This window comes from Dendrobates tinctorius, unplaced genomic scaffold (assembly GCF_039654945.1).
Source record: "Dendrobates tinctorius isolate UK_male_01 unplaced genomic scaffold, ASM3965494v1 ptg000104l, whole genome shotgun sequence".
NCBI lineage: Eukaryota > Metazoa > Chordata > Amphibia > Anura > Dendrobatidae > Dendrobates > Dendrobates tinctorius.
In genome coordinates, this window is record NW_027361772.1 from 13,422,203 (window position 1) to 13,494,291 (window position 72,089).

Genomic DNA, 72,089 nt, shown 5'->3' on the forward strand with positions numbered 1-72,089 from the left:
ATTTTAGCCCATTCTTCAGTTAAAACACCCTCCAGTTCTTTGAGCGACAATGGCGGCGGAAATCGACGTCTAACTTGAATCTCTAAAATCGGCCATAAATGATCAATAATGTTGAGGTCTGGGGATTGTGGGGGCCAGATGAGATGCTCAACTTCATCACAATGTTCCTTGTGCCATGCTTTAACGATTCTAGCTGTATGAATTGGTGCATTATCATCCTGAAAGATGGCGTTCCCCTCCGGGAACAGTGCTTGAACCATAGGATGCACTTGGTCGCCCAAAATGCCTAAATAATCGCGGCTGTTAATTCTTCCATGAATTGATATCATTGGCCCGGCGGATCTCCACGAAATAGCTCCACAGATCATCACAGAACCTCCGCCATGTTTTACGGTTGGGAGAAGGCAGTCTGGGTGGAATGCTTCTTTCGGCTGTCTCCAAACGTACACTCGGCCGGAGGTCGGAAATAGGGTAAACGATGATTCGTCTGAGAATCTCACTTGTTTCCACTGCTCGAGGGACCCATTCTGGCGGTTTCTACACCACTCTAAACGCTTGGAATCATTTGTCATTAAGAGCAGCGGTTTTCGAATTGCAGCTCTTCCGTGGAATCCAGATTTGTGCAGCTCCTGACGAACAGTTTTCGTGGAAACTGGGTTCTGTAGGTGTTCATTGAGCTCAGCAGTGATTTTCGGAGCCGTGGTTTTGCGATCCTTTCTCACAATTCGCTTTAGAGTCCGACGGTCTCTCTCAGTCAGCTTCGACTTTCGGCCGGACCTGTGCTCTGCTGCGGACGTTTTCCTTCTCTTTCAAACGCAGTCATTACTTTGGAGACAGTACCTCTTGACACGCCAAGCATTCAGGCACTTTCTGTTACACTAGCGCCTGCCATACGAGCACCAACAATTTGGCCTCTTTGAAAATCCGAGAGGTCTGCCATTGGTATCAGGTTCTCATCAATGTTCTTACAATTCTGCAAAACAAACAGTTAATTTACATACACATATCACAAATAATCAACTACAAAACATTTCCATATGTCACGGTTTGCATGTTTATAACATGTTCGAAGATTATGATGCCAAAACGTTAGGTGTTTCCATTATTTTGTCCAACCCCTGTATGTGTATATATATATATATATATATATATATATATATATACACTGCTCAAAAAATAAAGGGAACACTATTCCATTTATATATAATGCAGATTATAGCATACATAGGCATACAATGTCTATTCATCTATTCATATTATTTTTTCTTTTATTATAGGAAGGTAGGTGGACGAAGCCTGGTTGAGTGGTCACTAGATCTTACCTAGATAGATTTTTTTTTTCTTTTGGGCAGTTATCAAAGACTAGGTATATCCAGGAAATCCATCCACAATTGATAGCATGATTATAATTCACACTATTATTTAAACTCTATAATTACTTTTGGACCGCACTGTCTATAGCAACTGCTACACTCAGGGCCTTCAGCTCTCTCAGGTGTAACCATGGTGACAGAGGATCAGTGGCAGCCATTTTAGGAGGAGAGACCTGAATCGGATGAACAGTGTCTGGTCCAAGAGTGAGAAAAACAGAGTACATATTATTATATATAGATATGGGATAGGATAGATAGATAGATAGATAGATAGATAGATGACAGCCGCTGTCCTCTATACACAGAGCTGTGACTGAACCGGCGCTGCCCCCCATGACTGAAACCTTAATGCTGACTGGAGGAATAAAGTTAATTTGCTCAGGGCAGCAGATGTCTAATTGCAGGCACCGGGCAGGTTCAGAATGTTATTAACCTGCAGCTTTATAGAGTTTTTTCAGTAGACAGGTTCCCTTTAAGGGTAAGTTCACACAGGACTTTTTTGCTGCGTTTTTTTTTCTTCTTTTTTTAATGCTAATTTTCAGCTGCTTTTTCCATTACCAGCAAAGCCTATGAGATTTGAGAAATCTCATGCACACACATTGTTTTTTTGTGTGATCAGGATTTTGTGCTTTGCTGCATTTTTTGCACATAGATCATGTCACTTCTTTCAGCGCTTTTGTTGCATTTTTTCAGCGTTTTTCACCCATTGACCTGAATGGGTGTTGAAAAAACACTGCAAAAACGCAGGTGTCATTATTTGCAGCGTTTTTGCTGCAGAAAAGTCATGGACATTAGCATGGACAAAGAGACAAAAAAAACAGGGATTTTTGTGGTACTCACCGTAAAATCCTTTTCTCCGAGACACTCATTGGGGGACACAGATACTGTGGGTGTATGCTACTGCCGCCAGGAGGCTGACACTAAGGCTATGTGCCCACGTTGGCGTTTTTTAAATGCTCAGAAAACCAGACTTCTTCCCAGAAAACGCGTGTTTTATTTCCGCACCTTTTTTTGTGCGCGATTTTTGCACAAAAACCGCACATTTTTTATGCGTTTTTTCCGCGCGTTTTCTGGGAATTTTGGAAATAGCTAAAAACGCGGAGCTATGAAGAAAATAATGAGCATACTGCGTTTTTAGCCGCTAAGCGTTTTCTGAGCGGAAAAAAACACATGCATTGGCACAAAAAGCCAAAAATGCATTAAATTGAATGGGAAGCTTCTTTTAAGCGTTTCTGAAGCGTCTGATCCGGCACAAATGCTTCAAAAACGCTTAAAAAACGCAACGTTGGCACACAGCCTAAGTGAATGAAAAAAAGGTTAGCTCCTCCTCCGCCGTATACACCCTCGCTTCGATTGCAGAGGAAACCAGTTCGGTGCAAAAGCAGTAGGAGATCTAAAAGAAGACAAAATCAACCTTAAATGCAGGTAAAAACATGTCTAGAAAACCCACCTAATATCAAAAATACATATTAGTAAACTGCTGTGTCCCCAAATGAGCGTATCAGAGAAAAGGATTTTACGGTGAGTACCACAAAAATCCGTTTCTCCTTCGCCTCATTGGGGGACACAGGACTGTGGGACGTCCTAAAGCAGTCCCTGAGTGGGAGGTCGACTCACCGGTCCAAGCTATAAGCACCTCCTGTGTAAAGGTGCGCCACCGCTGCTTGGAGAATCCTACCCAGGCTTGCATCTGCTGAAGTCTGAGTATGGACATTGTAGTGTTTGGAGAATGTGCAGGCTGGACCAGGTTGCTGCCTTGCAAACCTGCTCTGCCGATGCCTAGTGCCGAAGGGCCCAAGAGGCGCCCACTGCTCGAGTTGAGTGTGCTCTGATCCCTGCTGGAACAGCTGCACCTCTGATGCGGTAGGATTCCTGATTCGTCAGACGAATCCACCTGGCTATGGTCGATCTTGAGGGAGCAAGTCCCTTCCTGCGACTCTCAGGGAACATGAACAGCGTGTCTGTCTGACGAAAGGATGCCGTCCGTGACACATACCTCCTGAGAGCTGTCACCAGATCCAACGTGTGAAGAGCCTTTTGTACACGGTGTACCGGTGCTGGGCAAAAGGAGGGCAAGACAATGTCCAACCGGGACATCAGGTTCTGAAGCTCTGTAGGCAATCATCAGGATCCGGACATTCGAAAGTCAGCCTGGGTTCCATGCAAGGAAACAAGACAGGGTTAACGACATGATGCGTTTCAACGGACACGCCAGGTTCGGGTTCACAGGACGGAGGCCTGCGCATGCCAAGGGGCATGCCAGGGACGGGTACAAGGACGGAGACCTGCACGTGCGAGGGCACGTCAGGGACGGGTTCAATGGCATCGGAATCCGGGGTGCTGGCATCGACTGACAGGGTCCAGGAAGCAGGCTACGGACATCAGCTCCGGACATCAGGCCGCAGTCATCTAGGTCCGGACCTCTGGCAGCGGTCGGCAGGTTACAGAATCCGGCAGGCAAACTAGGGTTCAGAGCAGAGCAAAGAGAGCAAAAAACTTTGTGCATGAGTAGCACGAAAAGGCACAGTGCGAGAACCAGCGTACGTGCAAGGGAGCATGGAGACCACAGCTGGGGGCACCGGCAGGTGGTACCGACGATGGCATAAGCAAGCGGGCATGACTAGAGGCGGCACCGCTGCGTCCACGCAGCCGGTAACCACTATAGCACTGGACGGGGGCATGGCTGAGGCACACAGGCGAGCACGGCTAGAGGCGGCACGGTTGAGGCACAACAGACAGGCACAGGCGACCAGGCACGTGCACGGTGGCACAGAGCCACAAGGCAGGGCTAGGCAAAGATACAGGACAGAGACGCGTGCAGAGAGCACGGCAAAGCCTAGTACGAGAAGTGCAAAAGCGCACGAAACATCAGAGGCAAGGCATAGAGTAGTAGACAGGACCCTGCGCATGCAAAGGACATGCCAGGGGCAAAGTACAAGGCGAGGCCTGCGCGTACCGAGGGGCACAGAACGGAGTGTAGACAGACACGTCAGGGACAGGGACAGAGTCTAGCAGCGGAGCGTAGGCCGAAGCCCAGAGCCGGGCCAAGGGAGAACCTTGGGACTAGACAGGGTACAGAGTGGAGGCCTGCACGTGCAGAGAGGCACGCCAGGGACAGAGTACAGAGACGAGGCCTGCACGTGTAGGGAGACACGTCAGGGACAGGGTACAGAGACTGAGGCCTGCACGTGTAGGGAGACACATCAGGGACAGGGTACAGAGAGGGGTACCTGAAGCCACAAAGCAAAGCGAGACAGGAAACATGGAAAGAAACACGGAACAGAATCACAGCAAACAAGGACTACAAGGCAAAGCAGGGCAAAGACAAAACATAACACGAAGGACAAACACTAGACAAGGCACGAGACAAGAGACGGAATACGAGCACGGAGCGTGTGCAGAGACACACAACAGAGCAGAGTGCAAGGGCACAGAATAGAGGGAGCAACCCCACAGACCAAGCAGCCATGCAGAGAAGCAACACAATACTCTGGCCCTGAGCATAGGAAGGGGCGGTCTGATATAGGGCATAGCACCACCACTTCCGGGTCAGGACCAGGGAAGAGCTTCCAGTTCCGATCCTCTAGGATCACAGAGCGCAGTCACATGATCAGGATTCCAGACATGCAGGGATGATTGCAGAACCGGACAGTGCAGGATCCTAGGAAAGGTCGCATGATCAGGATTTCAGACATGCAGAAACGATTGCAGGACCGGCCAGTCCAGGATCCTAGGAAAGGCCACATGATCAGGGTTTCAGACATGCAGAGACGAATGCAGAACCGGACAGTGCAGGATCCTAGGAAAGGTCACATGATCAGGGTTTCAGACATGCAGAGACGAATGCAGAACCAGCCTATGCTCGAACATAGGAAGGACACATGATCAGGGATTCTAGACATGACAAGATGATCATAGAAGGCAGAGCAGAAACGCAGGCATCCTGCAGCTCAACAGACATGAGGTGAGTGTGCACACTGCTCTAGGGAACATGCAGAATAGCAGACACGAGATGCGCGTGTACACAGCTCCAGGGGTTCGTGAGGCAAAACAGACATGGCGGACATAACAGACATGGCGAGCATGACAGCTGCAAAGCCAGCCAGATTGCTCGTATCTCTAGCAAATTGATCGGGAGGCATGCTTTCCTCGGCAACCAACGTCCCTGGGTCGTATGATGCTGAAAAAATGCTCCCCAGCCGAGGAGGCTGGCGTTGGTTGTGACCACCAGCCAATGGTCTGGGGGAAAAGGTTTCCCCTGGAGAAGGGAGGAACTGATTGTCCACCACCCGAGTGCCTGACCTGCGCGGACAACTGGCACCGGTGATCAAGAGTAAATGGGTTCTTGTCCCTGGATGACAAGAGGGCGTGCTGCAGGGGGCGAAGATAGAGCTGGGCAAACGGAATCGCTTCCATTGCTGCTACCATTTTCCCTAGGACCCTCATGCAGAAACAGATGGTATGAGGGACTGGTTGGCGAAGTGTCCGAACTCCCTGCCGGAGAGCTAGGGCCTTGTCCCGAGGGAGAATTACCAACACTTGGGAAGTCTGAGCTGGAACAGGGGTTGATTTCTTCAGATTGACCAACCACCCTAAGCGGGAAAGAGTATCTAGCGTGATGTTGACGCTCTCCTCGCATGCTCGAAATGAAGGGCCCTTGAACAAGAGGTCGTCTAAGTAAGTCAAGACGACTATGCCCCGGGAGTGCAGGATAGCCATGACGACCGCCATGACCTTTGTGAACACTCTGGGGGTGGTGGATAGCCTGAAGGGCAGTGCTGTGAACTGGAAATGTAGGCCGTTGATGGCGAAGCGTAGAAATCTTTGATGCAGAGGAAAAATGGGGATGTGTAGGTAGGCGTCTTGGATGTCGATAGAGGCCAAATATTCTCCCCGCCCAATGGCAGATATGACTAAACAGAGAGACTCCATCTGGAAATGTCTGATCCTGATAAATCTGTTCAGGAGCTTCAGGTCCAGAATGGGCCTGACAGTTCCGTCTTTTTTGGGGACCCTGAACAGGTTGGAGTAGAAACCCTGAAATTTCTCATTCTCCGGTACGGGAACCACGACTCCGTTGTGCTGGAGCAATTTGATGGCCTTGAGTAAAGCCCTTGCCCGGGCATCTACTTTGGGAGGATGGGAAAGAAAAAACCTTCTTGGGGGTACTTGACAAATTCTACTTTGTACCCCGAGGACACCAGCTCTCTTAGCCATGTGTCATGTGTGACGGTGACGTGGCAAAACCAAAGTAGGAGACCTTGCTGGTCTCGCCTGGAAATTGCCTTGAGTCATTTGGATGAAGATCTCTGAGACCTAGGTCCCCTTGACCTGGGCTGGTGGGTACGCATTCTCCCCAACGGGTTAGCTCTATATGAGACTTGACGATCCCTGTCCTGGTTGGGACAACCTGAAGCGATTGTCCACAGCATTTCCACAACTCCCTGCCGCGGGTAAAACGCATGCAGAATTTGCATGCGTTTTCCCGCAAAACACAAGCGTTTTGCAAACGTTTTTAGCTTGCAGAATGCTTGCGCTTTCCAAGCGATTTGAAGAATCGCTTGGAAAAGTGATTGACAGGTTGGTCACACTTGTCAAGCATAGTGCTTGCCAAGTGTGACCAACTTTTTACTATTTATGCTGCCTATGCAGCATCAGTAATAAAAGATAGGATGTTAAAAATAATTTTAAAAAAATGTTTATCTCACCTTCTGATGGCCCCCAATCTCCTCAGCGGCGCTCCTGGAACGTACCGTTCCCAGTGATGCTTTGCGCGAAGGACCTTTGTGACATCACGCTCGCGAGACCGCAACGTTATCTCAGGTGATTCGCGCAATGCATCCCTGGGAACAAAAGATGCTGGCAGCGTGGCTGAGAAGCGGGAGGACTCCGGGGCCATCAGAGGGTAAGGATTCGCGCAATGCATCCCTGGGAAAGGAAGATGCTGGCAGCGTGGCTGAGAAGCAGGAGGACTTTGGGGTCATCAGAGGGTAAGTATATCACTATTTTTTATTTTAATTCTATTTTTTTACAGGAATATGGTACCCAGGGCATGGAGGAGAGTCTCCTCTCCTCCAGACCCTGGGTACCATCCGCACATGAAGTGCTCACTTTATGCATGGTGGCACAGCCACATGCGTAAAGTGAGCATTTCAATGCAATCCTATGGCGGTGGAATCGCCGCGATTCCGCAGTAAGAATGGACATGCTGCGAATTTTACCGCTATGCGATTCCACAGCGGAAAAATCCGCAGCATGGGCAAAGCAACTGCGGAATCCCATAGGATTGCATGGGATGCGTTTTTTTAAGCGTTTCCGCTGCGGAAAAAATGCGGCAGAAATGCTTAAAAAACACAGCGTGGGCACACAGCCTGAATGTTAAAATGAATGGTGGAATTCAAAACTACAACTCATCCTACCAAAAAAAATTCCTCAGTACTGCTATGTCAACTGAAAAATAAAAAGTTATGGCTCTTGAAAAAAACAAAGCGAAAAACTAAAGCGCAAAAATGGAAAAATCGCCCAGTCGAGAAGGGGATAAAATTCAGAATTGATGAGCAGTCTTTATGATAGAGCATCACTACCAGATTTGTGCGTCTTGATATAGACCTTATACAGGTTGAAAAAGTGTTTGGATATGATACGTGGATGTAGGAATAAAAAAGACATTTTCTATGTTTTTTAACCCCTTCACGACCTATTACGTACATAAACTGTGCTGAACCTGCATCTTTCCCGGCACATGACAGATTTGATCAGCTGTCATGTGCCCTTAATAGCCACAGTTGGAATCGCAATCTACCTGTAGCTGTTAACATGTTAAATGCTGCTGTCATTCACTGATAGCAGCATTTAACCCAATTGTGCAGGAAGCGTGACATAAGATATGCCCATTGGCGCCCTTGTCATGTGATTGCGGGCGGCGATGGGTTGGCTTCACAGCCTTGGGTTTGCAGAAGACGACCATGCTTGTCATTGCAGATCCTGTGGCCGATGTTAATAGGAGAGGATGATTTCTGCTACACATAGCAGGACTGAAACCCTGTATGCAGGACTGCCACTAGGAATTTCAGGGCCCCATACTGGCAAAATTTTTGGGCTCCCTTGAGTCTCCACCCAGGCTCCAACCCAGCTCTGCCTTCATCCCTCAAACTTTTCACAGTCCCACCGCCTTCTCTTGGAAAAACTCCACTTCTGCACCACGTCCTCACCAATCACATAATAACAGTTCCCATTGAACACCAGATCACATACATAGCCAGCAGCTTTTGTTTTGGCCAAAAGATTTTTCAAGCCACCACTATGACGAGTTAAGCTCTTTTGGCCAGACCCTAGTCTACTCTAGCCTATTAAACATTTGTTAAAATATCCAATACGCTTTTTAGGTATATTTTTGTTTATTTTTCGTTAACCCCTTTACCCCTGAGGGTGGTTTGTATGTTAATGACCGAGCCAATTTTTACAATTCTGACCACTGTCCCTTGCTTCCATGGATCCCGGTGATTCTGACAATGTTTACTCATAACATATTTTACTTCATTATAGTGGTAAAAATTTCTTTGTTATGACTTGCATTTAGTTGTGAAAAAAATGGAAATTTGACAACAATTTTGAAAATTTCGCAATTTTCCAACTTTGAATTTTCATGCCCTTAAATCACACCAATATGTCACACAAAATACTTAATAAGTAACATTTCTCACATGTCTACTTTACATCAGCACAATTTTGGAACCAAAATTTTTTTTTTTAGGAAGTTATAGGGGTTAAAAGTTAAACAGCGATTTCTCATTTTTACAACACCATTTTTTTTGGGACCACATCACATTTGAAGTCACTTTGAGGGGTCTATATGATAGAAAATACTCAAAAGTGACACAATTCTAAAGACTGCACCCTTCAAGGTGCTCAAAACCACATTCAGGAAGTTTATTAACCCTTCTAGTGCGTCACAGGAATTTTTGGAATGTTTAAAAAAAAATGAACATTTAACTTTTTTTCACAAAAAAATAATTCAAATCCAAACTTTTTTATTTTCCCAAGGGTAACAGGAGAAATTAGACCCCAAAAATTATTGTGCAATTTGTCCTGAGTACGCTGATACCCCATATGTGGGGGTAAACCACTGTTTGGGCACATGGCAGAGCTCGGAAGGGAAGGAGCACCATTTGACTTTTTTAATGCAAAATTGGCTGGAATTGAGATCGGATGCCATGTCACATTTGGAGAGCCCCTGGTGTCTCCATGGCAGTGATTGGGACCCTGCGTCAGCCCTCTGCCTGCTCCCAGAATGCTGTGATCGTGTTTGATCGCAGCATTTCAGGGGTTAACGTGGCAGGAGCAGTCTGTGACCGCTCCAGGCACTTAGTGTCGGGTGTCAGCTGAGAGAATCAGCTGACTCCCGGCCGCGATCGGCCGCACACACCCCAGTGTGCACAGCCGATCGCTGAGACGAACTATTCCGTCCATGGTAAGAGGGGCCCAGGGCACATGGAAGGAATAGTACATCTGATGTCAGAAAGGGGTTAAGGGAATGTGTCACATACATTTTTAAAAATGACTAATAATACCACATACAAGGGACAAATACCATGACCAGATCACATACTACCATCACACCATGATCAGACCACACATTACCACTACATAGTGAATGAGTAATACCACATACAAGGGACAAATACCACCACACCATGATCAGACCTCATAATACCACCACATAGTTACCGAATAATACCACATACAAAAAACAAATTCCACCACACTGTGACCAAACCACATATTACCACCACATAGTGTCTGAATATTACAATACTGATCATAAATTAAAAAAACACAATACTAATATTACCATACGTAAGTGCCATTATACACAGAATCTCTATACATACTATACAATGTATAGTATAAGTGTACAGGTAATACAGTGATCACCAGTGCCATTATACACAGGAGTCCTGTATATAGTGCATAGTATATAGGTAATTCAGGGATCACTGGTGACACACTAGAGCTCTGTATATTGTGTATAGGTAATACAATGATCACAAATGACATTATACACATGAGCTCTGTATATAGTGTATAGTGTACAGGTAATACAGGGATCACCGTTGACATTATACACAGGACCTCTGTATATAGTGTATAGTGTACAGGTAATACAGTGATCACCAGTGACCTTATACCCAGGAGCTCTGTATATAGTGTATAGGTAATACATTTATCACCAATGACATTATACACAGCAGCTCTGTATATTGTGTCAATGTACAGGTAATATAGTGATCATCAATGACAGTATACACAGAAGCTCTGTATATAGTGTCAGTGTAAAGGTAATACAGTGATCACCGGTGACATTATTCACAGCTCTTTATATAGTGTCAGTGTACAGGTAATACTGGATCTCCAGTGATATTATACACCGGAGCTTTGTATATAGTGTCATTGTACAGGTAATACAGGGATCACCAGAGACATTATGCACAGGAGCTCTGTATTTAGTGTCAGTGTATGGGTAATACATTTATCACCAATGACATTATACACAGCAGCTATGTATATTGTGTCAGTGTACAGATAATACAGTGATCACTAATAACATTATACACAGGAGCTCTGTATATAGTGTCAGTGTACAGGTAATGCAGGGATCACCAGTGACATTATGCACAGGAGCTCTGTATTTAGTGTCAGTGTATGGGTAATACATTTATCACCAATGACATTATACGCAGCAGCTATGTATATTGTGTCAGTGTACAGATAATACAGTGATCACCAATAACATTATACACAGGAGCTCTGTATATAGTGTCAGTGTACAGATAACACACTGACTCATCAGTAACGTCTCTAGTTGAAGTAGTTCATCTTCACTTTTATCCTTCATCCAGCGAAGATCGCAAATCACTTTTTCCAGCCAGGACTTGTCTCTACATAGAATAACACACAGTTATCTAGAGCATCACTTCCAGCGCAAATTCCCCAACTTCTACACTTTAGGCCCCGTTACACTAAGCGATCTCGCTAGCGAGATCGCTGATTTTTTGACACATTTGCGATCTCGCCAGCGAGATTGCTGTGTGTGACGGGGATCAGCGACCGGCCCCCCTGCCGGTTATCGCTGATCGTGCTTGAGCGGCCTGGGTCGTTTTTCGATCGCTGGTCTCCCGCTGCCCAGCGCGCATCGCTGTGTGTGGCAGCGAGAGATCAGCGATCAGTGACGCTGGATGCTGGTTTCTAATGTAAACGTCGGTACGCCGGTTTCCAAGGTAAACAGCGGGTAACCAGGAGTTGCGCGGCTCCTGGATACCCGATGTTTACATTAGAAACCAGCGTCCAGCATCGCTGGTCCTGATCTCTGGGGCTGTCTATGTGACAGCTCACCAGCGATTATCCTAACGATGTCCCAGCGATCCCATCATGTCGGATCGTTGGTGGGATCGCTGGAAGATCGTTTAGTGTGGCGAGGCCTTTTGCAGATGAATACAGACGTGCACCCACCATTAATATATAATTAGTTATTATGCACCCCACCATTCCAAATATAAGTTGTAATCCACCATTGTGCCCCTACTAACTTTACATAGCCTCTTTCCCCAACCAATAAATATATAAATTAAGTAGATCCTGTACTCTTTCCCCCAATTCATTACCAGTGACAATCTGTCATCGTCATTATATTTACATGCTCTCCTCTGCCACAATTCAATATGTCATGTCCTCTCTCTCCCATCACCACCCTCTATTCATCATGATTTACTCTTCCCCATACCCAATTCATTTGCTCACCCCACCCCCATTCCCAGTTCATCATTTGCTCTCCCCAACTCCCAATTTCCCATTCGCTCTCCCAACCACCCACTCACCAATTCATCATTTGTTCTCCCCCGCTCCCAATTTACCTTTTTCTCTCCCCATCCCCACTCCCAATTCATAATTTGCTCTCCCCACTCACAATTCATAACTTGCTGTCCCCACTCCTAGTTCATCATTTCCTCTCCCCATATCCCAATTTGTCATTTGCTCTCCCCACCCTCCATTCCCAATTCATAATTTGCTCTCCCCCCACTCCCAATTCATCCCTTGCTGTCCCCATACCCGAATTGGTCATTTGCTCTCCCCACCCTCCATTCCCAATTCATAATTTGCTTTACCCCCAGTCCAAATTCATCACTTGCTGTCCCCCAAGTCCATTTAATTTATTCTTTAAAAAAAAAAAGAATTCTATACTTACCTCTCATATGATCCCCTGCAGCTCCACTTCTTGACTGGTATCTTGCCGCTCTTATATGACGGCATGCCGCTCTTACATGACATCATCACATATGCGCCATCAGCAGTGTATCACAAAGAAGGCAGAGGGACTGACTCCTTTAGAGCAGCGCAGCCGAGATCTCCAAGCCTCTCCGCGCCGAGATGTACACCGCCAGTGGCGGCGGGTCGGCGCACTATTTCCTGTGGACTGATAAACAGAAGCACAAGAGTGGGGCAAGGGCCCCCGCTCTTTACTTCTGTTCACCAGGCCCCATGGAGTAGTAAGGGCAGTAATGCCCTGAAGGCAGCCCAGCTTTATATAACACAGGCAATCTGTAACAAACATGATCGGATCATCTCAGCTTCAAGTCTGCTAAGGAGACTATTGAAGCAAGTAAGATGTAGAAAAAAAATGTTTTAAAAAATACTAAAAATATAAACATTCAAATCACCCCCTTTTGCCTCATTCAAAATAAAACACTAAAAAAACACATATTTGATATCGCTGCGTTTAGAAAAGCCTGATCTATCAAAATATAAAACGGTAAATGGTGTAACGAGAAAAAATCAAAACGCCAGAATTACAGTTTTTTGGTTGCTGCAACATGGCATTAAAATGCAATAACAGGCAATAAAAACATTGTATCTACTCCAAAATGGTATAAAAAAACCCGTCAGCACGGGACCCAAAAAAAGCCCTCACCCAATCCCAGATCCTGAAAAATGTATATGCTGAGTGTCTCGGAAATTGGCACCACTTTTTTTCTTACAAACTTTGGATTTTTCTTCTCACCGCTGAAATAAAAAAGAACCTATACATGTTTGGTATCTGCAAACTCGTACTGACCTAGAGAATTATAATGGCAGGTCAGTTTCAGCATTTGGTGAACTTGGTTAAAAAAATAAAGATTTGCCCTTTGTTTTGCAATTTCACAGCACTTACTTTTTTTTCCCCATTTTCCAGGACACTATATGGTAAAATCAATGGTGCCATTCAGAAGTACAACTCGTCCTTCAAGAAATAAGCCCCCTATTTCTCTATTATTGCCGCACCTGTGCCACATCATTATTAGTCAGTGCCATTCCTCCTCTGGCAACTGAAAATGTGGTTTGCAGTCGGTCTCCTTCCCATTAGGCTAGGACTACTTTTGCACGCAACATTAGGATAATTTCTCTACTAACGATGGTAAATGTGGCTCATAAATTAATGCGACCACAATATGATTGCTGGATTTCACACAACTACTTTCACTGTAAATTTTAGCAGCGCAACAATCAATGGCTGCCACTTAGAGTCGAGCAAACAGATATGCGTTGCCCTCCAGGTTCGGTCTGGGGCACTCTTTATTTCTGCCCCCGGCATCCTTGGTGCCTCTTGAGTTTACCTAGCCCTGCAACACCCAGCACCCCTGCCGATCAGCTACTCCTGGTGCAAGCAGCCAGAAATACTCAGTTGCAGAGCTGCACAGCTCCGTCAAATGCATAGTGGCCGGGACGGGTACTGCATTTCCGCCCCCTATTTGAATTAATACAGTTGATGGAGCGCTGCACCTCTAACAACTGAGCACTTCTGTCCACCGCCAGCACCGGCAACAGCTGATTGGAGAAGTTGCTGAGTGTCACTACAGTACTAATTGGATATTGATGACCTGTCCTAAGGACAACCTCTCTAAATTTTAGTGACTAATGTTATGGCATCACAGAGCCTAGTAAGCACAAGAAGTTCAACCACCACTGTAGTCTGGAAGTTGATCTAATTGCTATTGAGAATGTCTTGTCCATGTTTCTTTTAGGCTATTACTCAATAGAAAATGATTTCTATAGCTGTACTCATGCAATTGACTGCACAGGACCCTTCTCTACGGATCTTAAAACCCTGGTGGGACGTCATGTCTGATTATCTCAGCCTCCTTATGCTTGTCGCGTCTGTATTCTCCGCCAGTTTGCAGGTGAGTAAAGAAATCAGCTGGACATTGCACAATAAAGAAAAAGCAAAGAAATGAGCCAGACTATAAGCTGTTTAACATTCAAAATGTAAGAGCATGTTCACTCTGTCAATTTCACAGACAAAACCCAAGAAAAAACAAAGCGACCATATACCCTACAGCAAGTACATGGTAATAATACATGTAAATAACATTGTGTACTTAGTTAACGCTATTTTGATAAAAAATGCATAAAAGCCATCCCACCGCGACAAGGTGTACCCAACAGGATGGTGCTAAGCTGTCTCTGGTATTAAAACCTATTGTACAATATGGAATCTCCTTCTTCAAAAGGAAGCATTAGGTGAAAGGGCTTCAGTTGGATTGTTTGGGGATGTACGCAGTTTACTGCTTTGTTGTAGACCAAGCAAACTAATTTTTACCCCCATCATCTAACATTGTTGTCTAGATAATTCCAAAACAAGGAGTGGTTTACTTTATTGTATGAGATGCACATGGACAATGGTAAATCCATGTCAGTGCCTGAATTACTTTTTACTAAAAGAATATTTTTAAACAAGTCTTATGAGATAGTATTTGATCATCTACTACAGGGTTGACTAAAGGTGTTAAGGGCTAGCGGAATGCACCAGATAAAGAAGATGGTATATGGAGCGTTCGCAGCCCGGGGTCCACCGTGCAGAGATGGAACCTGCTGCTTAGACAATGACGGATACAATACACAGGTGGAGGCCGGACACCGGCGGGCAGCCACTGACCCGGTGCTTGCAAGAGCGGACTCTGTTACCACACGGAGTCCGTACTAGCCGGCATATAACCGTGCCCTGTTAAGCGTCACAGGGCACAAGTGGAAGTAGTACATCGCACACAGCGGGTGCTACGACTACCCTGACGGTCGCCACTAACCAGCGTAAGGACCATGCTGGAAAGCGCTAGTAAATGCGCACGGCGCCGCACGGATAGCCGCTGCGGTAAATGCGGAGTTGTGGTGTCTGAACTGTCTGACGCCCGCTGGTGCTAATGGAACCTGAGCTAACTGCACTGCGGCGCTAAGCAGTACTAGTGCTAGCTGCTGGGACTAACAAGACCCTAACTCATACGTATCAAAGGAGGGGGGTTATATAATGAGTCAGTCACCAGAATCATACATCCATCTACAGACACACCACTAAAGCAAAAGACTCAATGTCTATCATAGCGGATGGCGGGGCGGCCATGCGAACCTTTTATAGCAGCGTCCTGCCGGGACCGTCCAGATGGTCCAATCTGAGCTGGAGAAGTACCTGAACATGTGACCTCCGATCTCCAATGAGAGATCGTCCCACGGGCATGCTCAGTGGACCAAAAGGAGGACTTAGTCCCTTGAGTAGTTCTCTGCTGGTCAGCATGCGCTGCTATAGCTGGACCAGAGGTGGCAGCAGCAACCAAACCCACAATGCTGGTGTGAGCAGAGTGCCGGGATCGACAAGTCTGCTGAGCAGGCTCCACTGCAGCCGGAGAGGAATGGGAGACCGCAGAAGGCAAGGCTCGAGATTCCTGTTGTGCAGCGACAGGAACCTGACGCCTAACAAAAGGCATGTTTGGACCATTGTGACGCAGTGTCATGCTGCGGCCGCAGTCCCCGCCGTGGCCCCTGCTGGTTCCTGCACCCCTGCTGCTGCCGTCCCGGCCTCTGGTGGCTTCCACGCCGCGGTCTCGCCTGCCTCTGCCCTCACCGCGGCTCCCCCGTTCCCGTCACTCTTATCCTGCACTCGCTCCTGCCCGATCTCCTGTGCTCCAACAGGCACGCGCCTCCGCCCGGCTTCCTGCTCCTCGACGGGCGCGCGCCCACACTGAAGTCATTAGCGCGTGCACCCTCCATTCCCCCTGAGGGCACGCGCTCTCCTCAGCCTACGCCAGCAGGGGTCGTGACCCGGAAGTCCCTGACTAGATTCCTTATATCAGGCCGCCTCTTCCTCCTGACGGTGCCTGATGATCTCTTGAGCCCTGCTAGTGATCCTGACCCCCTTGTCTCTGTGCGCACCCCTGCTCCCAGCCTGTCCTCAGCTAATATTTCCTCTCCGCTGTTCTCTCTCTTAGGATCTGGAATCCCAAGGTCCTGTTCCGCCCTGTCCTGGTCTCTCAGCTGTGTTCTCCAGTCTGTGCCTGCTTCCTGCCGTCCCATCCGTGTTCCTGATCTGTCCGCCAGCCGTGTCCCTCTCCTAGGGAGATTATCTGCCAGTCTCTCCTGTGTCCTACTGGGTTTCCTGGGTTCTTTACCTGGGTACCAGTTGCCGTGGTGATAGTTACCCGCCGACCTGCCCCAAACACTCCCTGTATAGGGGGAGGTCCACCTGGTCAGCTTGCCCGTGGGAGTTTCGTTGCCACGGTCCAGCGGGTCCACTCCCGGAGTAGTACCAAAGTCTCACACGCAGTTGGTCCCCTTTCTACTCTGACTTGGGCACGCCAAGCATAGAACAAATTTACCCATATCTTTTTGGGCATCCAATCTTTGTGAGCCCTGGCATTTACCCAGATTTGCTTTGTACTACCTTCAGTCCCAGATCAAATGCGCCTAAAATCTGATTATATATATAATTATCACCATAAGTTGCATTGTTAAGTGATGATACTATTCTTTTTGTATTAACAGGTCTATAGTGAGAAAGTGCTTTGTGTGCCTGTACCCCCAAAACCTTTATTAGAAAATGTCATCAATCTTACCTCAATCCATGGATTTCCAAGTTACTATTTCACATCGGGACGCAAGACTATAATAGAGACACAATACTATTTAATAATCAACCAATGGTGCTATGAACATATGGTCCTAAATTTTGCAAGGTTCTTTCCTTACCTTATCTTAGTGAACTCAACAGGTTTTATGGTTATCAGCAATTTTTGGTTTAAGTTTCCAGGGACACATTCAAGGATCAAGCATTTTATTACTGTTCTTGGAATGTGCCTATATTCTCCTTGGACCACCAAAGCTCTTGCAAAGACAATGTATGAGGAGAGTAGGATTCATGTGGATCCATCAGAAACTTGGTCTGAAGCACCAGAACCCATTAGTCCATCTGTATCTCACATAAAAAATATAGAACAACCAGCAATGTATGAGGAGAGGAGGATTCATGTGGATCCATCAGAAACTAGGTCTGAAGCACCAGAACCCATTAGTCCATCTGTATCTCACATAGAAAATATAGAACAACCAGTAATCACAGAACAGTCAGAAGATCCACCCAGACCTCCACAAAAACAAGTTAGTTTCTGCTTGGAAGAAGCTGAGAGACCTATTGTGACACATAGGAGGTCTAAGAAGTTAATTAAAGAGGTAACAGACAAAGGAACAAATGTGCCAATTCTTGACAAGAAGGAAGGAGAGCAGGCAAAGGCTCTTTTTGAAAGAGTTAAAAATTTCCGTCTTCACACAGAGGGGAAGAGCTTACTTTATTATACGTACAAGACACAAGCTATATTAAGAGTGCTGCTGGCAACAGCCTTGTTCTTATATGTTACTTATCATACATCAGACATTAAATTTGAATTCTACTGTGTGGAGCCACAAAACATTTCGGGGTTCACTGAGTTCAACTGTATTTACACGCCTTGGAGAATGTTTAACATGTTGTCCATCATCTTCCTGCTACTACTTTTCGTGTACACCTTGATGTGCCTCTACACTGTGTACTGGATCTTCTGTTACAAGTTACAAAAATACTCTTTTGAAATAATCCGAAATGGGTTAAGTATAGATGACATTCCTGATGTGATTAACGATTTAGCTTTTCTTCTTCATTTGATCGATCAGTACGATCCACTTTATGTGTGGAATTTTGCAGTCTTCCTATCAGATGTTAGTGAAACCAAGCTAAACCAAATTAACATGAACATCTGCTGGACCCAAGAGAAACTTCAGCAGTGTTTAAACATCAACTCAGAAGGCAAGACTGAGATTCGATTACCAATACTCCCAGGCATCCCAGAACAGCTTTTCCAGTTGAAAGAAATTGAGGTACTAAAATTAGAGAAAATAAAAAGTGCAGTGTTAACAGGTGATGTTTCCAACTTGTGCATGCTGAAAGAACTTTGGATCACTAATTGTAACATAAAAGTCAAAAGAAGAGCACTAGACTTTTTGAAGAAGAACCTACACATCTTGAGAGTGAATTTCAGCAATCCAGATGAGATTCCATCTTGGATGTACAACCTATCTTCTCTACGAGAGCTATACCTCAGTGGCCAAGTTGAGTCAGAAAATAAGACCATTGTCGAATTACAATCCTTTAAGGAATTTACAAAGCTCAAGTTTCTTTTCCTCAAACTTAACACATCTTCTGTTCCTTTAGCCATAACATGTTTGGCCCAAACTTTGGAAAGCCTTACCATTCACAATGATTATGTTAAACTGTCATCTTTCTCCCTCTTGGAAAAGTTCACAAATCTTAAACAGCTGACTTTTAACTATTGCCAGTTGGATCACATACCCAGTTCTATATTTAGCCTTGCAAAACTCCAAGAGGTGGACTTCAGCAATAACAACCTGAGCTTACTGGCAGAACTGGCCAGCCTACAGCAATTGAAGAATTTAGTTTCTTTGCATCTTTCTAGAAATAACATCTCTATTCTACCACATATTGATAAAGTATTGAGTCTTAAGAAGCTGTGCATAAACAATAATCATCTAGAATTCATCTCCTTAGCAATCTTCAAACTGACAAGATTGACCTATTTGGATTTCTCAAATAATCATATCCACTTGCTTCCTGACGAAATTGGGAATCTCGTTGACCTGCAGTACCTCTCGATTTCTCATAACAAGCTGGCCTTTTTGCCTAATCAACTTTTCTCCTGCAAAAAGCTTCAGACTCTGGTGCTTTCCCATAACAAAATATCTATTATTTCATCATATATTGGAGAATTAACACAGATAACCTACCTAGATCTCATGGAAAATAATTTGAAGAAGCTACCTCCAGAACTGGAGAAATGTACCTACCTAAAAAGGAACCAATTGTTGGTTGAGGAGGAGATATTTGACACACTGCCCTATGAAATAAGAGAGAGGATGAATATCAAGAATTATTTTGTAAGTAATTACATTTTGTATGGATACAGGGTAACCCTAAACTACATTCAAATGTGGTCTTCTTTTAGGGTGGACTTATCACAGATGATGGCCAGTATGCATAATATATGGTGGAAATAAAAATTACTAGTCAGGCCACACAAGCTGGCCATACAGTGGGGCAAAAAAGTATTTAGTCAGTCAGCAATAGTGCAAGTTCCACCACTTAAAAAGATGAGAGGCGTCTGTAATTTACATCATAGGTAGACCTTAACTATGGGAGAGAAACTGAGAAAAAAAAATCCAGAAAATCACATTGTCTGTTTTTTTTTATGGTGGAAAATAAGTATTTGGTCAGAAACAAGCAATCAAGATTTCTGGCTCTCACAGACCTGTAACTTCTTCTTTAAGAGTCTCCTCTTTCCTCCACTCATTACCTGTAGTAATGGCACCTGTTTAAACTTGTTATCAGTATAAAAAGATACCTGTGCACACCCTCAAACAGTCTGACTCCAAACTCCACTATGGTGAAGACCAAAGAGCTGTCAAAGGACACCAGAAACAAAATTGTAGCCCTGCACCAGGCTGGGAAGACTGAATCTGCAATAGCCAACCAGCTTGGAGTGAAGAAATCAACTGTGGGAGCAATAATTAGAAAATGGAAGACATACAAGACCACTGATAATCTCCCTCGATCTGGTGCTCCACGCAAAATCCCAGCCCGTGGGGTCAGAATGATCACGAGAACGGTGAGCAAAAATCCCAGAACCACGCGGGGGGACCTAGTGAATGAACTGCAGAGAGCTGGGACCAATGTAACAAGGCCTACCATAAGTAACACACTACGCCACCATGGACTCAGATCCTGCAGTGCCAGACGTGTCCCACTGCTTAAGCCTGTACATGTCCGGGCCCATCTGAAGTTTGCTAGAGAGCATTTGGATGATCCAGAGGAGTTTTGGGAGAATGTCCTATGGTCTGATGAAACCAAACTGGAACTGTTTGGTAGAAACACAACTTGTCGTGTTTGGAGGAAAAAGAATACTGAGTTGCATCCATCAAACACCATACCTACTGTAAAGCATGGTGGTGGAAACATCATGCTTTGAGGCTGTTTCTCTGCAAAGGGGCCAGGACGACTGATCCGGGTACATGAAAGAATGAATGGGGCCATGTATCGTGAGATTTTGAGTGCAAACCTCCTTCCATCAGCAAGGGCATTGAATATGAAACGTGGCTGGGTCTTTCAACATGACAATGATCCAAAGCACACCGCCAGGGCAACGAATGAGTGGCTTCGTAAGAAGCATTTCAAGGTCCTGGAGTGGCCTAGCCAGTCTCCAGATCTCAACCCTATAGAAAACCTTTGGAGGGAGTTGAAAGTCCGTGTTGCCAAGCGAAAAACCAAAAACATCACTGCTCTAGAGGAGATCTGCATGGAGGAATGGGCCAACATACCAACAACAGTGTGTGGCAACCTTGTGAAGACTTACAGAAAACGTTTGACCTCTGTCATTGCCAACAAAGGATATATCACAAAGTATTGAGATGAAATTTTGTTTCTGACCAAATACTTATTTTCCACCATAATATGCAAATAAAATGAAAAAAAACAGACAATGTGATTTTCTGGATTTTTTTTTCTCAGTTTGTCTCCCATAGTTGAGGTCTACCTATGATGTAAATTACAGACGCCTCTCATCTTTTTAAGTGGTGGAACTTGCACTATTGCTGACTGACTAAATACTTTTACATATATATTAAGTCTCCCCTAAGTCTTCTCTTTTCTAGAGTAAATAGACCTAATTTTGATAACCTGTCTGGGTATTCTAGTGAACCAACTCCATTTATCATTTTAGTAGCCCACCTTTGAACCCTTTCAAGTTCAGTAATGTCTTTCTTGAGCACCAGCGTCCAAAATTGCGCACAATACTCCAAGTGTGACGAGTGATTTGTACAGAGGGAGAATTATGTTTTCATCTCGTGTCCCCAGACCTCTTCTAATGCATCCCATGACCCTATTTGCTTTCGTGGCAGCTGCCTGACACTGGGCACTCCAATTTAGCTTCTTATTGACTAAGATGCTTAAGTCTTTTTCCATGTCTGATTTCCCCAGCAGTTTCCCATTTATTAAGTAATTATAGCATCTGTTTCTCCTTCCCATGTGCATAGCCTTACACTTATCTGTGTTAAACCTCATTTGCCATTTTTCAGCCCAATTCTCCAATTTACTCAAATCTGTCTGTAGTTGCAAACTGTCCTCCTTTGTGTTAGCTACCTTACATAGTTTTGTATCATCTGCAAATACTGATATTTTACTGTGTAAGCCATCCACTAGATCATTAATAAATATATTAAATAGTAGGGGGCCCAATACAGACCCCTGTGGTACCCCACTAGTAACCCTGGCCCAATCTGAGTATGCCCCATTAATAACCACTCTTTGTTTTCTATCACTAAGCCAGCTACCTACCCATCTACACACATTTTCCCCTAGCCCAAGCTTTCTCATCTTACTTACCAATCTTTTATGTGGGACAGTGTCAAATGCTTTAGAGAAGTCGAGATAAAGGACATCCAATGATTCTCCTTGGTCCATTTGAGAGCTTACATCCTCATAGAAGCTGATCAGGTTAGTTTGACAGGAGCGAGCCTTCATAAATCCATGTTGATATGGAGTTAAACATTAACATTGAGATATTCCATAATGGTATCCCTTAGAAACCCTTCAAAAATTTTACCCACAACAGATGTTAAGCTTACCGGCCTATAGTTTCCAGGTTCCCTTTTACACCCCTTTTTGAATATTGGTACCACATTTGCTTGCCGCCAATCAAAAGGAACAGTCCCTGTTTCTATAGAGTCTTTAAATATAAGGAATAGAGGCCTGTCTATCACATTACTTAACTCCCTTAATACCCGAGGGTGAATGCCATCAGGGCCTGGTGATTTGTCAATTTTAATCTTACTAAGGTGGTTTTGCACTTCTTCCTGGGTTAGGCAGGTAATACTTAATGGGGAGTTTACATTATCACTATGCAGTTTCCCTGGCAAATCCTTTTCCTGTGTGAACACTGTTGAGAAAAAAGTATTTAAAACATTTGCTTTTCCTACATCGCTCTCTATGATTTCACCCTCATTGTTCTTTAAAGGGCCGACACCATCAATTTTAATCTTTTTACTGTTTATATAATTAAAGAATAGTTTGGGGTTTGTTTTACTTTCCTTAGCAATGAGTCTCTCAGTTTCCACTTTTGCTAAATGTATTTGTTTTTTACACATTTTATTTTTTTCTCTATAACTTTTTAATGCTTCTTCATTGCCTTCTTGTTTTAGCTTCCTAAATGCCTTGTTCTTGTTATTTATTGCCCTTTTTACATCCTTATTTAGCCACATTGGTGTTCCCCTGTTCCTAGCCCTTTCATTTCTGTACGGTATGGCTAGCTCGCAGTGGGTGTGTAAAACTGATTTAAATATTTCCCTTTTATTTTCTGTGCTCCTATTTTTGAGGACATTGTCCCAATCAATTCGGCGAAGGTCCTCTCTAAGCTGGTCAAACTTTGCTTTCCTGAAATTCAGCGTTTTTGTAACCCCCTTCCAGGGCACCTTACTGAAAGACAAGTGGAATTGTATTATATTGTGGTCACTGTTCCCTAGGTGCCCATCGACTCGTACTTCTGTTATTCTACCTGGCCTGTTGCTTAAAATTAAGTCCAGAAGGGCTGTCCCTCTAGTTGGGCCCTGCACAAGTTGTGACAGATAATTATCCTTGGTCACTGACAGAAATTGGTTTCCTTTCTGAGATACGCAGGTTTCAGTTTCCCAGTCTATGTCGGGGTAGTTGAAGTCCCCCATAATAATCACCTCATTGTGATTTGCTGCTTTGTCTATTTGTTTCAATAATACATTCTCAGTGGTTTCTGTTATATTTTGTGGCTTATAACAAACCCCTATGAGGATTTTATTACTTTTCCCTCCTTGTATCTCCACCCATAGAGACTCCACCTCTTCATTTCCCTCTTGTATATCTTCTCTTAGTGTGGGCTTTAAAGTGGACTTTATATATAGACAGACTCCACCCCCTTTTCTTTTTTTTACGATCCCTCCTAAACAAATCATATCCTTGCAAGTTAGCCGCCCAGTCATAGCTGTCGTCTAACCATGTCTCAGTTATTCCTACTATGTTGTGTTTTTCGTCATACATTACCAACTCCAGATCTTCAATCTTATTGGTCAGGCTTCTGCATTGGTCAGCATGCAGGAAAGAAGTTTTGCTTCCTTTTTCTTAGCTTCCTTCTGAGTACCCTGTCTTGGGTCCTCTGTACCACATCTAGTATCCTTGATTAGTTTATCCTTCTGCTGCATGTTCTTGTCTGCTGTTTTTCCTCCCATCCCCTCTTCTTCTAGTTTAAAGCCCTCCTGATGAGTGTGGCAAGTCTTCTGGCGAATGAGTGTTTCCCAGGTTTTGTGAGGTGTATCCCATCTCTTGCGAGAAGTCCATCGTAGAGGTAATTCACGCCATGGTCCAAGAATCCAAATCCTTGCTGCCTGCACCACCGTCGTAGCCAGTTGTTCATCTGTAGTATCCAATTCCATCTTCTGATGCCATGACCATCGACTGGGAGGATTGATGAGAAAACAACCTGTACGTTCCGTTCCTTTATTTTCTTCCCCAGAATTTCAAAGTCTTCGCAGATAGTTGGTAGGTCATTTCCTGCCGTGTCATTTGTGCCTACATGTGTTCTGTCCTCTTTATGTGTAAGGCGTACATAAATCGACATAAAGCTAACTCCCTTCACGCAACTCATTGATTGGAGAAGTTTCCGTATTCAACTTTTATTGCAATGAAGCAGAGTGAAACTGTGAAACAACAATAGGAGCATTTAGTACATGGTACATACATAGTAAGGTAATACATGAACTGAAATCACAGATATGTACATAAGTAGTTCCTATTTAAACGGAAACGAGATCTAACTAATGCTGACTACAAAGGAGAAACACAAAAGCGCTGACGTATAGATAGTCCTAAGTCAAAACCTGAATCTCCTTACCGACAGTGCTTCTATAAGCCGGGAGGCAGAGAGATGCTTCAGTACCACATGGAATGAAAAACTAAAATGGCTCCTGGAGAATAAGGTTATATGATGTCTCCCAGGGGTCAAAGGTAGAGACTACGGTGGCCGGATAGATCAAACAAGAGAAGTAGACTAGAATGAACTCCAAAGCTGTTTGTACAGACAGCCAGTAGGTGGCGCTGTTGCATTATAAATGACAAGCATAAGAAATCACAGAAGGACAATAAATAAACAATTATGAAGAAAGCTGTTAAAGGCTTCACAACATGTATCAGTAGGAAAGGGTAGTCATCCTTGGATTTGAGGATAGTTGGTATCCTGTTGGCCACATCCTTTATTTTTGCTCCTGGGAGGCAGCATACTTCTCTTGCGGTTATGTCCGGCCTGCAGATAGTTGCCTCTGTGCCTCTTAGTAGTGAGTCGCCCACAACTACCACTCTTCTTTTCTTTCCGACGCACTACTTGTTGCTCGTGAGTGTTTTTGAGTGTCATTTGTTTCCGCTTTTGTTGACAGAGTAACTTCTTTTGTTGATAGTGTGTCTTCTCTTGTAGATACTTTATCATCCTGAGCTATGCCATTTTCGTTCTCCAGCATGAGGGCTTCATATTGGTTGCTAAGCTGTGTGGGTGGTGATGACCACTTGATCCGTTTGCTTCTTTTCGTCACATGGCTCCACTTTTCAGCCTCTGTATGTGCTCTGAAGCTTTTCTCACTTTCCAAATCCTGAATGGTTGCTTCTGCTTCATCCAAGAAGTCCTCATGTTCTTTAATTACCTTCAATGTTGCTATTCTTTCTTCCAGTCCCTGCACCTTTTCCTCTAAGAGGGCAACAAGTTTGCACTTCTGACAGGTAAAGTTGAGTTTTTGGTCCGGAAGATCCGTAAACATGTAGCATGTGTTGCAGGTGACCATGTGGATTTTCTTCTCTTCCATATTGCTGATGCAGGCTATGATGGGTGGAAACTCGCGACGAAATATGCAGATGAGCTTCCTGCTTCTCTAATCCCTGGTTTTGCGATGTCCTCAAACAGCGAGACCCGGGAAGTCCCAGCGATCGATCAGCTTAAGGCGACTCTTCTCCTCTTCCCAGAATGCACCGGAAATATGCAGATGAGCTTCCTGCTTCTCCAATATTGATGATATTTTCTTTATTTGGACAGGAACGACATCATCACTACATGACTTTCATCTATATCTTAACTCGATCTTTCTAGAGCTACAGTTCACACTACACTCTAGTACTGAATCCGTTCCCTTTCTAGATACACGAATACTGCAAGATAATGAGGGCAATCTCTCCACGGACCTATACTGTAAACCAACAGACAGCAATAGCCTGTTGCACTATTCAAGTTGCCACCCGAAGGCTACCAAAAATTGCCTACCACGTTCACAATTTAACAGAGTAGCACGCATTGTATCAAATCATGACGTCCGAGACGAGAGGCTAGACACAATGGCCAAGAAATTCAGGAACAGACATTATCCGTCAAGATTACTTGATGTCGAAAAGAAACGGATATTAACTCCTCCATCTCCTCCACCCACAACATACCCTAGAGAAAGGGTTCCATTTGCCCATACATTCCATCCACTTATGCCCAAGGTGTACTCCATTATCAAAAAACACTGGCCTCTTCTCTCTAAAGCTTACCCTGATATTAATTCCTTCGAAGCTCCAATATTAATTTGCACGAAAAGACCCACCAATATCCGTGACAAAATAGTAAGGGCAGACATAGGTAGCAAACTACCAACTACGACCCAAAGATTACTTGCCTCCCAACGTCATGGTACATTTCCCTGCTTAAATTGTGCGGCCTGCTCAAATGTAATCAGATCGGATAATATCACCCACCCCAGGACGGGTAGATCCTTCCCAATACGTGGCTATTACACATGCGACTCTAATTTTGTGGTATACTTAGTGAAGTGCCCAATGCAGTCTCCTCTATGTAGGAGAGACAACCCAGCATGTAAAAGATCGCATTGCTAGCCACAAGTCTACAATCAGGTGTCAGGAAAATTGGCTACCCTTACCAGATCACGTCTCTAAGTTTCGGCACTCAGTCGCACAGTTAAAATATCAGGTTATTGAACGTGTACCTCGCCCAAGAAGGGGCGGTGATCATGTAAGACTCCTGAGAGAAAGGGAAACTTTCTGGATACACAAACTGGATACTCTAGCCCCTAGAGGACTCAACAGAGAGGTAGATTGGCTTATATGAACATTATTAACTTGTTTTCTATTTTTTTGCAGACTCGTTAATATACTATCACCCTAGGTGAGTTTGCTCCACCCCCTTGATTCTGTCATATCACCTTCTATTTTTATTTTTAATTTTATTTTGTTTTTTTATTTTTTATCTCTTGACTTTTGCATGTGCCACAGTCAATTGTATACATGCTAACCTGATTTATATTATTTATCCTTTATTTCTTATTTTTATCGTCTTTTTCCAATTTTATTTCACAATTTTTTTGCATATCTGATTCTTTTAATTTTTGATTTTCTTATTTTTTCTCATTCTTATTTTTATTTTTATGCCCTCTCTATGTGTATATATATATATATATATATATATATATGTATATGTCATGCAGGTCCTCTTTTACCTAATGGATGCCAACCTCTAATATGGGGCAATTAGCATTTACCTCATGGGCCCCTGGATTAGTATGTTAGGTTTCAGGTTGAACTTCGTGTCTTTTTTTCCAATCTGAATTGGATAAGGCAGTGGTCTTCTGAAAGAGGTGGTCTTTTGGGGAGGTTTCCCTCTATATACACACTTCATGTAAGGATACATCCATTTTACATAATAAATATTTAGAGTATGGTGATTTTAAAACAATTTTGGAACAAAATTGAAAGTAATATAACTTATATTGAAGAAACTGTCATATGGTATGGCTGAAAATAAAGGCAAGAAAGTAGACAATCATTTGCAGTTTTTGACTGTTAACTGTATAAATCTAAAAAGGACCAGTCACCTGCAGAAAAACATTGAGTTAAAAACATTTTAAAAATCCACAAACACCTCTGATTCTTCCACTCTTTTCTGTTTTATGCTGCATTGCTGAATTGTAGAGATATTCACATTTATTTCTTCTGGACAGTCACAGCAGGATGAGAAATCTCTGTTTGTAGACCAACTGAGCGTTTCTTCAGAGTCTTCTCTCCCAGAAGCTGATTTACCAGTCTATCAGTCTCAGACGCTGCCGAGCTGTGATTGGCAACGATTAGAGTTGAGCGATACCGTCCGATACTTCAAAGTATCGGATCGGAATGGATCGGCCGATCTTTAAAAAAAGTATCGGTATCGCCGATTCCGATACCGGAAGTCCCATTCAAGTCTATGGGACTTCCGGTATCGGAATAAGAAAAACCCTGTTTTTGCCTTGTACAGCCTCTCTGGGGTCTGTACGGGCCTTTCGGGGGGCTGTGCCGGCCTGCCAGGGGGTCTGTGCAGGCTCCGGTGGTCTGTGCCGGCCTGCCGGGGGGCTGTGCCGGCCTGCCGGTGGTCTGTGCAGGCTCCGGTGGGCTGTGCCGGCCTGCCGGGGGGCTGTGCCGGCCTGCCGGTGGTCTGTGCAGGCTCCGGGGGGCTGTGCCGGCCTGCCGGGGGGCTGTGCCGGCCTGCCGGTGGTCTGTGCAGGCTTCGGGGGTCTGTGCAGGCATCGTCCGATGGGACTACAAGTCCCATCGGGCGATGCCTGCTACCATGACAGTGATTGACACATTAGCCAATGATGGGACAGTAGTAGTCCCATCATCCGGCTAATGTGTTAAATGTTAAAAAAAAAAAAAATACTACATGCTACATACATACTACATGCTACATACATACTACATGCTACATACATACTACATATATACTACATGCATGCTACATACATACTACATGCTACATACATACTACATGCTACATACATACTACATATATACTACATACATACTACATACATACTGCATGCTACATACATACTACATACATACTGCATGCTACATACATACTACATACATACTACATACATACTACATGCATGCTACATGCATGCTACATACATACTGCATGCTACATACATACTACATACATACTACATGCATGCTATATGCATGCTACATACATGCTACATACATGCTACATACATACTACATGCTACATACATACCACATACATACTACATACATACTACATACATGCTACATACATACTACATACATACTACATACATACTACATGCATGCTACATACATACTACATGCATGCTACATGCATGCTACATACATACCACATACATACCACATACATACTACATACATACTACATGCTACATACATACTACATATATACTACATGCATGCTACATACATACTGCATGCTACATGCATGCTACATACATACTACATACATTCTACATGCTACATACATACCACATATATACTACATACATACAATACATTCATACAATACATACATAGACATACAGTACATATAACATAGAGTAACATACTTACCAATACTTGTCACATTGTTCCCCGAAGCCATTGTCTTTTCCGGAATAAATATTAACATAACAAACCACAAAAATACTCACCCACGATCCGAAGCAGTCCACGAGTGTGTCCCACGACGATCTTGGGTAGAGAACGGCAGCATCAGATGATGCTGCCGTTCTCTACGGGCTGCAGGAATCCAATGACGGAAGGTAGGTATCCTTCCGCACTGTATTCCTCCGCCACTTAAAAAAAAAAAGTCCCTAGTCTCACTTTATGCCATTGCTGTGTGGGAAATTCCCACGCAGCAATGGCATAAAGTGAGACTAGGGACTTTTTTTTTTTTAAGTGGCGGAGGAATACAGTGCGGAAGGATACCTACCTTCCGTCATTGGATTCCTGCAGCCCGTAGAGAACGGCAGCATCATCTGATGCTGCAGTTCTCTACCCAAGATCGTCGTGGGACACACTCGTGGACTGCTTCGGATCGTGGGTGAGTATTTTTGTGGTTTGTTATGTTAATATTTATTCCGGAAAAGACAATGGCTTCGGGGAACAATGTGACAAGTATTGGTAAGTATGTTACTCTATGTTATATGTACTGTATGTCTATGTATGTATTGTATGAATGTATTGTATGTATGTAGTATATATGTGGTATGTATGTAGCATGTAGTATGTATGTAGTATGTATGTAGCATGCATGTAGCATGCAGTATGTATGTAGCATGCATGTAGTATATATGTAGTATGTATGTAGCATGCATGTAGTATATATGTAGTATGTATGTAGCATGTAGCATGTATGTAGTATGTATGTGGTATGTATGTAGCATGTAGTATGTATGTAGCATGCATGTAGCATGCATGTAGTATGTATGTAGCATGCATGTAGTATGTATGTAGCATGCATGTAGTATGTATGTAGTATGTATGTAGTATGTATGTAGTATGTATGTAGCATGCATGTAGTATGTATGTAGTATGTATGTAGCATGTAGCATGTATGTAGTATGTATGTGGTATGTATGTAGCATGTAGTATGTATGTAGCATGCATGTAGTATATATGTAGTATGTATGTAGCATGTAGTATGTATGTAGTATGTATGTAGTATGTATGTGGTATGTATGTAGCATGTAGTATGTATGTAGCATGCATGTAGCATGCATGTAGTATGTATGTAGCATGCATGTAGTATATATGTAGTATGTATGTAGCATGTAGTATGTATGTAGTATGTATGTGGTATGTATGTAGCATGTAGTATGTATGTAGCATGCATGTAGCATGCATGTAGTATGTATGTAGCATGCATGTAGTATGTATGTATGTAGTATGTATGTAGCATGCATGTAGTATGTATGTAGTATGTATGTAGTATGTAGCATGCAGTATGTATGTAGCATGTATGTAGCATGTATGTAGTATGTATGTAGTATATATGTAGTATGTATGTAGCATGTAGTATGTATGTAGCATGCATGTAGTATATATGTAGTATGTATGTAGCATGTAGTATGTATGTAGCATGCATGTAGTATATATGTAGTATGTATGTAGCATGTAGTATGTATGTAGCATGCATGTAGTATATATGTAGTATGTATGTAGCATGTAGTATGTATGTAGCATGCATGTAGTATATATGTAGTATGTATGTAGCATGTAGTATGTATGTAGTATGTATGTAGCATGCATGTAGTATGTATGTAGTATATATGTGGTATGTATGTAGTATGTATGTAGCATGTAGTATGTATGTAGTATGTATGTAGTATTTTTTTTTTTTTTTTTTTTTTAACATTTAACACATTAGCCGGATGATGGGACTACTACTGTCCCATCATTGGCTAATGTGTCAATCACTGTCATGGTAGCAGGCATCGCCAGATGGGACTTGTAGTCCCATCGGACGATGCTTGCACAGACCCCCGGACATCAGCACAGCCCCCCGGCAGGCCGGCACAGCCCCCCGGCAGGCCGGTACAGACCCCCACAGGGTGCACAGACCACCGGCAGGCCGGCACAGCCCCCCGGCAGGCCGGTACAGACCCCGGGCAGTCCACACAGCCCCCCGGCAGGCCGGCACAGCCCCCCGGCAGGCCGGTACAGACCCCCACAGGGTGCACAGACCACCGGCAGGCCAGCACAGCCCCCCGGCAGGCCGGTACAGACCCCCACAGGGTGCACAGACCACCGACAGGCCGGCACAGCCCCCCGGCAGGCCGGTACCGACCCCGGGCAGTCCACACAGCCCCCCCGGCAGGCCGGCAGAGACCCCCGGAAGGCCCGAAATGACGGCGCATCATGATGCGCACACACCGCGCATCATGATGACGTCAGGCCGTCAATCAACTTTGAACTTCCGATTCCGATGCCGAATTCCGATATTGAAAAAATATCGGAAGTCGGTATCGGAATTCCGATACAGCAAGTATCGGCCGATACCCGATACTTGCGGTATCGGAATGCTCAACACTAGCAACGATTGGTAGGGAGGGATGAAAGCACCCCCCCAGAAAAGACTCTGAAGAAATGCCGAGTTGGACTGCAAAGCAGAGATTTCACATACTGCGCTTAAGAAGCAACAAATACGAATATCTGTGCAGCTCAAAGCAGATAAAAAGCAGCAGAATGAGGAGAGCTCAAAGATTTTGACAAGGTATTAAACTCAAAAAATGTTTAAGCAAGTTAAAAGTACTCTTTAAAGAGAACCCTTCAATATAAATAAGCAGTCTCATCTGCCAACATCAGCCTGTACCAGAGCAAAAGGAAAGGAGCAGATTGGTATATAGATTTGAGGAAAAAGTATTAGGCCAGAGTCACACTAGAGAGAAATACGGACGAGTGCTATACAAGAAAAATCGCATAGCACTTGGACCAATGTTAATCTATGGGGCAGCTCCCATCATCCGATTGTTTTCTCACCCGTTTTATACGTGCGAGCAAAATCGCAGCATGCTGCGATTTGCAACGTACAGTATATCGGCCGAGTCTCGCCAATGCAAGTCTATGGGTGCAAGAAAAAAACGGATTACACACGGACCATCAGTGTGACTTGTGAGAAATATGCACTAGTGTCCTTTAGAAAAGCCGGCAATTCAGTGCGCTATATTGTAAAATCACACTGACAGGTTAATAAAGAATAGATAGAATACATGTATACACATAGTATAGGTGTGTATATATATATATATATATATCTCATTGACACATATATATATAGTTATATTTCATAGAGATATAGATAGCAGAATAGGTGAAAATTCAATTGTCTGCATCTGTAAAATCATTACAGAACCCAACAGGATATGAGACATGGTTTACATACAGTAAACCATTGCATATCCGTTAGATTTATATATGTCCATCACTAATAATGTTAGTAGTGTATGTGTGTTAAATTTTGGAGCTGTAGGTGCTAAATTAAAGAATTAATTCATGGAAAAAACTGGTGTAGGCACCCGCCTAATTTTCTCCGCCAGGGAAGTCAAGCCAGTGACTGAGGGCAGATATTAATAGCCTAGAGAGGGACATTGTTTTTGCACCCCCTCCCCCGGCTAAAAAAAAAATCAGCCCCCAGCCACCCCAGAAAAGGCGCATCTGTAAGATACGCCAATTCTGGCATTTACCCTCTCTCTTCCCATTGCCCTGTAGCGGTGGTATATGGGGTAATTATTATTATTATCTATTTATAAAGTGCCATTGGTTCTACGGTGCTGTACATGTGAAGGGGTTACATACAAATTACAGATATCACTTACACAGAGAAAACCAAAAGCAAAACACAAAACAAATATCCTTTTTCAGCTCAGACCCAGTTTCTCATTTAGTTCAGTGTGCATTCAGTGCATATAAGGGTGTGACCGCCCTTTTTTTCTGAGTTGGAAAATCCATCCTGTCTGGCCTATGCTATTACTGGTGGTTCAGTCCCTCTGTCCTTGTTCACATTTACGTCACTTGACAAGAGGAAAAGTTTTAAATACAAGAGTTAGGACTGTCCCACAAGGGTTGCCGTGACGTGGCGGGATGGCTTGTACATTATTTTGATCAAAATTATCTTAACTAAATACCCTTATTATTATTACTACCTTCATGCAATTTTTGCAATTTACTTTTTATTTTTTTATTTTAGGATATTTGTTTTGTGTTTTGTTTTTGGTTTTCTCTGTGTAAAGGTCATGTGTTCATATGCAATTACATTTTGCATACACATTAATTTACTTTTTCAGCTCAGACCCAGTTTCTCAGATATCACATACAGTACACAAACTAACAATAACAGACTGATACAGAAGGGAGAGGACCCTGCCCTTTCTGGCTTACATTCTACAGGATGGTGGGGAAGGAGACAGTAGGTTGGGGGGTTGCAGCAGCTCCAGTGATGGTGAGGCGGTAGCTCCAGTAGTGTTGAGGAGGCAGCGGGGATCATTGCAGGCTGTAAGCTTTCCTGAAGAGATGGGTTTTCAGGTTCCGTCTGAAGGATCCAAGTGTGGTTGATAGCAGGTCATGTTGAGGCAAAAAATTCCAGAGGATGTGGGATATTCGGGAGAAGTATTGGAGGTGGTTGGGTGAGGAACGAATAAGAGTGGAGGAGAGAAGGAGGTCTTGGGAGAACTGGAGATTACGTGAGGGAAGATATCGGGAGATTACTTCAGAGATATATGGAGGAGACAGGTTATAGATGGCCTTGTAGGTCAGTATTAATAATTTGAATTAGATACATAGAAGGAATGGGAGCCAGTGAACAGATTTGCAGAGGGAAAAGCAGAGGAGTAGTGAGGATAGAGATGAATTATTCGGGCGGCAGAATTAAGGATGGACTGGAGAGGTGCGAGGGTGTTAGCAGGGAGGCCACAGAAAAGGTTGTTGCAATAGTTGAGGCGAGAGATGATGAGGGCATGCACAAGCATTTTGGTACATTGAGGGTTGAGGAAGGGATGGATTCTGGAAATATTTTTGAGCTGGAGGAAACAGGAGGTGGAGAGAGCTTGGATGTGCGGTTTGAAGGTCAGGGTAGAGTCAAGGGTTACTCTGAGGCAGCGGACCTCTGGTACGGGGGAAATTGTGATGTCGTCAATTGTTATAGATAGGTCGGGTATGGAAGATCTGTGAGATGGGTGAAAGATGATCAGTTCAGATTTGTCCACCTTGAGTTTGAGGAAGCGAGAGGAGAAGAAGGAGGCTATGGCTGATAGACACTCCGGGATTCTGGAGACCAGAGAGGTGACGTCTGGGCCGATTGAGGTAGATCTGAGTATCATCGGCATAAAGGTGGTACTGGTATCCATGGGACTTTATGAGTTGCCCCAGGCCAAGTGTATAGGTTGAGAAGAGTAGGGGTCCTAGAACAGAGCCTTGGGGGACTCCAACAGAGAGAGGGTGGGTTGAGGTGGTAGTGTGGGAGTGGGAGATGCTGATTGTGTGGTTGGAAAGGTAAGAGGAGATCCAGGATAGGGCGAGGTCTTTGATGCCAAAGGAGGAGACGATCTGTAGTAGGAGGCAGTGGTCAACTGTGTCGAAAGCAGAGGACAGGTCTAGAAGGAGGAGTATAGAGTATTGTCCTTTAGCTTTGACTGTAAGTAGGTCGTTCGTAAATTTGGTCAGGGCTGTCTCAGTGGAAAGATAGGGACGGAAACCAGATTGGGTAATAAGGGGTTAATGTCACCTTGCTATTGTAAGGTGACATTAAGCCTGGTTAATAATGGAGAGATGTCAATAAGACACCTATCCATTATTAATCCACTAGTCTGAAAGGGTTAAAAAACACACACAAATAAAAACCTTTAATGAAATAAATAAACACACATTTTTGCCCATCTTTATTACACTCCCAATCCATTCGAAGCCATCATTCTCCTGTAAAAAATACAAAATAAAAAAGAAACAATATCCCATATGTGACGGGAGCCCATGCTGAGCCCATTTTTTGAGTGGACCCTCTGGGTCATGGCACCCACCCGCCGAGGGCGAGCTTACCTTGTGAGAATCCACCCCCTGTACAGGGAGTGTCAGGGGCAAGACCAAGGGGGTGAGCCACCACGACTGCTGGGACCAGACGGCCGGCTCAGGGGACACTAGACGAGTGTCTGACGACAAGGACGAGCAGGAAGCAAGACAACTTCATTAGGATAACATACAGTGTAAACAAGCAAACGTGCAAGGTGCGCGCGTGGGCACGCCAAGGTCCATAGAATGGTACGTGCCAGGTGGCACGCCTAGGTACAGGTATCGGCACGATGGCATCGGACTCCGGACTGCTGGCAACGATCGACATCATCAAGGCATCAGGCTGCGGACATCAGCTCCGGACGTCAGGCCGCAGTCATCCAGCTCATGATCTCTGGCAGCGATCGGCAGGTTCCGGGCATCCGGCAGGCAAACCAGGTTCCAGCCAAGGAGGCACGACAGATATCCGGGCATGGTGCGTGATAGGGAACACGCCGAGGTCCAAGGCTACGTGCGTGTGTAGGGGACACGCCAGGGTTCAAAGCTAGGTGCGAGGCAAGGTGCGTGTGTAGGGGACACGCCAGGGTTCAAGGCTAGGTGCGCGTGTAGGGGACACGCCAGGGTTCACAGACTAGACAGGGTGCGTGTGTGGAGACACGCCAAGGCATGAGACAGAGTGCGAGTGTAGACACACGCCAAGGCACAAGGTACGAGTCAGAGTCCTGAGCGTGCAAAGGGCACGACAGGGTCAGGCGAGGGCCTGCGTGTGCTTTAGAGAGCACGCAGAGCACAGTGCGGAAACAGCGTGAAGTGCAAGGGAGCACAGAGGGCACAGCTGGGGCACTGGCTAGCTGATCGGGCTGCGGCACAGACAGACGGGCAAGACTCCAGTGAACCCGGCTGAGGCATGGCAGGCGACACAGCTGTCACTGACCGACGAGCACGGCTGAGGCACAAGCAGGCGGGCACGGCTAGGGCGCGCACGGCTGAGGCACAAACAGGAGGCTAGGAAGGCCAGGCGCATGCAAAGAGCATACGAAGAAACAGAGCAGGGGAAGACAAGACGAGAAACAAGGCAGGGCTTAAGCAGAGTACAGAACCAGGAACGGAAGCAGATCAGAGCAAGAACAGAGCTAGCAGCGGAGCGTAGGCCGAAGCCCAGAGCCGGGCCAAGGGAGAACCTTGGGACTAGCCTAGAAACATGCAAGAGAGCAAAATAGGAAAGAGTCTAGCAGCGGAGCGTAGGCGAAGCCCAGAGCCGGGCCAAGGCAGAGCCTTGGGACTAGACATGGAAAGGAGAACAAAAGGAAAGAAAGGAGGGATGGTGCGTGTGCCAGGGAGCACTACAGAGCACCATAGGAGAGAGCGAGGCAGAGCAAGCAAAGACTGAGACCATAGGGAGGAACAAGGCAGAGCAAGGCAAGGTACGAAACAAGGCATAGCGAAAACAGGCAAGGCAGAGAAACAGAAGGACTACAAGTCCAAGCAGGACAAAGACGAACATGGCACAACGGACAAACATAAGACAAGGCACGGGACAAGAGATGGAGTACGAGCACGGAGCGTGTGTAGAGACGCACGACAGAGCAGAGTGCAAGGGCACAGAATAGAGGGAGCGCCCCACAGACCAAGCAGCCATGCAGGGACACCACACAATACTCAGGCCCTGAGCAAAGGAAGGGGCGGCCTGATATAGGGCATAGCACCTCCTCTTCCAAGTCAGGACCAGGGGAGCACTTCCGGGTTCAGATCCACAGGATAACAGAGCACAGTCACATGATCAGAGTTCCAGACATGACAAGACGACTGCAGATCCAGTGCTGAAACCTAGACAGGTCACATGATCATAGTTCCAGACATGACGGGATGACTACCGAACCAGACAGTGCAGGATCTCTAGGAAACGTCACATGATCAGCGTTCCAGACATGACGAGATGATTGCAGAACCAGACAGTGCAGGATCCAGGCAGGGACACATGATCAGGGACTCTAGACAAGACGAGAAGATCACAGAAGGCAGAGCAGAAACGCAGGCATCCTGCAGCTCAGACATGAGGTGAGTGTGCACACTGCTCTAGCGAACATGCAGGACAGCAGACAAGATATGCACATGCACATCGTTCCAGGAGTTCTTGAGACAAAACAAACATGGCGAACATGACACCATACCTGTCCGCCGTACAGTCAAGTCCCATGCTGCAATCCATCTGAAGGGGTTAAATAGTTTACAACCAGGAGCGGTGCTAATGTGACTGGCCTGGCTGTAAACCATGGAGGAATGACTGAGAAGCTGCCTGCGTAGCCTCCCCGTCTGACCGGAGATGAACTGATTAGAATGGGAAAGTTACTGAACATTTTCCCATGCTGTCATTTCACCGCAGGTCAGGTGGGGAGTCTGCGCGGCCTCAGTGACTACTGCTGACGGGAACCATGGATGCAGGCTGGACCGGCTGATGTAAAGATGAGCACTGGCAGGTGTGGTTGGACCACCTGACTTAGAGATAACTACTGGCAGGTGTAGATGGACCAGCTGACGTAGTGTTGAGCTCTAGCAAGTGCAGCTGGACCGGCTGATGTAGATATGAGAATTGGCAGATGAAGCTGGATCAGCTGATGTAGATGTAAGGGATTGTATTAGCGGTTTTGACTCTCATGTGACAATGTAAGGACTCGTGTTGTGAGTTCATTTTCCCCTTCGTCACTGGGGTCTGGTGAACTCCCTATTCTGGTAAAGGAAGGTAATGAGCCTGATTATCAGGCACCTGAGTCTAATGAGGATGACTGGCTGAGTGGAGTCACGGACTGGATATAAGGCTGCCGACTCCCTTCTGCCCTGCGGGTGATTTCTCTGTGGACTTCTAGGACACCAGTCTGATTCCTGCTCCTCTAAAGCTAAGTTTCTGTTTTGCCTGTTTGCTTTTTGTTTTGTTTTTTGTTTTCCTTGCTTTTCAGTATTCTGCCATTCCCTGCTGGGGTGAGCTGAATCTCCTTTTGCCTGTAGCTCTGTCTTCAGTATATTCCTGAGTGCTGACATAGCTTTTTTGAAGCCTAGTGTCTTCAGGGCCTTTTTCACTGTCAGTCTGTTGGCTCTTATTTTCATAGGGTTTTTCACGGATTGCAGACAGCAGCCTTCCTGTCCTTTTCTATTTAGTTAGCTTGTGCCCCTCTTTGCTCAGTCTATCTTTCTGTCTGTGTTGGTATTTTCATCTTGCTTCACCGTCATTATATGTTGGGGGCTGCCTATTGCTTTGGGGTCTGCTCTGGGGCAGTTTAGATTTCCCCTTTCTTTCTTTAGGCCTATTTAATTCTCCGGCTGTGATCAAGGGGTCTAGGGCATCGTAGGAACCCCCCACGGCTACTGCTAGTTGTGTTGATAGGTTCAGGGATCTGCAATCCGATAGCTGCAAACTTCTCTGGTTTTCTGGACTTAGCTAGCATTTCTGTTTTTGCCTCCTACGGTGACTCAGATCCTAGGGTACTCAATAGCAGGAAAGAATTGTGTTTAAAAAAAAAAAGTGTGTATATTCTTTCCTCTAAATCTCTGAGGCCGTAGGGGGAATTTTTTTTTTTCTCTCAATGGAGATAAAGCAATTGTCTGATCGTGTGGAGCAGCTCGCTGCGGAAGTGCGGGGAATTTCCGCCTACCTTGCTCGTTCGCATGCTGTTGAACCAAAGATCCCTACACCTGATGTATTTTTTGGGGATCGATCTAAATTTTTGAGTTTCAAAAATAATTGTAAATTATTTTTTGCCTTGAAGCCTAACTCGTCAGGGAGCTCCGTGCAGCAGGTTAAAATTGTCATCTCTTTGCTGCGTGGCGATCCCCAGGATTGGGCGTTTTCTTTGAAACCAGATGATCCTATTCTGACTAATGTGAACGCATTCTTTCAAGCTTTGGGGTTGTTGTATGACGAACCTAATGCTATTGATCAGGCTGAAAAGACCCTGTTGGCATTGAACCAGGGTCGAGATTCTGCAGAGTTGTACTGTCAAAAGCTCCGAAAGTGGGCGGTCCTTACTACCTGGAATGATAATGCCTTGGCTGCTCTCTTTCGGAAGGGTTTGTCAGAAGCCGTAAAAGATACTATGGTGGGATTTCCTGTTCCCTCTGGTCTGGACGATTCTATGTCATTAGCCATTCAGGTTGATCGGCGTTTACGTGAATGCAGGATTGCACGAGAGGTGTTGCCACCGGTTGAACAGACGTCTGAACCTATGCAATGTGATAGAGTTTTGTCTAAGGCGCAACGTCAGGAGTTCAGAAGGCGTAATAAGCTGTGTTTTTTCTGTGGAGATGCCTCGCATATTATTTCTGTTTGTCCTAAATGAGAGAAACGCTTTGCAAACACGTTTTCTGTTGGTGGTGTTCAACCTAAGTTTCTTCTGGCTATTACTCTGATCTGCTCCCTGTCCACATTTTCCGCCAAGGCTTTTGTGGATTCGGGAGCAGCGCTAAACCTAATGGACTTGGATTTTGCTAAACGTTGTGGATTTCCGATGACACTTCTGCAGACGCCTATCCCTTTGAGGGGGATTGATGCTACTCCTTTGGCTAAAAATAAACCTCAGTTTTGGACCCAGGTGGTCATGCGGGTCGCCCTAGACCATCAAGAAAATTGCAGATTTTTGGTATTGCATGGTCTGCATGATGCCGTTGTTCTGGGGTTTTCCTGGTGGCAAATTCATAATCCAGTTTTGGATTGGAAATCTGTGTCTGTGGTGAGTTGGGGTTGTCGGTGTGCCTTTAGTGAGGCTCCGGTTTTTTCCACCTCTCCTCAGTCGCATGATGTTCCTGACTATTTGGCGGACTTTTATGATGTATTTAGTGAGAATGAGTCTGCGTCCTTGCCTCCTCATAGGAGTTATGACTGTGCAATTGAACTAAGCTCGGGGTGTAAATTTCCCAAGGGTCGGCTCTTCAATTTATCTGTACCCGAGCACGAGGCTATGCGGTCCTATATTAAGGAGGCGTTGGAGAAGGGTCATATTAGACCATCCTCTTCACCCTTAGGTGCTGTTTTTTTCTTTGTGGCCAAAAAGGATGGTTCTTTAAGGCCTTGTATTGATTATCGTGCCCTCAATAAAATTACTATTAAATATCAGTATCCGTTACCCCTGATTTCGGATCTATTCTCTAGAGTTAGAGGTGCTTGCTGGTTTACCAAGCTTTACCTCAGGGGGGCGTATAATCTTATCCGCATTAAGCAGGGGGATGAATGGAAGACGGCGTTTAATACTCCGGAGGGACATTTTGAGTACCTGGTGATGCCTTTTGGGCTCACTAATGCCCCTTCTGTCTTCCAGTGCTTCATGAACGATATTTTCCGAGACTTTGTCGATAAATTTTTGATTATCTATCTGGATGATATTTTGATCTTCTCCAAGGATTGGGATTCTCATGTGGAACATATTCGGACTGTGTTCCGGATCTTGAGGGAGAATTCCCTGTATGTCAAAGGATCGAAATGCCTTTTTGGAGTACAGAGGATTTCATTTTTGGGATTTATTTTGTCTCCGTCAACTATTGAAATGGACCCGGCCAAGGTACAGGCCATTTATGATTGGGTTCAGCCCACTTCTTTGAAGGCCCTCCAGAAGTTTTTGGGTTTTGCTAATTTTTATCGGAAATTTATAGCAAAATTTTCTAGTATTGCCAAGCCATTGACTGATCTGACTAAGAAGGGTGCTGATGTGTTGAATTGGTCTCCTGAGGCTGTTGCTTCCTTTCAGGAGCTGAAGCAAAGATTTACCTCCGCCCCGGTTTTGCGGCAACCTGATGTCTCACTCCCGTTCCAGGTAGAGGTGGATGCTTCTGAGATTGGTGCAGGAGCTGTTTTGTCCCAAAAGGATCCTGTAACATCTAAAATGAATCCCTGTGCTTTCTTTTCCCGAAAGTTCTCTCCATCTGAACGTAACTATGATGTGGGGAATCGGGAACTGTTGGCCATGAAATGGGCATTTGAGGAGTGGAGACATTGGTTGGAGGGAGCTAAACATCAAGTTGTGGTCCTCACTGACAACAAGAATTTGATTTACCTAGAGTCGGCTAAATGCTTGAACCCTAGACAGGCTAGGTGGGCCTTGTTTTTTTACATGTTTTGATTTTGTGGTCTCTTTTCTTCCTGGAACTAAGAATGTCAAGGCAGACGCCCTCTCTAGGAGTTTCTTTGCTGATTCTCCTGTGGTGACCAAGCCTGCTACCATCTTAGGCGAAAGGGTAGTTCTTTCTCCCATCTCGCCCGATTTGAGACTTGCTCTGCAAGAGTTCCAGGAGGACAAACCTGAGCGTTGTCCCAGTGGAAAGTTGTATGTTCCTGACCAGTGGAAGAAGAGAGTGATGTCTGAAGTTCATTGCTCTGCATTGGCTGGTCATTCAGGTATTTTTGGTACTAGAGATCTGGTGAGTCGCTCTTTTTGGTGGCCCACCTTGTCTCATGATGTCAGGAATTTTGTGCAGTCCTGTGGTACTTGCTCCCGGTCTAAATCTTGTTCTCGCTCTAGTGGGTTGTTGATGCCTTTGCCGGTCCCCAGGAGGCCATGGACCCATATTTCAATGGATTTCATCTCTGATATGCCGGTCTCTCAAAGAATGACTGTTATTTGGGTGATTTGTGATAGGTTCTCTAAGATGGTTCATCTTGTACCACTCCCTAAGTTGCCATCTTCCTCTGAGTTGGTGCCCCTGTTTTTGCAACAGGTGGTTCGCTTACACGGGATTCCTGAGAACATTGTGTCTGACAGAGGAGTTCAGTTTGTGTCTAGATTTTGGAGGACTTTCTGTTCCAAGCTGGGAATTCAGTTGTCCTTCTCCTCTGCTTTTCACCCTCAGACCAATGGGCAGACAGAGAGAACAAACCAGACCTTGGAGTCGTATTTGAGATGTTTTATTTCCGCTGATCAGGATGATTGGGTTTCGTTTTTGCCCTTGGCCGAATTTGCTTTAAATAATAGAGCTAGTTCTGCCACTTTGATGTCACCTTTTTTTTGTAACTTTGGGTTTCATCCTCGATTTTCTTCAGGGCAGGTGGAGCCTTCTGCCTGCCCAGGTGTTGACACTGTGGTGGAGAGAATGCACCAGATCTGGGACCAAGTGGTGGATAAGTTATCTCTCTCCCAGGAAAAGGCCCAGCGGTTTTCCAATCGACATAGGACCATTGGTCCCCAGTTTAAGATTGGTGATATGGTGTGGTTATCATCAAAAAATATTGCTATGAAGGTGGCTTCTCCTAAGTTTAAGCCTAGATTTATTGGACCTTACAAGATTTTGAAGATTATTAATCCGGTCTCTTTTCGTTTGGCTCTTCCTGTCACATTTAAAATCCATAATGTGTTCCATAAGTCCTTGTTGAAGAGGTTTGTTGAACCAGTTGTTCCTGGGGTGGCACCTCCTGACCCTGTATTGGTTGAAGGTAACATGGAATATGAGGTAGAGAAAATACTGGATTCCCGTCTGGCTAGACGGAGACTCCAGTATTTGGTTAAGTGGAAGGGTTATGGTCAGGAGGATAATTCCTGGGTCTCTGTCTCTGATATTCATGCCAAAAGATTGGTGTGTGCATTTCATCGGGCTCACCCTGATCGCCCTGGTGGTGTGGTTGAGGGTTCGGTGACCCCTCCTCAAGGGGGAGGTACTGTTGTGAGTTCATTTTCCCCTTGGTCACTGAGGTCTGGTGAACTCCCTGTTCTGGTAAAGGAAGGTAATGAGCCTGATTATCAGGCACCTGAGTCTAATGAGGATGACTGGCTGAGTGGAGTCACGGACTGGATATAAGGCTGCCGACGCCCTTCTGCCCTGCGGGTGATTTCTCTGTGGACTTCTAGGACACCAGTCTGATTCCTGCTCCTCTAAAGCTAAGTTTCTGTTTTGCCTGTTTGCTTTTTGTTTTGTTTTTTGTTTTCCTTGCTTTTCAGTATTCTGCCATTCCCTGCTGGGGTGAGCTGAATCTCCTTTTGCCTGTAGCTCTGTCTTCAGTATATTCCTGAGTGCTGACATAGCTTTTTTGAAGCCTAGTGTCTTCAGGGCCTTTTTCACTGTCAGTCTGTTGGCTCTTATTTTCATAGGGTTTTTCATGGATTGCAGACAGCAGCCTTCCTGTCCTTTTCTATTTAGTTAGCTTGTGCCCCTCTTTGCTCAGTCTATCTTTCTTTCTGTGTTGGTATTTTCATCTTGCTTCACCGTCATTATATGTTGGGGGCTGCCTATTGCTTTGGGGTCTGCTCTGGGGCAGTTTAGATTTCCCCTTTCTTTCTTTAGGCCTATTTAATTCTCCGGCTGTGATCGAGGGGTCTAGGGCATCGTAGGAACCCCCCACGGCTACTTCTAGTTGTGTTGATAGGTTCAGGGGTCTGCAATCCGATAGCTGCCAACTTCTCAGGTTTTCTGGACTTAGCTAGCATTTCTGGTTTTGCCTCCTACGGTGACTCAATCATAACAGACTCGGCTCATATTGAGCCAGTATAATTTATCTACCTTGTTGAAATGTGTTTGCCTCCCTGCAAGGAGTATGATTTGTACAGTTTAAAAGTTTATTTGTGCCATGGTCAGGGAAGATCATAATTAAAGGAAGGGAGAATGTAAGGGGTTGTATTAACCTTTCCACATCCCGGTTAAGTGGTTATTTTATTGGTCTGTAAATGTTAATATTCCTATATGACCTTCCTGTATGCTGCTATGTGTAACATGTGTATATATACCTATCTAGTCGTTACTTGATTAGGGAAAGTGTAGGAATCAAATAGATCCACTAGAGGGAGCCTTACAGTCTAGTAATCAGCACACTGTATATAGTTAACTGTAGGAGTTAACTGGAGTAAGGCAGGAACAGTTTCTTGGTTAGTTAGTAGGACCAGAGCACCCAGGCTGCTCGGGTAGGCTTAGAGCCCAGGCTACACAGGGACCACGCAATGTTTAAGTGCAAATCCCAGCCATTCAGAGTCCAGATGGACAGAAATACAGCGGAAAGCAGCAGTGTAACAGCAGTGTGAAGCTGAAGCTGGAGAGCTGGTCCTAAGCAGTACAGTATGTTAATATTCCTATATGACTTTCCTGTATGCTGCTATCTGTAACATGTGTATATATACCTATCTAGTTGTTACTTGATTAGGGAAAGCATAGGAATTGAATAGATCCACCATCACACTGTATATAGTTAACTGTAGGAGGAGTTAACTGGGTGAGGCAGGAACAGTTTCTTGGTTAGTTAGTAGGACCAGTGTGCCCAGGCAGCTCAAGTGGGCTTAGACCCCGTGCTACACAGGGACCACGCAACATTTAAGTAAAAAGCCCAGCCATTCAGAGTCCGGATGGACAGAAGTACAGTGGAAAGCAGCAGTGTAACAGCAGTATGGAGCTGAAGCTGGAGAGGTGCCTAAGCAGTGCAGGGACGTAGGTCGCTCATCATGTGGCAGATCATCACATGGGACGTTGCCCTCAGATCCGGGGCGAAACGGACGAGGGAACCCCCAAGCGTAGTGAGTCTGAATGGGGAGGACACTGCAAGAGGCGATATGACTCCGTAATGTACTGAAGGACATAGAAAGAAGCACAGGGAAAGTAGAGAATGTGGACTGTATGGAACCTTATGCTAATGTTGTTACTAACAAGGATGGGCTGTGAAACAAAGAAAGTAACGTTTTACGTTTTGAGTTTGAATTGGACTCTGTCTCTTTATACGCAACAACAACCACAGCAGGACTTCAGCGACCCCGATAGGACCCTGACGGTGCAGAAGGTGAAGCAGAAGGTATGCTGCAGAGGGGATAGTGTTTTCATGTGACGGGAGACCAGGGTGCGCTAAAGCATATACTCTCAGCCACAACTACGGCTCTGACCCTCCCTTACATAGAGATGAGCATGGCAGATGCAGCTGGATTGGCTGAGGGACAAACAGGCGAGCACGACTGACAGGCAGGCACGGCTGATAGACAGGCAGGTATACAGGAATATGGGCACTGGGACCTGAGAACCAACAAGAGTGTTACTGAGCAAACTTACAATGTTACACAGGCACCTCCCTTCAGATGGAGATGCCTTAAATAATGAGTGTCTCTCAGCCGTTGGCTGGGGACACTTTCGGACAGCATGTGTTGTCCCTTTAAGAGGTCGAGACTGAGGGCACGGGGATCTGTGTGCTGTGCGTGCAACCTGGGCATCAGCAGCCAAAGCAGGATGTGAGAAACGGTGACTGCGTTGGTAGGTTGGCAATTCTGCTGGGAAAGAGGGGCAAAGGGAAGAGACCTTGGGTAGATGGCAGCTCACCTCCTAGGAACAGGTAGCTGGGATGGTCCGAAGGAAGGTCCAGTAGATGCAGGCAAGCGCTGTAAGAACACAGGATCCACAGATGCAGACGGGACCGGCTGATGTACAGATGAGCACTGGCAGATGTGGTTGGCCCGGCTGACGTAGAGATGAGCATTGGCAGGTGCAGCTAAATCGACTGACATAGAGATGAGCATAGACAGGCACAGCTGGACCAGCTGACTTAGATATGAGCACTGGCATGTGCAGGCTGGACCGGCTGATGTAGAAATGAGCACTGGCAGGTACAACTGGACCGGCTAAAGTAGAGATGAGCACTGGCAGGTACAACTGGACCAGCTGACAGACAGGCGGGCACGGCTGAGAGACAAGCGGGCAGGCACAGCTGATAGATAGGATGGTATACAGGAATACAAGCACTGGGACCTGAGAGCTAAGAAGAGTGTTAAGGAGAAAAGTTACAACAGTACACAGGCATCTCCCTTAAGGTGGAGGTGTCTTAAATAATGAGTGCGTCTCAGCCATTGGCTGGGGACACTTTAGGACATTTTATACCCTAAGCACAGTGCCTGTCGATCTGCGCGCATCCCGGGCATCAGCAAACAATGCAGGAAGTGAGGAACGGAGACTGCGGCGGTGAGTAAATTGGCAACTCTGCAGGGGAAGAGGGGCAGAGGGCAGAGACACCGGCGCTACAGCAGCATCGGGAAGTTCAATCACTGGAAGCAATTTTGATTTCTTATCTTCTGTTTATGCTGTGACTTCCTACTGTGAGAAGAGATATTGGTTCAGGCGCAGGTGGAGCACAGAACTGTTACTATGGGCTGCTCCAGAGATTATATACAATATTGTATATTTTCACATACAAAATATGGGTCAGTAGCTGTCAGGGCATGCTGAAAGTGAAACTTGCTTAAGTACATGGCCACAAGTTAATGTACATTGTGCTCATAGCTCTTCTACACTTTCCTCTCTGTTTCGCAGACTTCAGAATTAATAACAAACAGTGAATACTGAACCGACCCTCCAGAAAAAGCTTCCAGATATGAAGATGCTCATCTCAACAGATCTGCTTTTACAGTTTTTTAGTTGATTCACTAATTAGAGAAAGTTTCAAGTTTGTGCAAGATAAGAGATAAACATGGTGGCTTCCTTCCAGAAACTGCGCCACACTTGTCCATGTCCTGTGAATGGCAGCACAGTGCAGCTCTATTCCACTCAATGGAGCTGAACGGCAATACGATACACTGATAGGTTGGGGAACTGTTCCTGGAAAAAAGCAGTCATGTTTTCCTATTCTGTAAAACCCCCTCTTTTAATGGTTTATAAAAGTAAGGTAAAATTAAAGTAAGTCAATATTTACAACCCCCTGTCTGTAGATACAGTCACTAAGTTGTCCCAAAGGTCCTCAAATTTGTGTTAAAAATTTATAGATTTTTAGCTGAAAAATATAGAAATGTGCTATTTATTCACAGGGCAACCCCTTTAATACAGGAAAATATATTAAAGAGTGATAAAATCTAGTACAATAAAGTTCCACAGATTCTCTTTAGTTACAGGGGTTTTCTCAAATTTGAAAATGATCTCCTATCTGAAGAGTCCGGCGTGAATAGAGCGGTGATTGATCATGCTCACTGCTGCTCCATTCATTCTTATGGGAGTTCTGAAGATCATCTGAGTGCGGCGCTCGCCCATCTCCGGCGGTCCCTTTAAGAAAGAATGAAGCAGCAATGCGCATGATTGACCTCCACTCCATTCATTCTTATGCGAGTTCTGAAGATCATCTGAGTGCAGCGCTCGCCCATCTCCGGCGGTCCCAATAAGAAAGAATGAAGCAGCATTGCGCATGATTGACCTCCATTCATTCTTATGCGAGTTCTGAAGATCATCTGAGTGCAGCGCTCGCCCATCTCCGGCGGTCCCAATAAGAAAGAATGAAGCAGCAATGCGCATGATTGACCTCCATTCATTCTTATGGGAGTTCTGAAGATCATCTGAGCGCAGCGCTCGCCCATCTCCGGCGGTCCCAATAAGAAAGAATGAAGCAGCAATGCGCATGATTGACCTCCATTCATTCTTATGCGAGTTCTGAAGATCATCTGAGTGCAGCGCTCGCCCATCTCCGGCGGTCCCAATAAGAAAGAATAAAGCAGCATTGCGCATGATTGACCTCCATTCATTCTTATGCGAGTTCTGAAGATCATCTGAGTGCAGCGCTCGCCCATCTCCGGCGGTCCCAATAAGAAAGAATGAAGCAGCAATGCGCATGATTGACCTCCATTCATTCTTATGCGAGTTCTGAAGATCATCTGAGTGCAGCGCTCGCCCATCTCCGGCGGTCCCAATAAGAAAGAATGAAGCAGCAATGCGCATGATTGACCTCCATTCATTCTTATGGGAGTTCTGAAGATCATCTGAGTGCAGCGCTCTCCCATCTCCGGCGGTCCCAATAAGAAAGAATGAAGCAGCAATGCGCATGATTGACCTCCATTCATTCTTATGTGAGTTCTGAAGATCATCTGAGTGCAGCGCTCGCCCATCTCCGGCGGTCCCAATACGAAAGAATGAAGCAGCATTGCGCATGATTGACCTCCATTCATTCTTATGCGAGTTCTGAAGATCATCTGAGTGCAGCGCTCGCCCATCTCCGGCGGTCCCAATAAGAAAGAATGAATCAGCAATGCGCATGATTGACCTCCATTCATTCTTATGCGAGTTCTGAAGATCATCTGCAGCGCTCGCCCATCTCCAGCGGTCCCAATAAGAATGAAGCAGCAATGCGCATGATTGACCTCCACTCCATTCCTTCCTATGGGAGTCCTGAAGATCATCTGAGTGCAGCGCTTGCCCATCTCCGGCGGTCCCAATAAGAAAGAATGAAGCAGTAATGCGCATGATTGACCTCCACTCCATTCCTTCTTATGGGAGTTCTGAAGATCATCTGAGTGCAGCGCTCGCCCATCTCCGGCGGTCCCAATAAGAAAGAATGAAGCAGTAATGCGCATGATTGACCTCCTCTCCATTCGTTCTTATGCGAGTTCTGAAGATCATCTGAGTGCAGCGCTCGCCCATCTCCGGCGATCCCAATAAGAAAGAATGAAGCAGCATTGCGCATGATTGATCTCCACTCCATTCCTTCCTATGGGAGTCCTGAAGATCATCTGAGTGCAGCGCTTGCCCATCTCCGGCGGTCCCAATAAGAAAGAATGAAGCAGTAATGCGCATGATTGACCTCCACTCCATTCCTTCTTATGGGAGTCTTGAAGATCATCTGAGTGCAGCGCTCGCCCATCTCCGGCGGTCCCATTAAGAAAGAATGAAGCGACTATGTGCATGATTGACCTCCACTCCATTCACAAGGGGGTCTTCCCAGTTCTTGACTTGGGATCAATGGTGGTCCCAGAGGCAGACCTCCAGCTATTGGGTATTTATTCGCTATCCAATACATAAAGGATATTTCCAAACTTTCCAAAGGATATTACCCCTTTAAGATATGTCCTGTGCAGTGAATAAAACTAAAATATGCAATCCCCCAACCTTAGGATTAATAGAAACTAAAGCTCACATATATGTCAAGTTCAATATTGTTTTTATGCCGAAAAAATTTTTTGAAAGAGGTTTTAATTACAAATGTCTTGCCATTGTGTATATGGCGCCCATGCAGACCCCAATTTTTTCTGTTCCTGCAGTCTTACATTACTCTACCGCCTTTTCCCCCTTCTGCTACAGTGAATAAAAGCATGCAAAGGGAGAGGATTAACTGAAGTATCCGACTACAAATGACTTGTTTGCTGTCTGTAACCATAGTGACACATTGATCTGCATAAGAGCTGAAGACGTAGTAAGATATTTGTAATCAAGACAATTTGCAAAGTTGCGTCAGTTTTTATTTTAGGTGCATTGGATGAAATCTACAGCTAGGAAATAGAAAATACCCTTGATTGCATAGTCCTTCCCTTTGTTTAGGTGGTATACTGTCGTATCAATATACGAACAACCTTTCTATAAGCATTGTTTATAAAAAAACAATTGCCAAAGTGGCACAAATTATTAGTTATGTTTCATATTTGTTAGGATATTATTGATTGCAATATTTTTATGGCTAAAATTTAAAATTAAAAAGTGTAAAAAAAAAAAACGTTATGGGGTTATTTCTCACCGTACATCCACGGGTTGATTTACCCTTTTATGGCTTTTTGGACCACACTATCTTCTTGCTATTAGAGATATGAAAATATTTCATGAATTAGTGTTTTTGGAGTAAAATTTGGCAAAATAGGCAATGCAGGTACAAATTCACATGGCTGTCACAAGGAGTTAAAGGGGTTGTCCAGGCTAGGGGATGAAGTCTGCTGTCACGCTGTGTGATTGCAGACTTGTGAATCCTGACAGCGTGCACAGTCAGGATTCTCTGGTGCCGGTGGCGGGCAAGTATGCGATTTGCAGACACGTGGTCACATGTTGACTAGAAAAGAACAGTCTCACTGAACACAGTGAACATGTCTAGTCGAAATGTGCCTGGAAGTATGCAAATCACATACTAGCGATCACTGGCCCACTCGATCCCGGCATCGGAGAATCCTGACAGCGTGCACTGTGCGCACTGAGGATTCAAAAATCTGCAATTACTTAAAAAGTATTACAAAATGGATTTACAAGACACATATGTCACCATGTAAAGAAAAATGACCACTCCCAACTGATAACACGGAGTAATACCTTACCAATACCCTGATGTTCCTCTGCCAATTATTCCATGGTCCTCTGCCGGTCTTCGTATATTGGACTTCAGAAATGATATGGCGTGTTGACACATGACTTCTGTTCCCTTTTGTTGCGCACGCTGACATCACACGTCTTGTCTGCATGGGGTCACTGGAGCCAGGTGAAAAGGGAAGAGTCGGTGTGAGAGTAGCAAGGCATTGGTAAGGTCAGATAGAGGCCAAATTCTGTTATTAGTGATGAATTCATTTAGTGAAGGAAAAATGCTGTTCAGCCCTCCTGGCTCCCAGCCATGATTATTGCCAGTCCTGTCCACTCTAATCATCATTTACAGTTGTAATCAAAATGATTGCACCTCCTTTTCAAATCAGGTTTCTTATCAAGATGTAAAGCCATATTTGTCACTTGGCACTGGAAGGCGGGAGCCAAGGCGGCTGAGTGCAGGAGTCAGCTCCGAAGAAAGGGATTTTTTATATATATATCAATAGTGATGGTCGAGCATTAAAATGCTCGGGTGCTCGTTGTTCGGGTCGAGCAAACTGGAATACTCGGGAACTCGGACAGAAAAACGAGCCCAATGTAAGTCTATGGGAGACCCGAGCATTTTTACCTCGATCCCCTTCGGTGGTCCTTTTAAGGTCTAAAAACGTCTGAAAATGATGGAAACACTGCTCTAATGACACGGGAACAGGGCCGGACTGGGACTAAAATTCAGCCCTGGCATGTGAAGGTGCACAGGCCCACTTGTCAAATGGTGAATCTGTAATATGTTTGTACACCTGTACGTTACAAGAAGTGAGATGCATGTAACACGACTGTTACAGAACCACTCAGCACCCAGAATATGTTGTGCAGTTATATGTATATATAATAGGTTCCATGTGAGATGCACGTCCCTAAAGTATCAGCAGTGTCCGCCGTCCCCCCACCTTTGTAATTCCCACAGTAAACATCCGCAGACTCCGGCCACCTGCGGCTTTTGTAATGCATGTCTGGCCTGACGCTTGTCTATTGGCCGGCCCTCTGTATCTGTGTGATATATTCTGTGTCCTGTGAGTAAAGTGTTGTCAGACTGGAAATACATGGAGAAGCAGTGATCTTTTATATGCGCCCATGCACTCAGAGGAATTCCAGCCAGCGTCATTCATTCTGACTCCAGCCAACGCAGAGCGGACCTCCGAAAACATGGGGTGGTACTGAAAGAGGTACCCCAGCTTGGAAGACCCCGTTACACTGGTGGCAGACAGCGGGATTTGATACCCCTTCTACCGGAGGAAAGGAATGAATGGAAAATAACTACCAGAAGTTAAAGAGGACTACATTAAAGGCTCTGGTGGAAGCCCGAGGGTTGATCGCCAGCAACAAAACAAAAGCGGATTTGATAGCAGCCATCATGGAACACGACAGTTCAGCGCCCCCCAATGTGAACGTGGAGGAGACCGAATTCCAGAGGGAGGTAAAAAACAGACTGGCGTTCTATGGCCCAAACCCTGTAGCAGAGATCATACGAGAGGTGATGGCTGATGTGCGTACTGATCTGAAGGAAAAGATGGCCGAGCGGTCCAGGATAGAGCTAGCCAAGATGGAAATGGCAGAGCGGACCAAAGTGGAGCTGGCCAAGATGGAGATGGCAGAGCTGAGAGAGGAGAGTCAGCGAGCAGGGTAAGCTCTGGCCTTCGACCAGGTACCTACAACAGTAAGCCACAAAAAGATCCAGTATAATGCCTTCCGACAGTTGGGGAAGGCAGAGGAAGACATTGATGGCTTTCTGCAGGACTTTGAGCAGCAGTGCACCCTTCATCAAGTAAAGCCGGAGGAACGGGTTCAGATTCTGGCCAGCAAGCTGACAGGCCGGGCAGCGGACGCCTATCGCACGGTACCTGATGAGGACTGTATGGACTATGAGCGGATCAAAGAAGTGATCTTGGCCCGGTATGCGCTGACACCAGAGGCCTACCGCCAAAAGTTCTGCGGACTTATAAAACTCGTAACCGATACCCACGCTGAATGGGCCTATAAATTACGGCGGTCACTGCGACAGTGGGTACAAGGGAGCCAAGCAACCACTAAGGAGGACGTCCTCCAGCTCTTCCTGTTAGAACGATTCTTTAATGGACTAAACCCCGAGACACAGGAATGGCTTCGGGACAGGCGGCCAACGACTCTTGAGGAAGCCACTCGTCTGGCCAATGAACATGCCAGGAGGCCGCAGTTCTCCGGATCAAAGGTGGTCACTAGGGGCCCTCCCATGGACCTGGAGGGCCCCAAACCACCGAAGATTGTAGGGGGATCAGCTAGAAACCCGGCCTACCACAGTCCCCCTGGGGCGCGATGCCACACCTGCCGTCAGCTGGGCCACCTGCAAAGACAATGCCCCAACCGGACTCAGCATACCCAGTGGCCAAAGGCGGGAACAGCTACCTTCAGCCGGGCTGCTGTACACTTCTACCAAGGTGAAGCTAACCTGGCATTGGGGGCTATGACTAACCAAGGGGTGGAAGAGATGGAGGAAGTGCTGCATGAAGTAGACCCCGTGCAGGCAGCCCGGGCAGATAATCGACAACAGCATCGACAGGTCGTGTGGGTTAATGGGAAACGTGTTATAAATGAGTCACCTTAGGAGGCAAAAACAGAAATACTAGCTAAGTCCAGAAAACCAGAGAAGTTCGCAGCTATCGGATTACAGACCCCTGAACCTATCAACAACAACTAGCAGTAGCCGTGGGGGGTTCCTACGGTGCCCTAGACCCCTCGATCACAGCCGGAGAACTACATAGCCTAAAGACAGAAAGGGAAATCTAAACTGCCCCAGAGCAGACCCCAAAGCAAAGGCAGCCCCCAACATATAACGACGGTGAAGCAAGATGAAAAAACACTCACACAGATAGAAAGATAGGCTGGGCAAAAGATGGGGCCCAAGCTAACTACATAGGACAGGATAGAAAAGCTGCTGTCTGTAATCCGCCAAAACCCTATCAAAACAAGAGCCAACAGCTGATAGGGAAAAAAGCCCTGAAGACGCTAGGTTTCAAAAAGACTATATCAGCCCTCAGGTATCTTCTGAAGACAAAGCAAAAAGGAATTCAGCACACCCCAGCAGGGAATGGCAGAAATCCAGAAAAACAAGGAAAAACAAAACCAAAACACAAATGCAAAAGGCAGAGCAGAAAACTTAGCTTTTGAGGAGCAGGAATCAGACTGGTCTTCTAGAATCCCTCAGAGAGATCACCAGCAAGGCAAAAGGGCGTCGGCTGCCTTATATCCAGTCAGCAATTCCCGTCACCCAGTCATCATCATCCTGCCCAGATGCTTGGTAATCAGCCTCACTACTTTCCTTCACCAGAAGAGGGAGTTCATCAGACCTCAATGGTGAAGGGGAAAATGAACTCACAACAGAAACATATGCAGGGACTAAGAGATTCCGGAGCAACTTTGACTCTTGTGAAGCCTCATCTCGTCCGGGACAAAGAGAAGACGGACCGGACAGTGGCAGTCTGTGTAGCAGGGGGAGCCATACATCGACTACCCACTGCCAGGATTCACCTGAACTGGGGAGTCGGGGATGGCCTTGTTGAGGTCGGCTTGATGGAGGATTTGCCTGCAGACGTCTTGCTGGGAAATGACTTGGGGCCCATGTTGTCTGCATTCTCGGTGGCCCCTCTGGCTGAGACCTATCCTGTGACCACCCAGAGACAAGCTTGAGCTGCGGAGGCGGAATCACACTCAGAGGAGGCCCAGGTAAGACATCCCAGCCCTGCACGTATTCCCATAGCCAGACACATTTCTTGGGCCACCCAAGATGAATTTAAGAGGGAGTTACTTGAGGATCCTTCATTGGAGGGATATCGTGGGAAGGCACAGGAGGGGAGAGGAGTACTAGAAGGGGAACAGTTTGTATGGAAGCAGGGACTCCTCTACCGGATCACAGAGCAGCACCACACAGGGACGAGCCCAACTATAAAACAACAGCTGGTAGTTCCCAAGAAGTATAGGCAGGAGCTACAGCGAATCTCTCATGATATACCCTTGGCCGGGCACTTCGGTGTCAGTCGCACCAGGCATCATCTGACAAAAAACTTCTTTTGGCCAGGGATAACCTATGATGTTCGTCAGTACTGCCAGGCCTGTGACAGTTGTCAGCACATTGGCAAGAGGGGGGATCGATGCAAGGCCAAATTACGCCCCCTCCCCATTGTGGAGGAACCATTTAGCCGAGTAGCGGTCGATTTGATAGGGCCGTTAGCCAAATCCAGTCCGTCCGGGAAAAAGTATATATTGACAGTGGTAGATTATGCCATACGGTATCCAGAGGCGGTTGCGTTACCTAATATACTTGCAGAGACGGTGGCGGCCGCCCTGCTCCAGGTTTTCTCACGGGTTGGATTTCCCCGGGAGATTATCTCGGACCAGTTTACAGCAGAGGTGACCCACCAACTGTGGAAGCTGTGCGGCGTAAAGTCCATTAGAAGCGCCCCGTACCACCCGCAAACCAATGGGTTGTGTGAACGCTTTAACGGGACATTAAAACAGCTCATTGAGACTTTTACAAGGACCTACAGGGACTGGGAGAAATTCTTGCCACACCTCCTGTTTGCCTATCGGGAGGTGCCCCAAGAATCCAAGGGGTTCTCCCCGTTCGAGCTGGTATACGGGAGACGGGTAAGGGGACCCCTAGACTTAGTGCTGGAACACTGGGAAGGGGAGGGCCTCATAGAAGGGGTACCTATTGTACCCTATGTGCTGGAATTCCGGGACCGCCTACAGGAGCTGACTCAGGCTGTACGTGAGAACATGCAGGCGACCCAGCGACGCCAGCGCATATGGTACGATCGGAGGGCCAGAGAGCGCACCTTGGAAATAGGACAGAAGGTCCTGGTGTTAGAGCCCACTAAGCAGAATAAGTTTCAAGCTGCATGGCAGGGGCCCTACCAGGTAGTGGGGAAAATAGCCGACACAACCTATCCAGACATTTGTCAACTATCCAGACATTTGTTGGGAATCTCTCTCAGGCAAAACTAACAGGTCAAGGAAATTCTTATCCTCTCTTGCTGACAACTTTATCTTCCAAAAGGTAGGGGAGAAAACAAGGGGAACTGCTACCTTGGATCTAATCCTTATAAACAGGGAGGAAATGGTTGAGGAGGTAAAAGTGGCTGGAACCCTAGGAGGTAGCGACCATGCTATTTTAGAATTTTGGATAACTAGAGGCGGAAGACCTGTGAAGACTCAGACGTCAAGGTTAGATTTCAGAAAGGCAGATTTTAAGGGATTCAGAAAGATAATTGGAGGGATCCAATGGCTGGATATCCTTAAAGACAAAAATGTCCAGGAAGGATGGGAAATCTTGAAAAATGAAATTCTCAAAGCACAGTTGTTAACAATTCCGAAAAGAGGGAAGAATAGGAAGCATTTAAGGAAACCAGGATGGATGAACACAGAACTTAAGCACATGCTAAAAAGGAAGAAAAAAATGTTTATAAAATGGAAAGAGGGAGGCATATCTAAAGAAGAATATAATGCTGTCTGCAGAACCTGCAGGGCACAAATCAGATTAGCTAAAGCTGAAAATGAATTGAGGCTTGCAAGAGATGTCAAAAGCAATAATAAAGGATTTTGGGGATATGTCAAAAGTAAAAGAAAAGTCAAAGAGGCTATAGGATTTTTACAGGATGAAAATGATGAAATGGTAAGACAGGATGTTGAGAAGGCTGAACTTTTAAATTCCTATTTTGCATCTGTTTTCTCTCAGAAAGGAAATGTAACATCAACTGTTATTCACTGTCCTATTAAGGGAATAGAAGAATCCAGGATATCTATAAACAGAAAGATAGTGAGGAAACACTTAGCTAACCTAAATGAATTCAAGTCTCCAGGTCCAGATGAATTACACCCCAGAGTACTGAAGGAGATAGCAGAAGAAATTTTTGAACCCCTCTCCATAATCTTTGAAAATTCATGGAGAACAGGAGAAGTGCCAGAAGACTGGAGAAGAGCAAATGTTGTTCCTATCTTCAAAAAGGGGAAGAAGGTGGACCCAGGCAACTATAGGCCGGTGAGTCTGACTTCTATACCAGGAAAGATCTTTGAACAAATTATTAAACAACATGTATGTCAATACCTGGATAAGAATGAAGTGATCAAACAGAGTCAGCATGGGTTTGTAACTAATAAGTCATGTCAGACTAACTTAATTTCCTTCTATGACGGTATCACTGATTGGGTGGATCAAGGAAATGCTGTAGATATAGTATATCTTGACTTCAGCAAAGCATTTGACAAAGTCTCTCATACAATCCTTATTGAAAAAATGACTAAGTATGGAATGGACAAGGCAACTGTTAGGTGGATTCATAACTGGCTTAGTGATCGGACCCAAAGAGTGGTCGTAAATGGCTGCACATCCAGTTGGAAGAATGTCTCAAGTGGGGTACCACAGGGCTCTGTCCTGGGCCCTGTATTGTTCAACATCTTTATCAACGATTTAGATGAAGGAATTGAGGGTAAACTGATTAAATTTGCTGATGACACAAAGCTAGGAGGGATAGCTAATACTAGAGAAGAGAGAGAGAGGATTCAAAAAGATTTAAATAAACTGGAGAAGTGGGCAGCAACTAACAGAATGGTTTTTAACAGGGAGAAATGCAAAGTACTACATCTGGGCAATAAAAATGAAAAAAGCATATATAGAATGGGGGGAATAGGGCTAAGTGACAGCACATGTGAAAAAGACTTGGGTATACTAATAGATCACAGACTGAATATGAGTCAACAGTGTGATGCAGCAGCAAAAAAGGCAAATGCAATTCTAGGATGTATTAACAGAAGCATACAGTCTAGATCACGTGAAGTCATTATTTCCCTCTACTCCTCTTTGGTCAGACCTCATCTGGAATATTGTGTCCAGTTTTGGGCACCACATTTTAAAAAAGACATCAACAAACTGGAGCAAGTTCAGAAAAGAGCGACCAGAATGGTGACCGGTCTGCAAACCCTGTCTTATGAGGAAAGATTGCTGGATTTGGGAATGTTTAGTTTGCAAAAGAGAAGACTGAGAGGAGACTTAATAGCTGTCTACAAATATCTAAAGGGCTGTCACATTGTAGAAGGATCAACTTTATTCTCATTTGCACAAGGAAAGACTAGAAGCAATGGGATGAAACTGAATGGGACACAGATTAGATATTAGAAAAAACTTTTTGACAGTTAGAGTGATCAATGAGTGGAACAGGCTGCCACGAGAAGTGGTGAGTTCTCCTTCAATGGAAGTCTTCAAACAGAGGCTGGACAGACATCTGACTGGGATGATTTAGCGAATCCTGCTTTGAGCAGGGGGTTGGACCAGATGGCCCAGGAGGTCCCTTCCAACTCTACGATTCTATGATTCTACAACCTATAATGTCGCCGATTGTGACGACCCCAGGGTTATCCGCATGTTCCACGTGAATATGCTGAAGCCCTGCTGGGAGCGCCCTGAAGAGGTAGTGGCCATCTGTGCACCTGAAGCAGAGGATTTAGCCGGACTTCCCTTGCCGGATGTCTTAGGGGAAAGGACTCAGTCTAAAACATGGGACCAGGTACACTTGGGTGAAGACCTAGGCCCCCGGGAGAGACAGCAGGCGGAGGCGTTGTTGAGGCTGTGACAGAGGATGTTTTCAGAGAGACCGGGGTACACTCACCTGGCACAACACAAGGTTGAGACCCAGGATCAGACCCCTCTGCGACAAAACCCCTTCCACGTCCCTGAGTCTGTACGAGAGGGGATGCGACAAGAGATACAAGAGATGTGCATCCCCCGTAGTGTTAGTGCCCAAGAAGGATGGGATCGTAAGCTCAATGAGAAAACAGTGACGGATGCATACCCCATGCCGCGTGTGGATGAGTTGTTAGACTGGCTGGCGGGGGCAAAGTATTTGACCACCATCGATCTATGCAAAGGATACTGGCAGATTCCCCTTAGTCCTGACGCTATTCCCAAGTCGGCATTTGTCACCCTGTTCGGCTTATTCCAGTTTCGAGTTATGCCATTCGGGATGAAGAATGCCTCGGCGACCTTCCAAAGGCTGGCTGACCGGCTTCTGGATGGTCTCCAGGACTATGCTTGTGCCTACCTGGACGACATCGCCATCTACAGTGCGACATGGGAAGAGCATCTAAATCACCTAGAAACAGTATTGGACAGGATCCACCAGGCCGGAATTACCCTGAACCCAAACAAGTGTCACGTGGGCAAAGCAGAGGTTCAGTATTTAGGGCATTGGGTGGGAAGTGGGAAACAGCGACCAGAACTAGCCAAGATTGAGGCCATAGCCAAATGGCCCATGCCACGCACTAAAACCCAGGTCATGGCGTTTCTAGGGACAGCGGGGTATTACAGGAAATTCATTCCCAATTACAGCAGTGTAGCCAAGCCCCTCACTGATTTGACCCATAAGAACCAACCCGCCAGATAACCTGGACCTCAGAGTGTGAGGAAGCCTTCCGTCAACTAAAGGACGCCCTCACCAATACCCCTGTATTGGCCGCACCCGATCCAACTACACATTTCCTTGTTCATACAGACGCTTCTATGTTTGGATTGGGGGCAGTACTGAGCCAAGTCGGGCCGGACGGCCAAGAACACCCGGTAGCTTACCTGAGTCGGAAACTACTGCCCCGTGAAGTAAGCTATGCGGCCATCGAGAAGGAGTGCCTGGCGGTAGTATGGGCACTCAAGAAGTTGCACCATATTTGTATGGACAACAGTTTTCCCTCCTAACGGACCATAATCCCCTAGTCTGGTTAATCGCGTCTCTGGAGACAACGCCAGATTGCTGCCGTGGAGTTTAGCCCTACAACCTCTGGACTTCACCATCCACTACAGACCCGGCAAACAAAATGGTAATGCCGATGGACTAAGTCGACAAACAGAACTTGTACCAACCCCATAAACTTTGGTCATCTCCAAACCGATACGTTGAGGATCAGACTGTGTATGCCGATCGCGTCGCTGAAAAGGGGAGCCGTGTTACAGAACCACTCAGCACCCAGAATATGTTGTGCAGTTATATGTATATAGGTTCCATGTGAGATGCATGTCCCTAATGTATCAGCAGTGTCCGCCCTCCCCCAACCTTTGTAATTCCCAACGTAAACCTCCGCAGGCTACGGCCACCTGCGTCTTTTGTAATGCATGTCTGGCCTGACGCTTGTCTATTGGCCGGCCCTTTGTATCTGTGTGATATATTCTGTGTCCTGTGAGTAAAGTGTTGTCAGACTGGAAATACATGGAGAAGCAGTGATTTTTTATATGCGCCCATGCACTCAGAGGAATTCCAGCCAGCGTCATTCATTCATACTCCAGCCAACGCAGAGCGGACCTCCGAAAACACGGGGTGGTACTGAAAGAGGTACCCCAGCTTGGAAGACCCCGTTACAACGACTATATAACATCTAGTCACAGCTGCGTCCAGTATTACAGCTCAGTCCTATTTATTGCTCTTGATTTGAACACAGGATTCCAGTGCTGCAAGGCTGCAGTGCTAACCACTGAGCCACCAAAAAGCTCTAGAAAGGTCAAAATCTATATTGCCTCCATATGGTGACCATATAGTGGTAGATACCAGTCCTGCAGAACATATAAGATCACAGCACAGTTATAGATGGTGAATTACACTTTTCCTGTCTTTTCCATCTGCCCCAGACAAACATGACAACTTCTCCAGCCAGGACTCGGTCGCAGAACTTACAGCACAGACACATCTGACTACTCACATTTCCAGCACGGTCCCCATCTATCCCCAACCTGCACAAACTCCTCATCCTGCTGACACCCCAATCCTGAGCAGCCGCTGCCATGTGTCCCTATTACTGCATATACTGTGTGGTACAATAACCGTGCTCCTCTTTCTGCCCCACATAATAATGCCACCACTGTGCTCCTTACATAGTAATGACTCTTTTGCGCCCTCTAGATGGTAAAATTTCCCCCTAGAAAATATTAATGCCCTGTGCAAATGCACTAGAAAATGGTATCCACATTTTTCCCCTAAAAAGTAATAATGCTCCAGGTGCACATATGATGTCCATTGTACTCTGAGTGCCCCTATAAGAAATAAGCTTCTTAAGTGTCCACTTAACATCTACTAATGTCCCTAGTCCCCAATGTACAACTCATGGGCATGGGCAAACTGATCCCTTATATACAATATACTGTAATACACCCAGAGTTCCTCTATACACAATATGATGTTCCCACAACTGCTCTCTACACAGCATGATGGGTCCACAGCTCCTCTGTACACTACTGTTGTTCCACAGCTCCACTATACACAGTATGGTGGTCCGACAGCTCTTCAATCACAGTACAATGGTTCTACAGCTCCACTATACACAGTATGATGTCCTCACAGCTCCATTGTACACAGTATGGTGGCTCCACATCTCTACTATACACAGTACTGTGGTTCTACAGCTACACTGTACACAGTTTGATGGGCCAACAGCTCCACTATACACAGTATGATGGGTCCACAGTTCCTCTTTACACAGTATGATGGTCCGACAGCTCCCCAATCACAGTATGGTGGTCCCAGAGCTTCCCAATACACAGTATGGTGGGCCCAAAGCTCCCCTATACACAATATATTGGGCTAACAGCTCCGCTATACAGAGTATGCAGGGCCAACAGCTTTCCTACACATAGCATGATGTGCCCACTGCTCCCCCAAAATACTGAATGAATCCCACAGTAGCCCTCAGACTGTATAATGGCCCCCGTATTAGTCCCCAAACTGTATAATGGTCCCCGAATTAGTCCCCAAACTGAATAATGGCCCCCCACATTAGCTCCCAAGCTGTACAGTGTAATGCTCCCCCACATTAGTTCCCAAATTGTATACTGATCCCAGCATTAGTCCCAAAACTGTACAATTCCCACCAAATTAGCTCCCAATCTGTATAATGACCCCCACACACTAGCTCCCAAACTGTATAATGGCCCCTTATGTAAAGCCCTCCCACATTAGCTCCCAAACTGTATAATAGCCCTGGCATTAGTCCCCAAGCTGTATAATGGCTGCTGAAATAGCCCCTAAACCGTATGAGGGCCTCCACACAGTTTCGGGGTCCCTCACACTATGTATAAGGTTCCCCCATTGTATGATGCCCCCACATCACACCACAAGTTTTAATTAAAACAAAAAATAAACATACTCTTCTAACCCAGGATACTGATGAGTCCAGCAGCAAGGCAACGTGCTGGAACAGCGCCGACTCCCGCACCAAACGTCAGAGTCCTGGTGCAGCGTGATGACGGCAATGTGCCAGGACTCTGACGTCCTCAGCGTGCATCGTTCAGTAGACCTGAGGCATAAAGCGATCTGCAGTCTACAGAACAGAGAGCGGTAGTGCCAGGAGATCTACCGCAGGGTTTAAACGTATATGTGCATTATACATGCTGATTAATTAAGGGCAGTGTAGCTCTGGGTGGGCCCCCTGAGCTTGGGGCCCAGGGTAACCGTCCACTCTGCACCCCCCGGTAGCTATGCTACTGTATACTGTGGCTACAGACATCAGATATTACACCAGTCTTATATTTCAATCAAACAATTACGTACTCACGCTAAAGGATCAGACACCATAAAACATTACTGATCAATTGTACACATAATGAATACCTGCAATATTTTTGGTGAAATCTCTCTTTTAGAGATTACACTCTGGTACTTTTCAGTACAGCTAGTTAATAATCTGTGTTCCTCTTGACTGTGGACTCTCACTTTATATGTATCAGTATCAGTTTTTTGGAAGCTGATGTGACTTTTGTTTTTCTACAGGTCTATAAACCTATATGGTATTATATTTAATGCCCGTACTGATAGCACAGCCCTTCACTTATATTAAGGTGCATTATTTATTGCTATTCATACAGAAAATACTGTCAGAACGATAATTATCAAATTCATAATTATCACTGTTTTAAATATCACTGCTTTCATTTTTATTTTAGCGTGCTCATTGTGTCTGAAGACAATCATCCCATTCTACCCAGAATCATATGATTTCACCAAAAATATTGCAGGAAGTCATTATGTGTACAATTGATCAGTAATGTTTTGTGGTGTCTGATCCTTTAGCACGAGTACGTAATTGTTTGATTGATTTATTCATTATTGTATACTCCATTGTGGTAGGGGTTTTCTGTGGTACTTGCAGCAGAGGCAGCCCATTTATACTAGCGCCACTGATAAACCATCTACTGTCTTATATTTCCCTGTGCAATAATAATATAACATCTGATGTCTGTGCACACAGTATATTATATCCCTGCTATATCCGATACAATATGTACAGACATCGGATGTTATATACAGGATTATATGTCATGCTATATGTTACAGTATGTGAACAGATATTAGATTTTATATCACATATTATCCTGTATACAGGATCAGATGCCTGTGCACATAGTATAGGATTTATCAGTGACATATTGTCCTGTACACTGTATATACTATGTGCACTGTGTATATATATATATATATATATATATAACTGACTGATCACTCCTGGACCTGGCTACAGGCCATACATGATATAATGTATGGTGGCTGTATATATTATGTGCGGTGTATGATGTCCTGCAGCCAGGCTCAGGAGCAATCAGTATGACCCTGTATACAGCTGGCTGCTGTGAGACTGGGAGTCATTGCTGCTGCTTGATCTTAGGCCTGTTTCACACGTCAGTTTTTTTGTCAGTCAAAATCCGCTAAAATGGCAGATAGCGAATCCGTTCCTGTACTGACCACAACGGTTGTCACCGGAGCATTATTTTAATGGATCCGTCAAAGGAAGAATTTTAAAGGAACCGCTGCCTGGGGGGGGGAGAGAGAGAGAGAGAGAGAACGTTGCATGGCCTTACATACAGATCGAGTGACGCTGGAGCTGATGACCCCACTGACAGTATGACCCAATCTGTGTCAAGGTTCAAGCTGGGCAATAAATCATCTCACCATGCCTCAGCCCAACTGCAGACATGACAAGGCAAGATTCGACCCTGCCAGAGACCTCCTGCCCTGGCCCCCTGCTCTGCTCACCTTATTGCAGAAGCTCCTCTCAGCCCTGCCGACTCGCATGTGACATACGCTCTCATCAACGCACGGCAGGACACAGTGAGCAGGCGCTGCGCTGCCCTCCTGCAGGCAACCATTGACAGCACAGCGCGCTCTCTCTGGCTCCGCCCTCAAAGAACGCGCTGCAACGTGCAGCTTCACGTCGCCGCGCGTTCTTAACCCCTAGGGTGCCAGTGTGCCACCCCAAAATCTGCAGCACGCGCACCTTTGAAACCACCGCCGTGCCCGCAAATTTAAACGCCCGGCAGTGGTTAAAAGAGACCGGTGGCCGCCGCATTAGCCAGCGGCCCACAACGGCCTAATAAATAGCGGCCCAGCGGGAAAATGCCCAGTTGGGCAGATTACCAATCCGGGCCTGCACGGGAACATCATGGGGATCGCCCCTGGAAGCATTTCTGATTCCTAGGTCACAGCTCTAAAAAATGTTGTCAGATTTTCACGCCCTTTTTACAGGCGCACCAAAAAAACCACAAAAACGAAACCAAAATGGATTTTGCTGGGAAATATGTTAAGGAACATCCTTTCCAGGTTAATGACTTTTATCTAAGCCAAAATAATTAACCCAAAACAAAAATGTTCCTCCCCCACGTGGGCTATGTTCACACACAGCGTTTTTGAGGCGTTTTGCAACTTTAGCATTGCTTTCAACCAATACAAATGCATTCACTGTGAAATGTCATTGTAACAATTAACAACCCTAGCTGGACATGTGGTGTGTGACACATAAGCAGACACATCTTGTTTCATAAATTCCGGAGAGCAAAACGGAGCATGCGATGGAATGCAGATAAAAATATCAATGAATTTTATTAAACATTTTACAAAGTGCATATAGTCATAATGATAAAGTGCCAGTCAAAAATGCAGATAGCAAAGACCCAGAACCAGCCGCTCCTCCCACAAGGATGGAAAAACTCCTGGAAAGAACCCCTGATGTAATAATAGATCCAGAGTACCAAATCCCATATGTAAAAAGTTATTATGCGCAGTGTCCATATAATGGACTCCGGAAACTACAGTTACATATAGGGAACACAGTCACTGTACCGTCATACACAATAAGCTCATAAATTGAGAATGAAAGAAATTGTGTCCTATAAAAACATATACGGGCTTAGTGTGGTTTCACATTTGCATTTAAGGCCGTAGCGTCAGCATGCGCTCGGCCGCCACTAAGCCCCGCCCCCTGCCATGCCTCCGCCATTAGCTCCGCCTAAGGACGCATGACGCTGCATGAGTCCTGCGTCCCCTATCTTTAGAACTGGGTACACAGGCCGTGCGCAGGTATGCGTTTGGCGGCGCATGCGTCCTTTTGACACTGCACTGTCACAAGCAGAAAAGAATAGGCCACAAATCGGGGATCACCCTGAATAGGAATTTAGCAAAAATATTACAATTTTTATTTATTTAAATTAAGCACAGCAAACAACAACAACACATTAAAAACATTAAAAAATGGTCACACATGTAACACATTCAAAAGATATACACTCACTGGCCACTTTATTAGGTACACCTGTCCAACTGTGTGTTAAGACTTAATTTCTAATCAGCCAATCACATGGCGGCAACTCAGTGCATTTAGGCATGTAGACATGGTCAAGACAATCTCCTGCAGTTCAAACCGAGCATCAGTATGGGGAAGAAAGGTGATTTGAGTGCCTTTGAACGTGGCATGATTGTTGGTGCCAGAAGGGCTGGTCTGAGAATTTCAGAAACTGCTGATCTACTGGGATTTTCACGCACAACCATCTCTAGGGTTTACAGAGAATGGTCCGAAAAAGAAAAAAAATCCAGTGAGCGGCAGTTCTGTGGCCGGAAATGCCATGTTGATGCCAGAGGTCAGAGGAGAATGGGCAGACTGGTTCGAGCTGATAGAAAGGCAACAGTGACTCAAATTGTCACCCGTTACAACCAAGGTAGGCAGAAGAGCATCTCTGAACGCACAGTGCGTCGAACTTTGAGGCAGATGGGCTACAGCAGCAGAAGACCACACTGGGTACCACTCCTCTCAGCTAAGAACAGGAAACTGAGGCTACAATTTGCACAAGCTCATCGAAATTGGACAGTAGAAGATTGGAAAAACGTTGCCTGGTCTGATGAGTCTCGATTTCTGCTGCGACATTCGGATGGTAGGGTCAGAATTTGGCGTAAACAACATGAAAGCATGGATCCATCCTGCCTTGTATCAACGGTTCAGGCTGGTGGTGGTGGTGTCATGGTGTGGGGAATTTTTTCTGGGCACTCTTTGGGCCCCTTGGTACCAATTGAGCATCGTTGCAATGCCACAGCCTACCTGAGTATTGTTGCTGACCATGTCCATCCCTTTATGACCACAATGTACCCAACATCTGATGGCTACTTTCAGCAGGATAATGCGCCATGTCATAAAGCTCGAATCATCTCAGATTGGTTTCTTGAACATGACAATGAGTTTACTGTACTCAAATGGCCTCCTCAGTCACCAGATCTCAATCCAATAGAGCATCTTTGGGATGTGGTGGAACGGGAGATTCGCATCAGGGATGTGCAGCCGACAAATCTGCGCCAACTGTGTGATGCCATCATGTCAATATGGTCCAAAATCTCTGAGGAATGCTTCCAGCACCTTGTTGAATCTCTGCCACGAAGAATTGAGGCAGTTCTGAAGGCAAAAGGGGGTCCAACCCCTTACTAGCATGGTGTACCTAATAAAGTGGCCAGTGAGTGTACATATCTCATAATAGAGAACCAAACCTGATAACCACTACCACTTTTGGTGGAGAAAGTGTCTTATACCCAAGGTCAATGTAAACTAATACCCAATTAGAAGGTTTTGAAAGCACACTAATATACTGTAGCCATCACAAATGAATCATGGATATCAGTGATGCAGATAAATTTTAAATTTTAAATGGATGTTATCACAAGCTTAAATAATGCCTTGAGACAGTGCATACAATTAGTTATATAGCTCTGGCATACTCTTATTCACAATGTGGTACATAAAAAAACAAACGTTTCTGGAATGTACTGAATAAACCCCATTTGGAAATACCTCAGCCTGAAGTCAGGCTCCAAGAGCAGACCAGATCATCCAGACCAGAAATGGGCTGTAAAGAGTGCAAACAACCAAAGGACATCTACATGTCCACCTTCAAATAATATACATAGATGCACAGAACCCAATACATCACATATGAAGTGAAGTGGAGTGGGGCAGGCTGGACTAATGATCCCCTTTTTATATTTCGGTGGTGCCCCCGTTAGCTTGCTTTTGACGCTGCACTGAGCGCACCAAATTGCAACCTGTTGCGTTTGGCGCTGGTCGGCGCAGCATCAAAAGGACGCATGCGCCGCCAAACGCATGGGGGCCTAGATGACAGAGGGAAGACAATGCTGCAATGTGCCCGTTACCTGCGGAGGAGAGTTGCCGGCGGCTGCCATAGGAGCCTGAGCCACGTTGTGCAGAGCCAGAACATCGGTGGAAAACGGAGCCTCAATGTCTTCCGGAGCGGAAGCCTGATCTGCAAGAGCCGGGACAGCTGCAGAGGCCGGAACTACTTTGTCCGGAGCCTATCCCTCAGCATCATTGGGGACCGGAACCAGTAACTGCCTCAGAGGAGCCTACACCGGAAGTGCAGGCCAAGTCGGAACGCCATCTGCGGGAACCGGAACCTTTCCACCCGGAGCCAATTCTACCGCATCGACGGGGACCGGAATCAACGACAGCCCCGGAGGAACCTGTACCGGAAATGAAGGCTAAACCGGTGTTAAAGCCTTGGGGGATGGAGTACACAGCAGCGGAGGGATGCGGGACAGGCGCAACTGGACTACCAGGACCAGTGGTGGTGAGTGTTCCTCAGCCCTTGTCCCCGGGGTGTTGGTCTCAGACGCAGTTCTCTACCTCACCAGGCTGGTCTGTTCCTCAGAGTCCCTTCTTGGGGGATGAGTCTTCGTATGGCAATCCGGTGCCCCTTGACCTCTCCCAGGTCCGTCAAGCATGGGAGGCCAGGCCCACGTCAGGCGCAGGTTTAGTGTTGGGCACTTCCCTTCCCCATCAGACCATGGTGGGCCCATTTCTATCTCCTGGGCAGTCCACCTGTATTGCTGGTGTCATCGAGAAAAAGCAGCAGCGGGAAAATGTCACAAAGTGACTGACCAGTGCGACATGACCCAACGATTGGTCGGTCACCAAACAGCAAAACAAACAAGGGAACACTGGGGACACAATTACAACAGTGGGCCCTGCAATAGGGAACGGGGAAATGGACACCTCCTCCACTCTCCTATGGATGTGCCCTGATCTCCCTGACATCCCTATGCAGGTTTTTTCAACCTGTCGCCGAGCAGGATACCTTAGCCCTTGCTTGTCCTGCACCTATCCCTAAGTAGGGAATTGGCAAATGAGGACACTGGTCCCACCGCTGCACTAATACAACACAAGGTAAGGATAGACAGACAGCAAAAGGAACAGAGTAACAAAACTACAACACTTAGCTTTCTGCTGTAAAGCACCGCACAGCAGGATCACGACACCCGATACACCATCAACAGCTGAGACAGCACTGCTCCCAGCAAGCTCCTTCCTCCAGCAAGGTCGCTGTAGCATGAACTCTAACAATGACGGTCAGCTGATGCATCAGGTGACCTTTTAAAGGATGGTGTGAGTGGTCACCACCAGCATCAGCAAATTCAGCAGCAATGTAATTACACCAGCGGCCACCAGGGGGGAAACAGACAATAACTCCTGATGGCCTGAAAGGAAAAAGTTTATATGTGAGAATCCAGATCTGCCACAAATCCATAAATGGATCGTGACAGAAAGAGATTTGGGCAGGATTGCGCCGGCATGGAGAGGGCGCTATGACGGGTCGTCGCATTTGCGGCCAGTTTGTGTATGCAGAGGTGGATAGAGGTTTCTGTTGTGAATTCTCTTGCTCTGAGTTCTGAGCTGAAGCTCCCTCTGCTCCCTCTGGTGGTTGCTGACAGTAGTGGAGCTGGCCAGGTGGATGGAAGTTCCCCACCTGACAACGATAATTGGAAACCTGGGATTACTGGCTGGGAGCATATAATTGAGCTGTCTGCTCTGGAAGGTTGCTGGTGATTTCCTCAGTGTGCATTTGGAGCTCTTTTGTCCCCTGCTTGATCTGCATGGTTCAGCTAAGTGATTCTTTTGCTAATCCTTTGCATCTAATCTGGCTGTGTCTTTTTTTGCTTTCTGTTTTGCTGCTAGGGTTCAGCGTGCTCCCTGCTGGGGGCAACGCTGGGCCCTGCTTCATATGTTGCAGCTTGTTCAGTCCCCTGTTATGTTAGTATCTTTTTGCCTTGCTGCCAGGTTATGCCAGAGTGCTGATCTAGAGGGGGTGAGATCGTGTGATCTCAGGTTTTTTTTTGTATATCAGTAGTGTTGGCCTTTTTCAGGGTTTTGTGCGTGATTGCAGACAGTATCTTTTCTATCCTGTCCTGTCTAGACCGCTTGGGCCCCACCATTTGCTCAGTCTGTTCTCTGCCTGTGTATGTGTCTCATCTTGTCTCACCGACAATATATGTTTGGGGGCTGTCTATTCCTTTGGGAATCTGCTTCGGGGCAGTTTAGATTTCATCTTTCTGTCTTTAGGCATAGTTAGTCCTCCGGCTGTTATGAAGCGTCTAGGGCATCATAGGAACGCTCCACGGCTACTGCTAGTTGTGCGGATAGGATCAGGGGTCTGCAATCCGCTTAGTTACCAACCTCTCTGGTCTTTTGGTGGCTTAGCCTGTTCCTGCCATCTGTGACGTCTGCCTGCGGTCTGGGCTGCAGCCAGACAACACCCCGAGAAACACTGATAAGGTTGCCGGCAGCACCACAATCTACAAAAGCCTTCACACACAGACGTTTCTTAGCAAAAGAAAGGGAAACTGGTAACAACAGTTTGGCCGCATTTGAGGGCAATACCTGACCCCCAGAGCTGTCCAGGGGGTGATGATCCAGGAATGTGGATTTCCAACAGCCAGCATTTTCCTTGAAGCTTCCAGGCTGCAGCATGCTTGAGCCTGAGAGTGACCTTCCAGGCTGTGCAATGTAACATGTGTTTGGGCCAAGAATCAGCTCAGTCAGGAGGAAGAGGAAAAAAAATAGGTAAGGAAAACTGCTTTTATATGTGTTAAGTATAGACACAAAAAGCAGTTTTATTTTTTGGGCCGGATATAATGTGACGTCTGCCTGCGGTCTGGGCTGCAGCCAGACAACACCCCGAGAAACACTGATACCCTTTACCCCTTGTGAGAATCATGTGGGAATAGTGGATGAGGGCAGGTATATCTCACCCAGATTCCTTTCCTATGTGGCCTAGTCTGGTCAGTATCGCACCTGCTTACTAATGGATAATGGGAGGCGGATATAAAAGGATGCAAGGTGGTTGTGTGAGGGTCTCAGCCTGGGAACACAGAGAGCCTGTCTGTGTGAGAGACACACGTGAGTGGAAGCAGTGCCCACTGCAACTGTGGTTTAGCTGGACGGGAGAAGCCTGCCAGTTGGTAGTTAGGTTGTCCATTGTTTAGTTAGTGCCGGACAGGCAAGGATTTGTTTTATGTTTTATTTCCTTTTGCATTGCTTTCACCGTTAATAAACCTGACCCAGGGTCAGTTATACACGAATCCCAGCTCTGCGCCTGAGTTTCATGCTGAACGCACGTGACCTTTGACCCCAGCAAAGGCGATCCCGGAGTGTTTTATCACATTGTGGTGGAGAACGCGGGCATCACGTTGCAAGCATGAGCATGGAGGACGTGGTGAAAGCGCTGGTACAGTCCACCGCCGTCCAGCAAGAAGCTAATCGGGTGATGATGGCCCAGCTGAAGGAGTTGGTGGACATGACAGCTACCGATCGTTCGCTTCTCCAGCAGGTGGCGAAGCGCCTGGCAAGCCTACAGGAGGTTAACCTGGAAGCCGAGTCGAGACTGATTCACGTGAGTCGGTACTGGCAGAAGATGACGACCGAAGATGACGTCGAGGCATACCTGACCACGTTTGAACGGACGGCGGTGCAAGAAAAATGGCTGAAGGCACGATGGGCCGGCCTGATTGCCCTGTTTCTTTCCAGTGAGGCCCAAAAGGCGTATTATGACTTGGAACCTGAAGCTGCGCAGGACTTTGACAAATTGAAATCCGAGATCTTGGCCCGGCTGGGAGTGACGACCGCTGTCCGTGCACAGAGAGTGCATCAATGGACTTATCAGCCCGATAAACCACCGCGGTCACAGATGTTCGACCTTATCCACGTGACGAAGAAGTGGCTACAACCCGAGGTGTTGACAGCGCCAGAGATAATTCAGAGAGTCATCATGGACAAGTACCTGAGAGCTCTACCGCCAGCCCTGAGGAAGTGGGTAAGCCATGGAAATCCTACAACGGCAGATCAACTGGTGGATCTGGTTGAACGTTACTCCATGGCGGAAGGACTCCGAGACGACGCTACCCCACCTCGTTCTTCATCATCTCCACGGGGAACCGGTAAGACTGTTCCAGGGAGTAGGGGAGATGGAAAAATCCCTAAGACAGTGGGGGAGGAAAACGGGACTGCCCGCACTGCGAGGCCGAGAGTAACGAACTATGGTCTAAGCAAGGGGCCCGTTAGGTGTTTCCGCTGCCAAGAGATGGGACATATTGCTGCAAACTGTCCGGTCACTACTGAACCCATGCAGTGCGACGTCACAGACTCTAAAAGCCGCATGTCTATGGTGGCACGGGTAGTGAGTGTGAATGCCGGTCAAAAAGATGTGGAAAAACATTTGTGTGATTTAACTGTTGATGGCAAAAATGTGGTGGCATTGTTAGACTCGGGAAGTGTGGTGACTCTGGTGAAGGCCAGTCTGGTGTCAGCCCCGACTGGACCATCAGACAAATTTTCTGTAACGTGTGTGCATGGAGACACCTGTTCGTACCTCACCGCGGTCATATGCATTACTACTTCCTATGGGTCTGTGCAACATAAAGTGGGACTCGTCCCGGCGTTATTGCATGATGTTATCCTGGGCCAGGATTTTCCCCACTTCTGGCAATTGTGGGAGAATCAGTTGATGCCCTCGGGTAATAGTGTACATGATTCTTCTCCCAGGGCGCGTGTGGGTCCCGAACCCCTGGAAGAGGTCTCCCCGGAAGACTTGGGGGAAGAGTCTGCTGGAAATGACCTACAGTTCCCGTTTTCAGTCATGGCGGGTGATACGGAGGAGACCGGGGAAGAGGAGGAGGCCGACAGCCGTCCACCTCCCCGTTTGCCGGATTTGGAAGTTCAGAAAGATGACTTCCAAAGCGAGCAAATAAAGGATCCTACCCTTTCTCAGGCTAGGACAAATGTAAAAGTGATAAATGGGGTACCCGTTGAACCTGGCTCTAGGCTGGCATATCCTTACATGGTTCTGGAGAATGATTTACTCTATCAGATAGAGAAAAAGGGGGAAGATACGGTGCAACTATTAGTCGTGCCAAAACCCTACCGGCGGCAGGTGCTGGACCTGGCCCACGGACATGTGATGGGAGGTCACCTGGGAGTCCAGAAAACCACCGAAAGGATATTACACTGTTTTCTTTGGCCAGGCATGCATCACGATATTCGAGTATATTGTGAGTCTTGTCCTGACTGCCAAGCCTCTGCACCTAAGCCCCGGTTCTGTAGCCCTTTGGTACCCCTACCTATTATTGAAGTCCCGTTTGAGAGGATTGGGATGGATTTAGTTGGGCCCCTTCCACGGTCTGCACGTGGACACCAACATATCCTGGTCATCTTGGATTATGCCACTCGTTACCCAGAGGCCATCCCTTTGCGTAACACGGCCACCAAGACGATTGCCAAGGAACTGGTGCATGTGTTTAGTCGGGTCG

General features: G+C 45.9%; 2 protein-coding genes across 2 annotated transcripts; both read left to right on the plus strand.

Moving 5' to 3' along the window:
* The first annotated feature begins 14,454 nt into the window (after positions 1-14,454).
* Positions 14,455-18,424, plus strand: LOC141100440 (volume-regulated anion channel subunit LRRC8C-like). Its single transcript, XM_073588950.1, has 3 exons — positions 14,455-14,584; positions 17,214-18,373; positions 18,418-18,424. Exons 1-3 carry the CDS (start codon positions 14,468-14,470, stop codon positions 18,422-18,424), a joined length of 1,284 nt encoding a protein of 427 aa, XP_073445051.1. The 5' UTR covers positions 14,455-14,467.
* Positions 18,401-49,406, plus strand: LOC141100354 (volume-regulated anion channel subunit LRRC8D-like). Its single transcript, XM_073588772.1, has 3 exons — positions 18,401-19,652; positions 26,971-26,995; positions 46,402-49,406. Exons 1-2 carry the CDS (start codon positions 18,450-18,452, stop codon positions 26,977-26,979), a joined length of 1,212 nt encoding a protein of 403 aa, XP_073444873.1. The 5' UTR covers positions 18,401-18,449; the 3' UTR covers positions 26,980-26,995; positions 46,402-49,406.
* Positions 49,407-72,089: the final 22,683 nt, after the last annotated feature.

Excerpts from the sequence above, each read along its gene's own strand:
- LOC141100440 (XM_073588950.1), top strand. The coding sequence starts at position 14,468 with ATGCAATTGACTGCACAGGACCCTTCTCTACGGATCTTAAAACCCTGG. Across the intron at positions 14,585-17,213 it reads TATTCTCCGCCAGTTTGCAG|GTCTATAGTGAGAAAGTGCT; the intron begins GTGAGTAAAGAA and ends TTGTATTAACAG.
- LOC141100354 (XM_073588772.1), top strand. The coding sequence starts at position 18,450 with ATGAACATCTGCTGGACCCAAGAGAAACTTCAGCAGTGTTTAAACATC.